Source organism: Callithrix jacchus, chromosome 17 (genome assembly GCF_049354715.1).
Source record: "Callithrix jacchus isolate 240 chromosome 17, calJac240_pri, whole genome shotgun sequence".
In the NCBI taxonomy this organism is placed as follows: Eukaryota; Metazoa; Chordata; class Mammalia; order Primates; family Cebidae; genus Callithrix; species Callithrix jacchus.
Genome location: NC_133518.1, coordinates 7,862,532 through 7,934,620, shown reverse-complemented (window position 1 = coordinate 7,934,620; position 72,089 = coordinate 7,862,532). Strand labels below are relative to the sequence as shown.

General features: G+C 43.8%; 2 long non-coding RNA genes and 1 pseudogene across 3 annotated transcripts; 2 read left to right on the top strand and 1 right to left on the bottom strand.

Annotated features, from left to right (window-relative positions):
• Positions 1-6,145: 6,145 nt before the first annotated feature.
• LOC100395477 (transmembrane protein 128 pseudogene) lies at positions 6,146-7,039 on the bottom strand (annotated as a pseudogene).
• Positions 7,040-15,216: 8,177 nt separating this feature from the next.
• On the top strand, positions 15,217-70,233 carry LOC128931279 (uncharacterized). 2 transcript variants are annotated; one of them, XR_013528369.1, is made up of 5 exons: positions 15,217-15,320; positions 16,435-16,512; positions 18,954-19,068; positions 19,232-19,317; positions 70,109-70,233. It is a non-coding gene; the product is annotated as an uncharacterized LOC128931279 (long non-coding RNA). The 2 variants fall into 2 exon arrangements; XR_013528368.1 differs by lacking the exon at positions 70,109-70,233 and adding an exon at positions 42,678-42,813.
• LOC144579865 (uncharacterized) lies at positions 22,701-25,349 on the top strand. The gene is made up of 3 exons (XR_013528367.1): positions 22,701-22,822; positions 23,978-24,087; positions 25,232-25,349. It is a non-coding gene; the product is annotated as an uncharacterized LOC144579865 (long non-coding RNA).
• Positions 70,234-72,089: the final 1,856 nt, after the last annotated feature.

Sequence of the window (72,089 nt, the reverse complement as noted above, 5' to 3'; positions counted from 1 at the left end):
TGAATAGTTCTACCGAACCAATAACACTCATAATAAAAGAGCTTTTCATCAGTATTACACACATGATTTCTTTGGCTTTCAGTCAGTCTTGGTTAACAGAAAAGTAACCCTAAGTCTCTTCATAAATGAAATACACCTAAGTGAGGAAAAGAAAATGTTGTGAAGCTTATAAGAAATAAAAATGTGTTTCACTCTTCTAACACTTATTTAAAGAAATGGCTCTTATTTTAGAAAATAATTAAAGAACTGTTTCAAACATATTTTTTCACAACTCTATTAAGAAAAATAATTTAGAGACTATTTCAAACATTTTCTCACAAACCTATTTAATCTACTTTTACACTGTTGGTGGGAGTGTAAATTAGTTCAACCATTATGGAAGACAATGTGGCGATTCCTCAAGGATCTAGAAATAGAAATGCCATTTGACCCAGCAATCCCATTACTGGGTGTATACCCAAAGGATTATAAAGCATTCTATTATAAAGACACATGCACATGTATGTTCATTGTGGCACTGTTTACAATTGCAAAGACCTGGAACCAATGCAAATGCTCATCAATGAGAGACTGGATAAAGAAAATGCAGCACATATACACCATGGAATACTATGCAGCCATAAAGAATAATGAGTTCATATTCTTCATAGGGACGTGGATGAATCTGGAAACCATCATTCTCAGCAAACTGACATAAGAACACAAAACCAAACACTGCATGTTCTCACTCATAGGCGGGTATTGAACAATGAGAACACAGGCCACAGGGAGGGGAACATCACACACTGGGGTCTGTGGTGGGTGGGGAGGTAGGGGAGGGACAGCAGGTGGTGGGGAGGTTGGGGAGGGATAACATTGGGAGAAATGCCTGATTTAAGTGATGGGAAGATGGAGGCAGCAAACCACCATGGCATGTGTGTACATTTGCAAAAATCTTGCAAGATCTGCACATGTACCCCAGAACTTAACGTACAATTTTTTTTTAAAATGCTAATACTAGGTTCTACTCCTGGAGATTCCAACTTCATTGGTGTGATGTGGGACTCTCCAACAAATTATAATATGAAGTCAAGGATAAGAACTACTGTTGTGACTCTCCAACTTTAGAATGCATGCAAATGATGTGCAGCTCCTGTTAAGATAAAAATCTTGGCTCTGGGGTGGGGCCTGAGATTCTGCATTTCTAGCACACATCTCCATGATGCCTGTGCTGCTAGTCTGGGGAACCTGGTTTAAGTAGCAAGGTTTTATATCATAAACTACTATTAGCAGCAAGATATTAGTCATAAAATCACAGCTGCTATTGCCCAAGTTGTGGCAATGCCAGTCAGGTCTAAGGACTCACTAGTAAGCCTACCTTGCCAATGTTACCCCAAGCTGCAAGTTGAAAGAGAAGTCACTTCTAACCCTTCTGATACCAAATGCATGGGTGGTTTTGGTTTTCACACCAAGCAATTCTCCAATTCTTTGTGGACACTCACCAGTGTTCTACAATTTAACTCAGTTTTCACACTAACCACTCAGAGGTAGTGTAGACTTCACAGGTTAAATGCTCAGCCCCACAAGACTGCCTTCTACTTCAGACACCAATTACAAGTAGTAGGTCCCCAGGTTACCTACAGCTCCAGTCCAACTTGGCTGCAAGTTGGAGCCTCTCACGCCCTCCTCCTCAATTGGAATCATTTGCTATAATGGTTCACATAACCTAGAAGGACACTTTGCTTGCTATTACTGGTTTGTGATAAAGTATATGAGTGAACAGCCAGTGAAGAGGTACACAAAGTGAGGTCCAAAAGAGTCCCAATCATAGAAACTTGTGTCTCGATGGAGTTGGGATGCACCACCATTCTGGTACACGGATGCATTCTCCAACCCAGAAACCCTCCAAACTTCATTGTTTAGGGGTTTTATAAAGGTTCCATTATGTGGATGTGATTCATTAAATCACTGGCTATTGGCAATCAGTTCAATCTCCAGCCTCTTCTCCTCCCTGGAGGGAAGGGATACTGAAAGTTCCAATCTTCTAATCATGTCTTGGTCTTTTTAGTGACCATCCTCCATCCTCAAGTTATCTAGAGACTCTCAGTCTCCAGTCTTCTTTTTAGCATAAACTCAGGTGTGTTTGAACAGACTTTATTGTGAATAACAAAACATGTTCCCCTCACCCCACCTTATTTGCTTAATCTAAGATTGGTATATCCTAGTAAGTAGAGTTTTTATATACAAATGTCTTGGCTGATTTCATGAAGGCCACATCCCATTAGATTTTACTTTTCATTCTCTATAAAGCCTCTTCTCTTCCCTCTTAATGCATACATCTTCCAAAAGTACCACTGGGTCATCTTACCATTTGCCATTACATTGCACAGTTTAATATTTTTTATTTATTTTAATGTTTGTCTTTCCTTTCTAGACTATAAGCCATTAGGGTAAATGTAGATATCTTTCCTAGATCCAAGTTTTCAGCTTATTTAGAAAATTGTGAATACTGTACCTTCCAAAGGTTTGTGGAATAGAAGATCAATATCCAGTGCTAACTATCCCCACAATTAGCATCAAATTGCTAGCCTTCAGACACAGTGCCTTAATTTCTGCACTGCTCTCCTTGAGTTGTCTTATCTAGTATGTTTCTCCAGCCTATCCCCTTGGTCCAGAGCATGAGCTTCAATTTTTGTCCTGTCTCCCTCTTCAAGAACTCTCAGCATCCTTAACACACCATGGCTGAGTTATAATGAGTACCCTTGAGAAGAGACTGATTCTGGAGGTACATTCAGCAGTTATACTCCTTTGTTAAACATTTGATGTGCACATACTCTTTTCAATCAACAAGCAGATGAGTCTTTAACTCTAGATTTAAAAAAAATCATAAAGTTACTGCATTTTCTCTTTCCTTCCCCCAAAGAGTTTATTGTGCATATTTCCACTACTATGATCTATACTCATCAATCAGATTGTTAGATCTGAGAACTTAGGATTAGCATTTCTGTTTATTTTGACATGTATAAATTCTGTTGAATCTGACCTGAAGAATTTCTCAAATATATTCCATTTTATTTAACTAATCAGCTGCTTCTCAAAATATTATTTCTTGCAATTATGCCATTGGTCAGAGAGAGGGCTATCTTTCTAGTTACCGGAATAAAACTAGAATCAGTTTTTGTTTTTTTTTTTTCTCTAAGTAATGTCGTTTTTGCACAGCCTAGTAGCCCATGGGTAAAACAGACGAGACTTAAGGTCACCACTGGCCAGGCCTCCCAGAGGTGCCTACAGGCTTCCAGTGAAATAGACTCTACCTTGAACAGCCAGGGGAAGCATTGATGGGTCTCAGCAAGTACAAAGGTGTCAGCACAAGCCTCTCTGAGACAGCTAGACTTGGTACCAAACCACAGTGAAGGTAGCCAGGTATTCAGAAACTGGACTGACCAGGCACAAAGAAAAAAACAAAAACACAGAGAAACAAACAAATGACTTTTCCAAATAAGCAGCCAAAAGTCAATCCCTTTATTTTATTTCAAGTATAGCTTGTCTAAACTCAAAGTGTTCTGCTAAATTGTGTCAACTAGCTTTCTAAGACCTTCAGGCTTTAATTACCTTAAGGAGAAAGTCTGGTGTCCAAAGAAAGTCTCATGACAAACTGGGTTTTGCTTTGGGGTGAAAGAAGGTCCAGGAATGAGGCCGTCTTAGGGATCCCCTGCCAAATCAAATATCTCTTCATTCTTCATGGTGATGAGACTGGTGATCCACATAATTAATATAAGCTCACACAGAAGTAAACATAAAATCATTAAACAGGAAGTCTTTAACCAGGCAGCAGGCAGTGGGGAGGTTGGGGGAGGGAATTAATGTCTTAGGAACAGAGGCAAGTAGCACATGGTATTTTTAAATGAACCTTTGTTCCTGGTCTAAAATCAAATAGATTTTAAAATTTTCTCTGCACAGCAGCCTGAACAAGGTGGTTTGGAGCAAGTGTTATGTCCAGAATATTTATGCTCTGGCAGTTACAGCATAGTATATGTGATAACTATATTCCATATATGAAGTAGCAAATTCAAAAAGAACTGGTAAGAAAAATAGTTGTTCAATAATTTGTACTCCTTAAAGACTAAATTTGGAGGAACAGCAGATAGCTTGAGAGCCCACTATGTTTGGCCTTAAAACAGTAGCTCTGTTGTGGTGCACAGAGGGAGTGAGGGTGGGATCTTTATTTATCAGTTGAATAGGGACCAGGCACTATGTGAACTGCTGAGAATATGTCATCTCATTTAACAGTAAATACATCTTATTTGAACTCTCTGATATCATGCATTTTTCTTGCAGAACACACAGGGTAAACATATGGGCCCTATTCAGCAAGTGAATTTCAAGATATGCACATCCCATTTCCAACAGATAAATGGCACAAAGAGAGGAATAAACACACTCACTGCAGAATCTCTTGATTAAAGCCTCCTTGTATGGAGATTTTAAAATGAGGCTTGCTTGCTTGCTTTTTTAATGTTTCAACTAGGGAATTAAGCTAAAAGGAAAAATATAAATCTGCCCTGCAGTTTTCTGCATCAGGAAAATAAGTTGTGACAGGATGTCACTTTTGACCCTTTCTCAAATGATCAGAGTTATAGGTGAATGTTACCAAGGACCACAGTTTGGGTTTCATTAGCAGTAAGTCTAGAATGTCTAAGTTCAGGACCTCCCTATAGAGTTTGACTGTGGGCAGTGGGTGAACACCTAGGGACTACCATCACCAGCATAACAGCCAGCTCAGAAGTCTCTTCCTGTCCCAGAAAGGAAGAATCACACCTTTGGCAGAGGCTTGAAGGCAGGATGACTAATACTGTATTTATAGGAACCCCAAAAGAAACACCCCAAACCCTTTGGCTGTTGTCTGTTCATTGTTTGCTGAAATGCCTATTGCATCACAGTTTTTTTTAAGTCAAGCAAGACCCAGCATGTGGAGAGGAGGCAGCTGGTAATTTTGCTACTGTTACAAAACACAGCCTTTGATGGAAGCATCGAATGATATCCCCACGTGGACAGGTAAGGAAACAAGAATTAGAGGAGGTTGACTTTCTTCCTTGTCTATTACCACATTGGGTAAGTAGCAGAATCAGTTGAACTCAGGCAGTTTATTGTTGGGTATATGTTCTCTGCTCTTCCCTACCTTGTCATGAGGGTAGTATCAGTCATACAACGTAAACTGCCCTCCACCAGGAATACAGAAACATACCACAGCCAATGGGAAACCAGAAAGATAAAGAAAAAAGACTAGCAATTCCCAGCTAACATTGTAAACATGGTAACAGTGTAAACACTGCATCTGGAGAACTTGTACTTTATTTTTTTCCTGAAATTTCAATCCTTTCCAGTGAATGTGGATTTTTTAAATTAAATATTAGTAAGGATGTATCCTGGAGCCAGTTGAACCAAATTGATGTTTATCTTCAAGATTCTAATGCACCTGCTGCAAATACTGGTGATGAACCCTTAAGTGGGGCCTGAATAGAGCCTGAACCCCTTGTATTTAATGCTGATGGGAGGCCTGATCTCTCTTACTCTGCTTTCTTCAAGTAACACTGATAAAGAAAACAGACTAAGAGGAAATCCTACCAACATAACTCCAATATTTTGATTTTTGCTTTCATGAAGACTTTCAACTCAGGATGTTAGATCTATTTTACACAGACAAGTGCTTGTGTTTTCACATTCTCATTATATGGGAAAAGTGAAAAAAGGAACAAAAAATTACCACAATAAAATAAAAAAAGCAAAGTGTAAATTTTGAAAACTCAATGGAATATTTCTAGATGGCTTGCATTTTGAAATCTCATTTTTTATTTTTTTAAGTTATAAAAATATTTTATTTAAATGGCACAGAAAAAATATATATACTTAAAATGATTAAAACTTCACATTAGGAAATTCTAAAAACTCAATAATTTACACAATGATAAAATCTAAAGTGATGAAAAAACATAAAATGCTTTCATTTGGTCCTGTCACCTAACAAAACTATCATAAACACGAGATTATAGCAATTACTGAAGCTGGTTAAAGGCACATGACCACATAATTCCTTATACACATTTAGCCATTTTAAACATCCTTGTCTAAATCCCTCAAATGAAAGAGTGAACAATTTATTAAAAATATTAACAGTGCATTATGCACCTATAATGAAACCACTTTCTCCAAAGAATCAACCAGATTAACACTGCAAAATAGTATTTCTGTATCACTGACTTCTAAAATTTTTAATAATTTAAGAATATGCAAATGAAATATAATTTATTCTGGTTTCAATAACAGTTATACAAAGTCACAATTTTTCCCAGGAAACCACTTCATAGTTGCAAAAACACAGTGTAGCTTTTTTGTTAGGGTCTGCCATGCTTTCAGCTAGCTGGATGTTTAACCATTCACTTCAAATTTACATGTACAGTCAGGCACAGTGGCATGGGCCTGTAGTCCCAACTACTTCGAAGGTTGAGGCAGGAGGATCACTTGATTCTAGGAGTTCAAGGCCAGTCTGGGCCACATAGAAGACACTGTCTCTTCAGAAATCATCCAAAAAGTGAGATAAACATTACAACCTCCATAAACTGGGTAAACGACAACAATGTAGTGAAAAATGACCACACATGCCATAAAAAAATGTTGAGGCAAATTCCTGCTGCAATAAAGGCAGCAGTGGTAATGGGAATCAGGGCTGGATGCTTGACATCATATTCTCCAATTCCATGATACCACTCCAGGTATACTATGCAGTAAAACACAATTGATAAACTAACAAGCAACAAGGCACTGTCACAGAGAAACCAGCTGCTAGTGTGAAAGCTTTCTTTAAGGGTTTTAAAGAAGTCAGTATAATAGGTCACAATAATGGATGCCAAAATCCAGAATCCAGAATGGATATTAAGTCTTGGAAGAGGTTTCTCTTTTTCTCAACAGCTGTAGAGGTTTCCTCATGGTCCAGCTGGGCCTCGGCATCCGGCAGGAACAGGAATCATCACCGGAGCTGCTGCCAGGCCCATGAAGGGTCCATCTTGGTACCGCCTGAAATTGAAAGCTCATTATTTAAGCTCCAAAATTAAGTAAATTTTTTGTGGACTAAATATAATTTTATAACCATAAAAACAGTTTTAGGACTGTTTCAAAGGCTTGACAAGTTTGACCAAACTTCTTAAAACCATTCTGTCACACAAAGGGCAGTGCAAAAGAATAGAGGAACAAAGTGTGCATCAATGTTTTATTAAATAAGTGCAATTGGCAAAACTTTTAATCCACCTCACAATGCTAGGCACAAGCTCCAAACACAGATGATAAATAGGAAAAACATGGTGAGGCTTTGGTCATGCAACACATCTGTTCACTTAGTTGGGTCATGTTTTAGATTTGGGCATAACAAGATTTCATTGTCTTTATGCACAGTGACAACAATGAAATGAATGTTGTTTGAACTCTGAATTGTATAAATACATAGACATGTTGATTTGAGAAGAGAAAACAATGTGAAAATTGGCAAAATACCCATTTCAAGAATTACAGATACTCTTATTTAAACCAAAAAAGAGAAAGAAAGAAAGAAAGACTAGCACGCAAATGGCAGACCACCCACGAAGTGCAACTAAAATCTGAAAAACATGAACAAAATAAAATGTTCTCCAGCCAGTATAATTCCTAAAAGTATTAACTTTAAAAAGCTCTTCATTTAATCCAATGACTTCAAAATATTTCATTGAAATACAGACTCCTTTTGTGTAATTAGTGGAAGTCCTCTCACATATATGAAATGAATTGAGATCAATAGAAAAGGCCAATAATAATGATAGTTGCTAGTATTTATGGGGCACTTTCTATGGGTGAAACAGAAATATTATACATGTTATCTTATGCAATCCTATCATCAAGCCTATAAAATATATATTAAATGAAACATTTAATATATATTTATATACTATTATATAAATAATATATATTATTTATATATATTATTAATAAATGTATTTATCAAATAAAGGCTAAGACACTAAATACATGCATAAAGTTACAGAACAAGATTCAAATTCAGGCCCGTCCTAGTCTAAGACATGTGGCCTTTCACTACAATATGCAGACATTTAATAACTCTTTTCCAACAGTGAGTATAATTAGATTGCAGTGAATAAAATTCATTACTAACAACAAAAGAGAAACACATAACCTCAAAATAAGGACTCAATTTCTAGAAGAAAAAATTTGATGACAAAATCTTCCCAGGAAACAAATAAGCAACTAAACTGGGAAAATGTGCACTCAATTTGAAAGAAACACAAAAAGGAAAATGTCCAATAATAATTCAAAATAAATCTGTCTTAAGCAATGAAGAAGTCATGAATAGAGGAATCTGAGTGTTTTCTCTCTGTAGAAGTAAAATGTCTACATGGCACCAAGAAGAGCCTAATTAAATATGGGGAATGTTCTTTGTCTCATTTTTCTCTGATTATCGTGGTTACCAATAATTATTCTTTTATGCTTTGCTTTTCTACTTCACTTAATACTGAATAACTTGTAGGCTACTTTGTTTTGTGTTGTTAATTTCCTTTTAGATGTTTAGGTATCTATGATGAGATTTAAGTTCCTCAAAGAAGGCAAGAATATGTTGCACTTTTTTGTATGTCCATATGCCCTGCACATAATGCGCTCAACCAATTGTTGGTTTAATTCAGGCTGAGACTTCGGCCACTAAGATTACCTAGACATGAAATTTGACTAAATGGTAGCATAACAGCTATAGTTACCTTGGCAACCTTTGACAGTTTTTGCAATGCAATCTGTATTTTTAATGAAAAGCATTCAATTCTTTGCAACAGACATCATCCTTTTGCCCTTTAGTAGGCTGACCACTGTATTTGCAAGCAACTGGTGCAGGGGGAAGCTTGTGATATATTTGAGGTATGTTTCTCAAAAGTTCTATTTCACTTTAATTTCTGCCATGTAAGAATTCATCAAGGAACCTCTAAGCAGAACAACAGATGACATGATCTACTGCAAAATAGGAAAGACCATGACTAGAAAGATGGGAATGGAGTAGAGCTTGAAAAACAATGCCATAAAGAGTAAATCAAATACACTAGAAAAAAGTACATTGAGGAAGGATAAGGCAGAGTGGACCAAGCCTTTAAGATGTGTAAGTGCAAGTTAAGATTTGAGATGTTCTATAAATGTTTATTGAGTGACTGAAGGAATGAACGCATAATATTAGAGTTCCTGCACTTCACTGCATTTGAGAGTAGATGCATAATGACAGGATAGTAAAAGGAGATTGAAGGTCAGAGTTAAGAGGCCCTTAAGGGATACATTTAAGCTGAAACAACCAAGAGTTCTTTGGGAGTGGTGCAGAAAAACTGAACATTGTGTTGTATTTCTTTTGAAAATTCCCAAGAATTTTTCACCAATGCTGGCAACCATGCAATGCATTAAAGAGTGATAGCCACATGTGCCTCTTGGAATCATCCAGTTGGCTGGATTAAAAGGGGGTGCACCACTTAGCAAACTCTTTCGCCAGCTGTCTCTGTGTGAATTTCGAGGCTGCCAAACCAGACATGAATGGTGTGTTGGCCTCTACAGTCGCACAAGAGCAATAAGCCACTGTTGCAGATGTGCTATGTTCATACAATATTCGTGATGGCTAGAGGGCAGCTAACTTCCTCAGAGGACGCTGGGTACACCAGCTGCTGGTGACAGCAATAGAATCAGATAGGTTCGGCCCTGCAGTTTTTAAATGCTGCCTGCTTTAAAAAGCAGAGCCTCCAAATAATGCAAGAGCTAAGTTTGCAAAGAAAATGCACTTGCAATATGCAAACCAGAGCAGCTGGGTATCCAACTGTGTAAAGAAACACAAAGGGCACTTCTTTTCCCTCAAACTGATATTACTCACCCAGGTTTTATAGAGTCAAAAGCATATGCTTAAGTATAATTACTCAACAATTCAGACCAATTTCCACATCACAGCCACATAAATAGGATATTTCATTCCACCTAGGTGGTGACAATGTGACTCTTTTGCCTGGGTATTTCTGATGAGTCTTATAAACCAGTGGCTCAAGAGGCAACATTATAAAATTAATTTGAAAAACAAGGTATTTCATACATACACAATATATGTAACTCTCTGTATAAGTAAACAAAACAAATCACCATCTACATTAAGAAAGAACATCAGCAGTACAACTCAAATCTCTCCTTTATGGCTTCAGGCTGGTAACCCCCAGGACCAGCGGCATAATTTGAGGGGCCCAGTGTAAAATGCAAGGTCCCTTCTTCAAAATTATTAAGGATTTCTAGACAGGGACAACACAACTTGAAACCACACCCAGGGTCCTTCTAAACTCAGGGCTCTGTGTCACAGTTCACATTCCCATGAACTTGGTCTGGTAGTTCTTCCACTCAGCGCTCAAATGGGGAGTATTACTCTGGATTTTCTAGATAGGTATGCAATAGTTTTTGTAGGCTTTGTTCAATAAATAGTAATTACATATCATGTGTTTGAAATTTATAAACATGCTATATAGCTGAAATCATGTTTTTGAGATTCATTCATGTTGCTCTATAAGGTTGTCATTAATATATTTTTATTGCTTATGTTATACCAATTAATGTACTATATTTTTAAACATTTTCCTATTGAAGAACATTCAGGTTGTATCAAGTTTTCATGTTTGTTTCTATAAGAAACAATGCCTTCAGGAAAATATTTTCAAATGTCTCCTGGGAGTCCATGTTTAGAGTTGCATATATTTTAGGTGTGTTTCTCCTAAACAGCATAGAACTCCACTGGGTTTTCATCAAGTCTGACAATCTGTCTTGTTACTAGTGAAAATGGTCCATTTACATTTATGTGGTTATTGGTATATTTTGATTCATTTCTATCACCTTACTCTATGCTTTATATTTGTCCTCCTCCATGTTTCTTTCTTTCTCCTGTCTTGATTTTCATTTCAATATTTCTTTACTGCTTTAGTTGAATTCTTTCTTATACTGTCCTTGGAATTTTAGCATATCTAAATATCAATGTCTCAGGTTAATCATCATATCTTAATTCTCTAATCAAATAATGCTGAAACTATAGAATCTTTTAACTTATGTCAACTTCCTTCAAATTAATAAGCTAAAGTCATTCAGTATTTTAGTTCTGTTTTATTATTTTGCCCTATAAAATAGATGTTGCTAATATTATTTTTACTGTCAGTAATTATTTAGCTTTATCTACATGTTTATCCATTTCTTGGTTCACATTTCTTCTTATATATCAGACATTCCTTCTAGAGTCATTTTTATTTCATCCAAAGTATAGCTTTTAGAATTTTCTTTAGTTAGCACGTTATGATAGTAAAATCACAATTTTGTTTAAAGACCTATTTGGTTTTGGTTCCCAAAATACAGTTTTATTGCTAAACAACTTAAGATTGAGAGATACTCCATCTCAACACAGCATTCATGCTGTGGCATGGTGTTGCTATTAATCTAATTTTTGTTTCTTTCTAGAAAAGAGAATAATTTTTAAATTTTTAAATTTTGTCTTTGGTATACCCCCAGTGCCACCATAATGTATATAATGTATATTTCTTTTTATTTTGTTGTTTGGAATAAATTTTGCTTGCATCTCTAATGATTCAAATCTATCATCAGTTCTGAAAACATCTCAACCACTATACATTCAAATATTGCTTCCTTATTCTGTTGTCTCAAATTTAAAATGCTAGACCTTCTCATTATAACCCCTGTGTCTCTTACACTCAATTTTCTATTGTCAGTCTCCCTTTTCTGTAAGCTATATTCTGGTTTATTTCTTCACATTTATCTTCCTATTTACTAGTTCTCTCTCTAGCCATGTCTACTTACTGTTAAACTATTTATGATTTTACTGCAATTAAAGCATTTTTCATTTTAAGGGTGTTATTGTCTTTTTAGAAGCCAAATGAGACCAAAACTAAAAACTAAGGGTGGTATATATCTATTTTTCCAATTTCAGCAGTTGACTATTGACTCTTGTCTAAAAGGAAGCTTTCCAGGCATGACTTGCTGAGGAATGGGGCCAAGCGGCTAGTCGTTTATTCTCATTTCTACCAATTAGCCAGGACAGTGTTAATTATCTCATGTTGATGACAGGTCTATTGTCTCAGTCTATATCAATAAATGGCATAAAAAGGAAAGCCACTTGCATGTTGTTAGTGTGGTTCATGGTACTTTTGTTTCTGCTTTCACTTTGGGGCAGGTAACAATAGTATAGGACTGCTTAAAATTCAGCCAATGCTTAAATGAAAAGGGAGCAGATCTTCAGTGAAGTCTAGGCAAATAGAGAAGGGTGCTTGAAGCTAATTTTTTGTATTTTTATTTTTGTATTTTGTATTTTTAGTAAAGAGGGAGTTTCATTAAGTTGGCCAGGCTGGTCTTGAACTCCTGATCTCATGATCTGCCCACCTCAGCCTCCAAAAGTGCTGGGATTGTAGGTGTGAGCCACCAAGCCCAGGCTTTTTTTTTTTTTTTTTTTTTTTTTTTTTTTTTTTGAGATACAGTTTCACTTCTGTTGCTCAGGCTGGAGTGCAATGGTGTGATCTCAGTTCACTGCAACCTCCACTTCCCAGGCTCAAGCAATTCTCCTGCCTCACCCTCCTGAGTATCTGGGACCACAGGAGTGCACCACCGCACCTGGCTAATATATTTGTATTTTTGGTTGAGACGGGGTTTTGCCATGTTGCCCAGGTGCAAGGCTCATGAGTACAGTTCCTGTTTCATTCACCGTAGTATCCCCAGTGCCTGAGACGTGCCTGGCATTTAGAAAATCCTCAAGAAATATGTGTAAGGGAGTGAATAGTTTCGGCTGGAAGTGGGAAGCGTCCCACTTCTCTGTCCACAGTGTCTGCATGTCCCTCCCCCGGGGGTGTTCCACTGCTCACTGTATTTCCTTTTGCAAATGTCCTGGACCTGCTCCCTCAGTGTGTGGGTGATGTGGATCTGGGAGAGCCTCATGTTGTAATTTTCTACAAAGTGTAAAACGACTATGGGTTTGGGCTGTTCAATGAAAAGGCACTTGGGGAATTTTAAGGAATATGATTTTCTAATTATGGGAAACTCCTTCTCTGGCAATTAATGGATCTTTAGAGTGGGCCCCTCAGGTCCTTCAGCACCAAGGTCTTGATGGAGACGTGTTTTTTCCAGAAGGACATGCACTGTCGTCACAACAGTGATGAGCTGGAAATTAATTGCTGACATTTGAAAACCACCAAACCAATACATAAGTCCCAGAGGTGAGGGACACTGTGGAGAGTGGATTCTTGTGCCCCAGGCTGGTGGGTAGGGAACAAGGGCTTTATGAAGTCCCTAGAGAGCTGGAGAAAAGGGAAAGAACACAAGCTCAGCTAACTCAGCAGGTGGTGGGGGACGAGCAGTCCCCACAGACATGGGGTGGGCCTGGCAGCTCCCAGTGGGCACTCACTCACCCAGAGGGTGTTCATTAAAGACCACCAAGTATGGCCAGGAACAGTGGCCTATGCCTGTAATCCCAGCACTTGGGGAGGCCACGATAGGAGGATCACCTGAGGTCAGGAGTTGGAGACCAGCCTGGCCAACATGGTGAAACCCTGTCTCTACAAACAGTACAAAAATTAGCTGGGTGTGGTGGTGGGTACCTGTAATCCCAGCTACTCAGGAGGCTGAAGCAGGAGAGTTGCTTGAATACTTGAACCTAGAAGGCAGAGGTTGCAATGAGCCGAGATTTTGCCTCCAAACTCCAGCCTGGTCAACAAGAGTGAAACTCTGTCTCAAAATAAGGCAAGTGCCAGCATGTACTGGGGGATCCCGGACCGCCATGAGCCCCTGACTGCAGGGCAGGGAGAAAGGAGGGGAGGAGGGAGTGACTCTGGGCACTTGGGCCAGGCTTGTAGTGAGGGTCTCAGTCCGCTAAGGGGGCTGCGTATGAGGAGCTGTGGTGAGGAGAGTCATGAACTCCCCCAGTCATGGAATGTCCCAGAACAGCTGTGCAGAAAAGAGTATGAGAGACCAGAGGCAGAGAGTAGCTGCTCTCTGGGATGTGGGCCCCTCTCTCTGGGCTCCCCCACCCCCAGTGACTCTTCCCACCACCAGTCTTGTCAACCCCTTTCTCCTCAGTACTAGAGGGTGGCCACACAGTCACCCTCTACTACTCACTTGCAGCCACACCCTGGCTTCTCAGAGCAGCCCCAACATGGGGGCTCCACAGGGCATCACCTGTCTCCCAGCTCAGACCCTGGCACCTTCCTGCTGCTCGATCCTCTTCTTGCCTTTCCTCAAGTGTCTCCCTGCTTCCACTCCTCTCCTTCCTTGCTTACTTCCACCTCCTGCCTCCCAGCCCAGCCCCAACCTTTTCCACCTGACCTTCCTCTCTCCCTTCCTTCCTTTCTTCCGTGCCTCCCTTCCACTACTTCTCTCCTCTCTTTCTTTCCTTATTTTCTTTTTCCTTTCTTCATTCGTTCCTTTCTCTTTCTTTTTGTCTTCCTCCCTTCCCTTCCCCTTCCACTTCCCCTTCTCCTTTCTTCCTTCTTTCTTTCCTTCCCTCCTTCCTTTTTCCTTCCTCCCTCCCTTCCTTTACCACTTCTCTTCTTTCTTTCTCTTTCCTTTCTTCCTTTTTCTTTTTCTTTTTTTTCTTCTTTCTTTCTTTCTTCCTCCCTTCCCTTTGCACTTACACTTCCCATTCTCCTTCCTGCCCTCCTTCTTCCTTTCCTCCCTTCCTTCCTTTCCTACTGAGGAGTCTCTACGTGTTGTCAGAGACACCTCCACTTGGTCAACTCCCTGTGACCCCTGTTTCTTAGAATTGGAGGGAAATAAGGGCACACAAATTGTGACCATGGAGGTGGGGCAAGGCTGCTAGGAAGAACAGGGAGTGTCTGAGGTAGTGATTCTCCTACCTCAGCCCCCCAAGTAGCTGGCATTACAGGTGTGTGCCACCACATGCAGCTAATTTTTGTATTTTTTTCAGTAGAGATGGATTTTACCATGTTGGCCAGGCTGATCTCTTGAACTCCTGAGCTCAGGTGATCTGCCCACCTCAGCCTGCCAGAGTGCTGGGATTATAGGCATAAGCCACTGCGCCCAGCCTAATTTTAAATTTTTTAACTTTTTTTTTTTTTTTTAGACATAATTTTGCTCTTGTCACCCAGGCTGAAGTGCAGTGGCACTCGGCTCAGTGCAACCTCTGCCTCCCAAATTCAAGCAATTCTCCTGCCTCAGTCTCCACAGTAGCTGGAACTACTGACTCCCAGATTCAAGCAATTCTCCTGCCTCAGTCTCCGCAGTAGCTGGAACTACAGGTATGTGCCACACCCAGCTACAGGGTATTACCATGTGGCCAGGATGTTCTCAATCTCCTGATCTTGTGGTCCACCCATGTTGGCCTCCCAAAGTGCTGGCATTACAGGCGTGAGCAACCACACCTGGCCAAATTTTCTCTGTTTAATTGTCTTTAGAGACAAGCCCTTGCTCTGTCACCTAGGCTGGAGTGCAGTGGCTCAGTAATAGTTCACTGCAGCCTCAAACTCCTGGACTCAAATGATCTTCCCACCTCAGCTTTCTGAGTAGGTAAGACCGCAGGTGTGCACCACACCCTGCAAAGATTTTACATTTTTTTGTAGTAACGGGTTTTCACTGTGTGGCCTGGTCTGGTTGAACTCCCAGCCTCAAGTGATCCTACCATCTTGGCCTCCCAAAGTGCTGGAATTACAGGCTTGAGCCACCGTACCTGGCCTTGAGTACAGAATTTCCTTAGGGGGTGACGAAAATGCTCTAAAATCGGTGATGGGTGTGCACTAAAGTGTGAGTGATATCTCAGCAAAGTTGGTTTATTTAAAACAGCAACAGGCTGGACGAAGTGGCTCATGCCTGTAATCCCAGCACTTTAGGAGGCCAAGGTGGGTGGATCATCTGAGGTCAGGAGCTTGAGACCAGCCTGGCCAACATGATGAACCCCTGTTTCTGTTAAAAGTATGAAAAATTAGTAACTTGAATGAGGGGCAGGGTATCCCACCTGCTCTGAGCAGCTCTTTATGAGCCCCAGCTATTTCTGGGGTCCTCAAATGAAACCTCCCAAGTCATACCCAAGTCATACCCAACATGGGCCTCCTCCCCTTTTCTAGCCCCCTGCTGGGAGATGCTGAGTGACAGAGGCTCAGGCTTTGGGTATTCCTGTCAAAGCCTCACCCCAGGAGCCCCACAGGTCAGGCCCAGTCCATGGTTCACATGGCCCCATTTCGTCCTCTTTTTCCTTTGAGAGCAATTTGTCCCTGAGAGAGCCCTGGATCCCTCATTCAGGTGCAGTGCTGTAGGGCAACACTTCTTCCCGGGGTGACCCAGGCCTGCAGTGTCCCAGTGTCACTGGCAGGCCTTGACCTGGCATCCACCTGAGTCCCTGCTCCTCCTCTCCCACAGGGAACATGACATCCTCTTCCCAGGGTACACCCACCTGCAGAGGGCCCAACCCCATCACTGGAGCCACTGGATTCTGAGGTGAGCTGGGTGAGTTGCTGGGGCTGTACTGGATGGGAGGACCCTGGCTGCCCTGACTCTCCTGCCCCTGGCTGCCCTGACTCTCCTGCCCCTGGCTTTCCACAATGGTGCATGGTGCTGACCCTAGATTCTGAGCAGCTGCTGGAGGTGCAAAAGCTGATTGCTGTCCTGCCCCTGGGGAGGTGGGTGAAACTCCAGTGCCCTAAGGGCCTGGTGAGGGTGGCTGCTGCATAGCCTAGGGATTCACACATGAGCTGGGAAGGGCAGAAAGGGTTAGAAAATCAGGTTATCTGCTCAGAGGGGGACCCTGCATGGATCCCCAGGTCTTGCTAAGGTGGGGACATCCAAGCCAGTGAATGTGTCTGAGCAGGGCTGGCCTCCTCAGGCTCCTAGTGAGTCCAGCCCACTGCCCTCAGGCTGACATATGGGGACATGTGTCAGGAGACAAGGGTTCTGAACCCAAGGTTACTCGGTGCTTGGGGATAAGTGTTCAGGAGACATGAGGGGACAAGTGTTGTGGACCCAAGGTGACTGGGCCAGGGAAGAGGTTGAGCTCCAGGTGGTTGCCCTGGCAACTAGGACTTCATTCTGTGTGTGTGTGTGTGTGTGTGTGTGTCTTTCTGTCTGTCTGTCAGGGTTGCCTGCCAGGAGCCCTGGTCACCATGAATCCCTGTCCCTGAAGCAGGGCCATTTTGGGCAATCGCCTGGGTATAGACAGAGAGCTGCTCTGAGCAGGTGAGATACCCTGTCCCTCCTCCCTAGGGAGAGTCACCCTCAGCACTCGCCAGGAGATGCAGACACACCAGAAGGCAGGAGCTAGTGGCCCCTGGTGAAACCATCATTCATTGCCTATGGGCACTGAGCTTATCTAGGCCAAGGGTCACCCATGGCAGGGGCGCCTGGTACTGAGAGACTCAGGGCTCCTACCTCCCTCCTAGACTGGAAAAGATGCCTTTCCCCAGCTCCCACCCCACCCACCCTAATCCTCTTCCCTGATCCTTTTTCCAGGGGGAGGGGGCCAGGCAACCAGCTTAGGGGAGAGGAGGCCACACTCCCTGTTCTCCAGCCCAGTCCTGCTTCCTCCCAACCCCCAGAACTCAACTTTGGTGCCATCACTCTTCACAGCATGGATACCACCAGTGAGCATGACTTCATGGGTGAAGTGACTTTGGGGAGCCAGTCCCCTGCCCGGTGCCTCACTTCTGTCCCTCCGCCCAGCTTCTCTCCAGTCTTCTCCTACTCCTGTATGGTCAGACTGATTGTACACTAAAGTGTAAACTTTAAATGAGTAAATTGGGCAGGGCACGGTGGCTCATGCCTGTAATCCCAGCACTGGCCAACTTGGTGAAACCCCATTTCTACTAAGAATACAAAATTTAACCAGGTGTGATGGTGAGCACCTGTAGCTACTTGGAGAGCAGAGGCAGGAGAATCGCTTGAACCCAGGAGTCCAAGGCTGCAGTGAGCTGAGATCACACCAGTACACTTTAGCCTGGGCAACAAGAGTGAAACGTTATCTCAAAAATTAAAATAAAATAAAAATAAATAAATGGGTAGATTTTATGTGAACAATACCTCAGTAAAGCTGGTTTATCTTATTTTTTGTTTTGTTTTGCTCTGTTGCCAGACTTGAGTGCAATGGCACGATCTCAGCTCACTGCAACCTTCACCTCCTAGGTTCCAGTAATTCTCCTGGCTCAGCCTCCCAAGTAGCTGGTATTACAGGTGCGTGCCACCACACCCGGGTAATATTTTTGTATTTTTAGTAGAGAAAGGGTTTCACCGTTTTGGCCAAGATGGTCTGGATCTCCTGACCTCATGATCTGCCCACCTTGGCCTCCCAAAGTGCTGGGATTACAGGAGTGAGCCACCACACCCAGCCAAAGCTGGTTTATTTAAAACAACAAGAATAACAAAAAACAGGCTAAATGCAGTGGCTCACATTTGTAATTCCAGCACTTTGGGAGGCCAAGGCAGGAAGATTACTTGAGCCCAGGTGTTTTAGACCAGCATGGGCAACATAGCAAGACTCCATCTTTACTCAGAATGAACATTTAGGTCAGGCACAGTGGCTCACACCTCTAATCAAGAACTTTGGGAGACCCAGCCAGGTGGATCACGAGGTCAAGAGATCAAGACTACCCTGGGCAACATGGTGAAATCCCGTCTTTAACAAAAATAGAAAAATTAGCTGGCCATGGTGCCAGCTATTCAGAAGGCTAAAGCAGGAGAATTGCTAGAACCTAGGAGGTGGAGACTGCAGTGAGCCAAGATCTCACCACTGCACTCCAGCCTGGCAACAGAACAGACCCTGTCTGGAAAAAAAAAATGAAAATGTAGCCAGGTCCCCCCTACCGCCTAATGTCCTCTTTCTCCCTGTATGGTCAGGCTGGGTGAGTACCAGAGAGGCTTGGTGACTGGGAATCTTTTCTTTCTCCCAGCTGAGTTCCTGTTCTAGGCTTCATTCTGCATGACCCATCTCAGCAGGATGGCCAGGGACCTCATCCTCTGTGGCACCAAGGAATTCAGCTTCATGTAGCTCTCAGATGCCTACAGGTAAGCCCTGAACTGCCACTTCCACCTGCCCCTCCCAGCTTCTGCATTCTCCACACCCCTTAGGCATGGCTTCCTTCCTCCCTGCCCTCTGCCAGACCTGGCCAGTCAGCTGCTGGACCAGACAAGGGCCTAGCCCTTTCAGTGCCTGCATCTTTGTCTGCAGCACCAGAAGCAGCCTGATGCCCCAGAAGAAAAACCCCGACAGCTTGGAGCTGATCTGGAGCAAAGCAAGGGTGTGTGTTTGGGCAGGTGAACATGGCAGGGAGAAAGGAAGCGTGGATATGAGATCCCCAGCAGGGGCAGAATTCCTGGTCCAACCCCATGCCTCCCTCTTCTTGCAACATTCTGTGCTCCTGATGACCCTCAAGGAACTTGCCAGCACCTGCAACAAAGACCTACAGTTGTGAGGCTGGGGACAGTGGCTGTGGGAGGCCTGCCTGCCTACACACCATGTGCCAGTTCTCTGGGTTCTAGCATACCCAGGCAGGGACCCTCAAGATTGCCGTACCTACACCAATCCTGTGCACTCAGCCCCATCTGTGGCTGCTTTTGGAGCTCTCGGCCCTTCCTTTGGGTACTGAGTATTCTTCCCATGGAAGGCAGCAGGGATGCTTCAGTGTGGGGTGTGGCTGTGGGGACCCTGGGTGCCAAGAGGAACATCTTCTGCCATGTTCCTCCCAGGAGGACAGGAAAGCTTTGTTTGAAGTGTCAGACACCATGAGTGCTGTGCTTCAGGTGGCCACTGGCATCATCTCTACACTGCAGGCAAGCCCACCCCCACCTGCCTCTCCTCCCCTAGATCCCAGGCACTGGGGTGGGCTTGCCAGGAGAGTGGCCTTGGGGGGAGGCAAGGTGGGGCCGGAGGACCTGGGCAGGGAAGGAGTGGTGTGCTGGCTCCTGTTCCTGGGGAACACGGAAGGGACAGAAGCTGCTGCCATGCAATGGAAGTAAATGAGACTCAAGGGACCTGGGGCCTGTCAACTGACCCAACCAGAACGCTTTTAAAAAAGAAAATTTATATAAAAGGTTGTCATGGTGGCTCACGCCTGGAATCTCACATTTTGGGAGGCTGAGGCAGGTGGAGCACTTGAGTTCAGGATTTTGAGACCAGCCTGGCCAACATGGTGTAATCATGTCTCTTAATAAAAATGCAAAAATTAGTTGGGTGTGGTGGTCCACACCTGCAATCCCAGCTACTTAGGAGGCTCAGGTAGGAGAATTGCTTGAACCTGGGAGATGTAGTGAGCCGAGATGATACCACTGCATTACAGCCTGGATGACAGAGTGAAACTCCATCTTCAGATATGTAAATTAGTTAATTAAATATCTTTTAAAAATTATTTTTTAGAGACAGGGTCTCTTTTTGTCACCCAGGCCAGAGTGCAATGGCACAGTCATAGCTCACTGCAGCCTCAAACTCCTGGGCTCAAATGGTCCTCCCACTTTAGCCTCCAAAGTAGCTGGGACTACAGGTGTGCACCACCACACCTGGCTAATTTTTTGAATTTTTTGTAGAGACAGGGTCTTCCTGTATGGCCCAGGCTGGTCTCAAACTCCTGGCCCCAGGCCATCCTTCCACTTTCATCTCCCAAAGTGCAGGAATTATAGGCATGAGCCACTTTGCCTGGCTGATTTCTTTTAAAATCAATTATTATGGGAATTTCTGTCTATAACAGCTAGAGAATGCATAATGAACCCTATGTACTGACACCCAGCTTCAACAATAATCAGCTCATGAACATTCTGGCTCCAGCTGTCTTTACACACTGCCCAACACTGTGGGTATTGGGTAATCCCAGCACTTTCAGAGGCCAAGGCAGGTAGATCACCTAAGGTCAGGAGTTTGAGGCCAGCCTGACCAACATGGTAAAGCCCCATCTCTACTAAAATGCAAAAAAATTATCTGGGCGTGGTGGTGCATGCCTGTAGTCCCAGCTACTTGGGAGGATTGAATCGTTTGAGAATCACTTGAACCCAGGAGGTGGAAGTTGCCGTGGGCCAAGATTGCACTATTGCACTCCAGCCTGGGCAATAAGAGCTAAACTCTGTCTTAATAATAATACTAAGGCTGGGCACAGTGTCTCATGCCTGTAATCCTAGCACTTTGGGAGGGCAAAGTCACACAGCTTGCGGTAGGACCTCCAGTCATTAAAGGTACCCAGTATAACAGAGACTACTGAGTTACTCACCGATGACCAGAAGTGAAATGTGGAGCCCAGACCTTCGAAAGGCTGGGATGGCACTTAAAGAAAAAAGGGGGCGTGGCACGGTGGTTCGTGCCTATAATCCCAGCACTTTGGGAGGCCGAGGCGGGTGGATCATGAGGTCAAGAGATTGAGACCATCCTGGTCAACACAGTGAAACCCTGTCTCTACTAAAAATACAAAAAATTAGCTGGGCATGGTGGCACGCGCCTGTAGTCTCAGCTACTCAGGAGGCTGAGGCAGCAAAATTGCTTGAACCCAGAAGGCGGAGGTTGCAGTGAGCGGAGATCATGCCATTGCACTCCAGCCTGGGTAACAACAGGGAAACTCCGTCTCAAAAAAAAAAAAAAAAGAAAAAGAAAAAAGAGGGATAGCATATGCTATAGACTGAATGTCTGCCTCAAAGTTCATGTTGAATCCTAATCCCCAATGTAACGATATCAGAGGTGAGGACTTTGTGAGGTGATTGCAGCTATTGAGGGAGGAGTCCTCATTAATCGGATTCGTGCCTGGTAAAAGAGGCCCTGGAGTGCTCTGTTACATCTTCTACCACCTGAGAACACAGCAAACAGGCACCATCTAGGAATCAGGGCTTCCCCAGACAACAAACCTTCTCCTTCCTCCACCCCGACCTTGGGCTTTCAGCCTTCACAAATGTGAGAAATAAATTTCTGTGGTTTATAAGCCACCCAGTCTATGGTATTCTGTTATATCAGCCCAAACAGACTAGGATAGTACAGTAGCTTTCGAGGGCAACTGGAACAAGGGGAAGGAGGACTATTTGTTAAAGATGTCAGCAACTGGCTGGGTATGGTGGCTCATGCCTATAATCCCAGCACTTTGAAAAGCCAAGGGGAGCAGATCACCTGAGGTCAGGAGTTTGAGACCACCCTGACCAACATGGTGACAACAAAAAAATTAGCTGGTTGTGGTTGTGCACACCTGTAATCCTAGGCACTCGGGAGGCTGTGGTAGGAGAATCACTTGAACCTGGGAGGTGGAGGTTGAAGTGAGTGGAGGTTGTTGCAGAGGCGAGATCATGTACACTGCACTCCAACCTGGGTGATAGTGACTCCATCTCAAAATAAAAAAGATGTCAGCAACTTAAGTATTTTTAACGGCTGGGCAGAGGGGACCAATGAAAAAGAGTAGGACATCGTGATCTGAGGGGAGGGTTTGGCTCAGGAAGGAGGAAGTACACCTCTTCCTTGGATACTGGAAGGGAAGGTGTTGCTGATGAAAACTTCAAAGGAAGAAAAGGTCCATGGAGGATGCTTCATCACTGGGTTTAAGTTTTTTAACAAAATTGGTGAGGAAGACATCTGCACATAATCTAAAAAATAATGAATGCAGCCATGGTACCTTAGGGCGCTGGAAAAGGCAATGCACCTGACCTCTGGGAAAGCTGATCTCAGAGGTACGCAGGACGTCTTGGTGTGGGGAATCTGTGTGGAGATACGTCTGGAGACAGTGAGTCATACTTCCTGACCTTATAACCATGCAGCTCAGCAGTCTCTGCGAGAGTCGGCTCCCTGCAATTTGTGTTCCAGGTACTGCTCTCAGGCGTTAAGACTTGTACAATGGGGAGGGTAAAAGAAATACATTTTAATTTGTAAGAAAATGAAGCATTCAAAAATAAAATTACCTGCTCTATCCAGGGTATATTTGCTTTCCAGCCTATCTTAGCAGTTACAGAGGATAACTGCTAAGTACACTTGACTCGTTCATTTGAACATCTTGTGAGCACAATTGACAACCCATCTTAAAAAAAATCTTGAGAAAAAAGTATTTAATTTCTTGACTAAATTTAGCTTTCAGAAGGGATCAGTGATTCTGTTGATGGTGATTGAGACGGTTAATATGTAGATGTTTTCTTCTTGGCATGTGAGAGACATGTTTGTTTTAGTGGGAGCAGCAGGTGTGTGTGGAAGGAGACCTGGAGTCCCAGGCCACCACACTACTTGGGCTGGTAACATGTATTTTTCAAGTTCTGCTCCACCAGGCTGAGTACCATGTGTTGATAACTGACATCTGTGCTTCTATCAAATTAAACCTGAAGTGCCTTTCTCTTTTCATTTCAAATAACTTTGCTCTTTCTTTGCTTATGCCATTTAAAGTGAGATTTGTACCAAAGTGTTAAAATGTATTTAGTGTATTCCTTAATAACATGAATGTATACATTACAATCTTTGATTTAATCTTATCGTAAGTCTTTAGTAGCAGTGTAGTCTTGCACTGGAAATCTTTCAGCTATCTTTAATCTTTATCAAGTTTTCAGTTTATTAGTCTGTTTAATCTCTTATGCCACTTTTACACTTATGCCATTTAGACTATCAATTAATAAACATTGAGAAAAATAATTATTATAACTGTTACATTGAATTCAGAAGAGTGACACATGTTTAATATTACATTCTATAAAAAATCCTAAGCTTAATTTCAGGAAAGATTCAGTTTTATTCTTATAAGTATTTACAATTAGTCAGAACTCCCCCTACCCAATCCCTTATCAAAATCAATGTTCATAAACCAACAGGTGAGGTTTTTGTGTGCCCACTAGATACTTATATGTCCATGGGCAGGAATGATCACAGGAATTAAAGCATCCATCCAACTGGACTGTGGAGATGTTTCTAATGTTTGATAGAGATCCTGCTATTCACGTAACTGCGGAGTGACTTGGCTAACTGACATATGTTCTTTAGGATCCATGGAGCACGTAACACATCCTGATGCTGTTCTCAGCCTTCTATGGCCTCTTGGTCACCGTTTCCTACCATCTGAGCTGGCAGAGCAGTGACCCATCTGTGTTCATGTGAGTGATCTATGCCTGTGCTGTCATCACTGAGCAGGGGGCGCGGTTCCCACAGCCTTTTGCCCTGACTGAGGTGGGGAGATGGCAAATCACTGCCTATTGTAATTTGACTCTCATTATTAAACTAGCAGGTCATTCACCAGAGGAGGGCAGGAGAAATACAGGACCAGCCAGAAATTAGTAACAGTTAAAAGTGAACATCCAGCAAACATTTTGGCTTTGCTCCTTTGATTTTGGAGTAAAATGCACAGTGGCAGGAACAGATGGCCAATAGCACCCAAGCCCTGTTGTGACTTTCCCTTGGGTGAGTTGGGTGAGAAGCTACCACCTCAACAATACTTTCTCTAGATCTATTAAACTTCATCCCTGCATTGAGGCAGTTACCTGTGGAGACTAAACCAGCACCTCTGAAAGGAAACGTTTTTGTTCTATTTTGTTGTGGTGGTGTTGGTTCTCAATCTGGCCAATGCCCTCTGGATTTAAAGTGAGATTTGCACCAAAGTGTTAAAATGTGTTTAATGTGATCCTTAGTAACGTGAATGTATACATTACAATCTTCCCTTTCATCATATCTTTTAAGCCTTTGGTCACATGTACTCTGGCACTGGAAGTCTTTCAAGTGATGCCAGAGTGAGTTTCAGATACTGACAGTAGCATCTTATGTAATGTGTTTAAATTTATGAAAAATTTTGATTTAAGATAACCATACTCTTGGAGGACCAGAGACAGCATAATTTTAGGCTATTAGATGCGGCAGTATCAAAGGCATGAAAAATGGAAAAAAGAAAAGTTAAATGGTTCTCACACTTTTTAGTGTCAGTTGTATTACTTCAGTGTTCACTTTATGCTGCTAATTGTTTGTGAAGATGAAGCTCTAGTGGGCTGTCAGAGATGGAGGACCGTTCCTTTGTCCCACTGCTGACAGTAGAGGGTGATGCTGCTGCTGAGGTACTTGACTGCTCTCATTAGGGTGAAATTTAGAATTATGATCACTTGAACAAGTACCTCTTTTTAGATTTTAAATGAAGAGAGCGCTTGCTTTTGTCATGTGTGGGTGTGAGATCTAAGTTGAAGTTATTTACCAAAAACACTGCCCCAGGGACGTCATTGATAAAGTAAAACCTATGTGTTTTTCCACTTTCAGGTCCTTCATTCAATGCAGACTTTTCCTAAGTTTTTACATCAAAATCTGGAAGAGTCAGCTGCTGATCCTCTCCCCAAGAAGATGAAAGATTCTGTGCTGAGACATTTGTGTTGTGTAACATAGTATAGGAGGGCCTCACCTTTTCAGCAGAGCTCAGGCTCTCAATGGGGCTCTAGGCAGGTGGACATGAGAAGGGCTAGGACACAAAGAGACACCTCAGCATGTCTCTGACACACTGAGCTGTTGAGCTGCCTGCCAGGTGCAGCACTTTAGAGCATCTTTATGGCGGCCGTTATACACACATGGCATGGGTGCTTAGGTGACCTTCAGTTGGTTGCAGTTTGCCAGGATAGTCACATGAATCACATTGAGTCAGTTTTGTCTATTGCTGGCACCAAATAGCAGGTGGGCTCTGCACAAATCAAAGCTTTTCAGATAAACGTTTAGCCAATCTGCCTTCCTGATGTGGTCCACATAAAACTCTTCTCCATATCTTCTCCCTGCAGCTCCACACTGAGTTCAGAGCACTCTTTCAAAGTTGATGTCTGCACAGCCATTGCTTGGGGCACTTGGGCTTTAGACTTAGGGCTGGGTCACAGAGAAGTGGGTAACCACACTGGGGAGCACAGGAGAAGAAAAGGAAGAAGGAGAGGGAGACAGGAAGAAGAGAATCCTACAGCTATAAAATAATGATGCCATTTCCTTGTTCATCAGGAAAATGTCTCTGGACAGCTTCAAATTTTTTCTTTTTTTTTTTTTTTTTTTGAGATAGTCTTGCTCTGTTGCCAGGTGCCAGGCTGGAGTGCAGTGGTGTGATCTCAGCTCACTGCAACCTCTGCCTCCTGGGTTCAAGCAATTCTGCCTCAGCCTCCTGGGTAGGTGGGACCACAGGCGTGTGCCACCATGCCCAGCTAATATTTTTGTATTTTTAGTAGAGATGGGGTTTCATCATGTTGGCCAAGATGGTCTCAATCTCTTGACCTTGTGATCAGCCCACCTTGGCCTCCCAAAGTGCTGGGTTTAGAGGCTTGAGCCACCGTACCTGGCTCAAGCACTCTTTTAGCAAATGTAGTTTCTTTGGTATCAACTTACAAACATTCATATGTTAAAAGCCAATGCTCCTTAATTGTGTAAGCTCACATACATCTGAGTATTGAACTTGGAGCTGTCTAATGTCCTTGACTCACACTTTTCCTGGTTTTCTTAGGAATAAGAGATAAAAGGAAAAGGGAATAATCTATTGATTCAACCAGGACTGTGTCTCATTTGTCCTGATATCCACAGAGCCAGTGCATGGTGTTCTAGTGGGTGCTCAGTACAGTTCATGGAATTTAGACGAGTTTAATTGCAGTCTGCCATTTCAAGGCAATGTATGGACTCACAGCCAACATGAAAGCCTTTAAAAGAAATTCGTACTCAGCTTTTGTGCCTTTAAATGTGGTCACAATTCAAGCTAATGTATAAAGGCTTTTTTTCCACCATAAGGGAATCAAAGGACAAATCACTTAATATCAGTAAGGGCATTGTTCATGAATTTTAAGAGCAGAGATACATTTAAAAGCAAGTTAAAAGTCAAAGCAGTTGGCCCTGATGAGATGGCAGCCCCAAAAAAAGAAATACTTGACATAAGCCTCGCATCCTCAACCTGACTGCTAATATTTATACCTGGAGACTTACAGGGAGAAGGTCAAACTAACATTCCCACAATACTTTTTGTAAAAGCTGTAGGGTAGCCCAGAGTCTACCCAAAAGTCTCCCCATGAGTATCTGAAAAACTATGCCCTTCTGTCTTCCTTGATTTCATGACTAATGAAGATGCATCTCTACTTTCTAATTTATTGTAGCTTTTAAAAAATTTTTAACCTACACATGGAAGTAAGGAACCAGCAGAAACAAGTCTATAACTACTTCAGTTGTTGGAGGTATCAGACACAGATTTTAAAACAACTATTCTTATTCTTGAAGTAAAAGGCAAATTTTAAAATTTATAGGCCATAGAAAATATTTAAAACAATCCAGCAGGTTTGAAAGCCAAATAGAATTTTTGAAACAAGTAAACAAGTGAATCAATTGAATTATACACCACCACACCACCCCACACATGGGAGATTAGATACATCTAAAGAGAGAATTCGTAAACTGAAAAATAGAGAAGAAAATATTCAGAACATAACATCAATTGACAAGAAAAAATCAAGAAATATGAAAGAGAAATGAAGGATAGATTGAGAAGATTTAAAATATATCTAATCAGAATTCCTAGAAAGGCTGAAGCATAATTAATACTTGGTGAGATAATATCTCAAAGTTTACCAGAATTGATAAAAGATACTTATCTTGAGATTCAGGAATTTCAGTGAGTCACAAGTAGGGTAAATTGAAGAAGAAAGAATCCACACCAGCCAAGCCATAGAAACTGCAGCATGCCAAGCACATATACCAACTTAAAGCAAGTAAGCAGAATGAACAGATTACATTCAAATGAATGACTGCAAGCTCCCTTATTGAGAGCCATCATGGAAGCCAGAAGATAGTTGTTTGATGTACTTAATGATGTGTAAAGAAAGTAACTACCAAGCTAGAACTTTACTCCTGCTGAAAGTATCCTTTAAGGATAAAGGCAAAATAAAGTTTAGGAAAAGAAATGCTCAGAAACCCTCATTACATGTAATCTGAAGGTATTTTCAGTAGAAAGTGGCCTTGTGGTAAAAGTTGTTTGAGGAGAAAAGACAAAAAGGAAAAAAAAATGATCTTGGCTGGAAGGTCTGATTTGCAAGTGAACAAAAAGAAAAACTGGCAGGTACATTGGCAAATCTGAATAAATATTAGCTGCATAAAACCATGATAAAGCTATATAGTTGGCTTTAAAATGTAGAGTAGCTGGGCATGGTGGCACGTGCCTGTGGTTTCAGCTACTTGGGAAACTGAGGCAGAAGAATCGCTTGAACCCAGGTGGCGGAGGTTGCAGTGAGCTGAGATTGTGCCACTGCACTCCAGCCTGGTGACAGAGTAAGAGTCTGTCTCAAAATATGTGAATAAAGTGGAATTAAAATACATGACTATAATAACATACAAGTTTGGATGAGAGGAGAAATGAACTTCAAGTTGTCAGAGGTCTTAGTAATGTCCAAGAGAAGAATAAAGATATAGATTGAATGTTCCTAATCCAAAAATCCAAAACCTGAAATGCTTCAAAATCCAGAACATTTTGAGCACCAATGTGATGCGCAAACGGAGTATTTTGGATTTCCGATTTTCGGATGAGGGCTTCTCAGCCTGTACCATTAACTTCAGCTTGTGATAAATTAGATATGCATGTTGGGATGTTTTGTGCAACTACTAAAGGAATAGAAACAAAGCATGTAGGTTCCAATTCCAAACAGAAGGAAAAAATAGAAAACTAAAAATAGAAGTTATTCATAAATAAGAAAATGAAATTGGACTACTATGTCATACTGTACTTAAAAACAATTTCAGGTAAATTATAAGCCTAAATATGAGAAAATAATACCTGAAAGCACTTAGGGTCACAATAATGGAAACTTCTTCCATGATATCAGAGTAGGAAATAAGTTTTTAAAACAACACAAAAGGTTCAAATTTATTTAAATTGTGACTTGATTTAGTATTTTAAATTATACAGAAAAGCTACTAGTGTCTAGATGAATATAACATTTCTCTAAATCAATGAGCAAACCATATCTCTCCATTGAAATAGTTGCAGAAGAATTGCACATACACTTCACAAATGAGGAAATATAAATGGCTAAAAAACATGAGTATATGGTCAACTTCATTAATTATCAGAAAACTCCAAATTGAAATCACACTGACTTACTGTTTCAAAACTACCATACCAAGAAAAGTAAAGTGCTCACAATATTAAGTGGTGAGAAGTGTAGAGCAAGGTAATTCTCATGTATTGCTGGTGGGAGTGTGAACTAGTATACACATATTGGAAAAAAGTTTGGTTATATAAAAGTTTAAGACATGAGTAGACTGCACCCAGCAGTTCTACTCCCAAGTACTTTTCTGGAGCAAATCTTGCACATTTGCACTAAAATACACGTATAAAGTTGTTCATAATAGCACTTGTTCATGGAAATGCCAAATGAGTAGTCCGTAGCAAAGGAAATGAACTTACAGCTAAATGCAATTCATGGGTAATCTTAACCACATAATGGTGAGCAAAGGAAACATAACACGAAATAATGCATATAGTATGGTACAATATTTTGGGTAAACATGGACAAAATTAAATCGCTTAAAGCAAGAAAATGATTTTCACCAGTCAGGTTTGTTTATGGGAACCTCCAGGAGGGGAAAGAAGGATTGTGATCAGACAGCCACATGCAAAAAGCTACTAGAATGCTGGAAATGTTAGATGTATTGAGTTAGTTGGTGGTTACAGAGGTGTTCACCTTATAATTATTAAATTGTGCATACTTATATGTACTTTATGGTTACCTGTGTCACATTTTAAAAATGTAAAACATTTTTAAAAAAGACTAACATCAAACATTTATCCAAAATATATAGCGGAATGAGTTTTTCAGGCTTAGGATCCATAAAATAAATAACACATATACAAACCCCGAGTTAGATTTAAGAATGTAAAAATAAGTCCAGGCGTGGGGGCTCAAGCCTGTAATCCCAGGACTTTGGGAGGCCAAGGCGGGTGGATCACGAGGTCAAGAGATCGAGACTATCTTGGTCAATATGGTGAAACCCTGTTTCTACTAAAAATACAAAAAGTTAGCTGGGCATGGTGGTGCGTGCCTGTAATCCCAGCTACTCAGGAGGCTGAGGCAGGAGAAAAAAAAAAAAAGAATATAAAAATATTAAACTTGTATTTAAGAAAGGTAATAAAATAATTTGGTACGATACTTGTGGCAAACTTAGCAAAATTAAATCTCTCTCTAATATCAACAATCCTTACAATTTGATTTTTAAAACCCTATAGGCAAATTATATGTGTATCATTTGTATGTAACTATATAAAAATATATATATCTGAGCTCCAAAATGAAGCCATTTGAAATTTTATATAAAATTGAGGAACAAATTATTAAGTAAATGTATAATTATCCTTCTTATAAATTAATGCAAATTAAAACCAGTTGGCATTTTTTTGTACACACCATTAGCACTGGGAAAATTAGTGATGGTGCCAATTGTGTCAAGATGCAATCTCTTAGACATCATTTGTATTTACGTAAATTATTATCATCTGGAAAAGCATAATTTATCAAGGATCATAAAATGCTTACAACCTATGATAGAGTAAATCTATTTGTTAGAGTTTTTCTAGGAAATCAATTCAAATTATGAAAAAAGTTTTAGGTACATAAAGATAATTTCAGCATAATTCATCATGATGAACAATGGAAGGCAACCTAATAGTAGCAGTCAAGGGATATTTGCAATAACTATATATGTCATTAAATTTCATTCACTAAATTAATGTTTTCAGTGATCACATGGCATTATATGTGTGTATATGTGTATGACATCACAAGGTAGAAAATTATTTAGTCACTAAATGATATTAGTGAGCCTATACAATTTTATCTATATATGTGTGCGTGTATATATATATTAGGTAGTACGGTAGAAAAGATAGAAAATTGTTTGCACACTAAGATTAGACCCTTATGAAATATGCGTAGAAATACTCATATACATAAGGATTATAGCTAGAGCCATGGTTTAACATCCACAGGAAAATAGAGGCTTGGGAAACACAAAAATGCAAATACTGTTAATGTCAGGCTATAATCACTGTGAAAGATTTTTCCCTCTCGTATATGTTTTAGGGTGCTGCAGTGTTATTGTTATTCTCTAATAGAAAATTAACCATAAAAATTACAAAGATCTAAATTTGCAATTTTCTTCCATCTTGCAGAACATTCCCTTTCACATTCATTTTTGTGAGATCTAACAGTACAATTCACTATTAAGACATAGGGCATTTATTCAGAAGAAACAGATTCTTAAACTCTTGTTTAAATAATTTAACAGTCGCAGATTTGTTTTAAACCTTCAAGCATGTGAAGAAAGAAGGCAGTACCAGTAATTTTCTTTTTATATTACAAAAGTAAGTTTAAAATAAAATAAACTCTCCTGAAAAACCTCACATATATTCATGTCTTATAGAAGGTAGAAAGATATAATAATATACATTTAAATGAGCAAAAAGTGATTTAGCAAGAAAACCAACAAGTTACAAACTTTAGTGTTAAAGCCTGCTATCGCAGGACAGAGTAGCAAGCTCTGAAGTTCAGGTGTCTTACAAGATTCCTTTTAAAAATAGTATTTTTATTTTAAAAAACAGATTTTATTGTGTATATTTAAGGTCTATAACACAATGTCATGAAATACATATGGATAGTAAAATGGTTACTATAGTGAAATAAGTTAACATATCTGTCATCTCATAGTTACCCATTTTTATTTGTTTTTGTGGCAAGAGCAGCTAAAATCTACTTATTTTGCAGGAATCCCAAATATAGTTTTATTAATTATAGTTCTCATGAACATCAGATCTCTGGAGTTTTTTATCCTATGTATCTGCTACTGTATAACTTCTAACATACATGTCTCCATCTCTACCTCCCCCATGTTCATGTTAGCTCCTGTTTTATTCTCCATCTCTGTATATTTGACTCTCTCTCTCTCGATTCTACCTACAAGGGAAATGATGGAGTATTTGTCTTATGATGGAGTATTTGTCTTTCTGTGTCTGGGTTACTTCACTTAGCAACATGTGCTCCATGTCCCTCCATGTTGTGGCAAATGGCAGGATGTCTCTTTTTATAAATACTGAATAATATTCTATTTATCCCTTGTTTCTCTGTTGACAAGACACTCAGGTTGTTTCCATATCTTGGCTACTGTGAATAGTGCTGTAATACACATGGTAGGACAGATATATTTATGGCATGGTGGTTATATATCCTTTGGATATATGCCTAAAAGAGGAATTACTGGGGCATAAGGTAGTTTTGTTTTTAATATCTTTTTTAAAATATAGAGATGGAGTCTCATTATGTTGCCCAGGCTGGTCTTGAACTCCCAGCCTCAAGCAATCTTCCCACCTCGGCCTCCCAAAGTGCTAGAATTACAGGCATGAACCAACTCACCTGACTTATTTTAAAATTTATTTAGAACCTCCATATTCTCTTCATAATGGCTACACAAATCTATATTCCCACCAAAATATATATATATATTGTTTTGCAGTATAATATTTTGGAGCAGAATAATATCTCTTTTTTGTGGCTTTGGGGGAAAACAGCTGTTTTCTTTTTATTTAGCGGTTATTTTCAGCAGTATTAGGAGAGCAGTCTAGTTTCATAAACTAGCATCAAGAGTAAAAAGCTCAGTAATTGCCATTTGCCATATGTATATCTCCATCACTGAAGCATCTGTTTAGAACTATTTCCCATGTGCAGCTGGGGATATAGGGAAGTTTTTGTTTATAGGTAAATGTCCTTTGTTAAATGTGTGTTTCATGAGTAGTATTTTTTCCCAAGTCTTGGCTTGCCTTTTTGTGTCTTTTGAAGAGCAAAAGTTTTACATTTTTGTGATGACCAATTTATTTAACTTTTTTTCTTTTACAATTCAAACGTTCAGTGCCCCATGTAAGAAATCTTTGCCAAATCCAGGGTCGTTAAGATTTCTTCTTATGGTTGCTTTGAGCAGTTTGGTGGTTTGTTAGATTTATAATGTTGAGTTAATTTCTGTGTGTGCAGCAAAGTAAGTGTCAAAGTGTTTTTGTTTTATTTTATTTGTAGATGACTATTCCGTTGTTCCAGCACATTTCATAAAAAGGGTACTCCTCCAGTATCCTCCAACATCCTCCTCCAGGTTGGGAGCTCTTCATTTGTCCCAACATCCTTAACACATTTATTTAGCACATAGAGGTGCTGTTCTAGGAACTTGGAGTACACATGTGATCAAGATAGACTCCAGCCTACCTTCATGGCATTTGCAGTGTGGCTGGGGACACCTATGAAGAACAAAGAAATAGACAATGCCAGGTCCTGAAGAGTCTTCTGCAAAAGCTAATGCAGGGGAAGGGGAGGGAGGGTGGCACATTGGGGAGGAGATGAGGAGTGAAGGAGATGCTATCTCTGTCATCGCCTCCCCTGACCATGACTACCTGCCCCTTGCATAAGCCTGCACCTGCAAACATGAAGTTGAATCCAGAAAAAAGCAGGAAGAAATACCCTGACCTTCTCTTATCTTCTAGTCTCCTGGCAACACCTCCCATTGGCTGAACCCAAGAGAAGCCACCTGTTACAGGAGTCCCTGACATACTGCACACAGGGCAGCCTCCCTGGTGCCGAGCTAGATAAGAAGAGATGGGTAATGAACTAGGGTGTGAAGAACAACCAGCCAGGGATGATTAGCAGAATATTTTCTCCTAAGCTAGTGGCATTGCTTCAGCATGTCCATTACAGGCTGTTTCTTTGTATTTTGGTATGAATTGATTGTTTCACAAACAGTGTGAATCATTTATTTTATGAAACTATTTTTAAAAATAATCAGATGGCCTTGTGCTCAGGGGCAGAAAAAAAGGTGACCTTGGCATCATGACCCCACCTGGAAATTGGGTCTCAAAGCCACATTTGAGGCTAAGCAGGTGCAAGCACCAGTGAAAGAGCAGAATCCAGGAGCCCAAACACACGAGTTCACATTCTGCTTCAGCTACTCACCTGCAAGGTGACGTAGAGAAAGTCCCTCCTCTCCCAGCCTCAGTTTCCCCAGCATGCATTAGTGATCCCTCATGGGCTTCTCAGCTCTGATGGGCCAAGAGCTCTCTGAGAAGTGAGAAGACACCAATACTATCAGAAGCCCAGCATTTACTGATTGTGGAAGACAGATGACTGATTGTACTTATACGGAGGAAGAAATTCAAATAAATGCTCCTGGATAGCACCTCAGGAGCATTTCCAAGATGATTCAAATGCAATGATGAGCACTCTTATCAATGCCTGCTGGGACATGAGGAAAAACCAAGGGCAGGTGCCGCCATAGCAATTTTTAGGTGGAAGGAAGGATTCCGGGAATGGCAGCAAGTTGGGGAGGTGAGAGAGACCCAGCTGGCAGCTGGGCTCTGATTCCAGCTGTGACCTTCAGGATGTGACCTTTGGCAAGCCCCTTTGCCTCTTCGGGCCTCAGTTTCTCCATCTGTAAAATGAAGGGGTTGAACATATCACTACTCTGGCCCCTTTCAGCCCCATGCCCATATGTGCCAATGGATCCAACAGTAGGCAAAATCCTGGGGAACTGAAGTTTCCAGGCCTTTATCCAGAGGGAAAGCTCCCCACTGGGTTAGGAGCACAGGCCCCACAGGCTGAGCTGAAGGCCAGACCCACTCCACATTATTTCCATAACTTTGGGCAGGCTCCTTTTTTTCTCTGTGTCTTGGTTTCTTTCCCTGGAAAAGGAGATCTTCATGGTGATATGATTGGGTTTGGATTTAGATCTCGTTGTGTTTCTATTTGTCCTATCTGGTATTTGTATACCTTTCTCCCTTTCTCTGCCTTCTTTTGGACTGCATATTATTTATGATTCCACCTTGTCTTCTCTGCTGCTTGTTAACTATAACTACGTTTTGCATTTTCGTGGTTACTTGAGTGTTTATAGTACACATTGTTAGCACAGTCTGCCCAGGAGACATTATACCATTTCTCACTTTAAGAACCTTTACAGCAGTGTAATTCCACTTCTCCTCGCCCACCTTTGTACTATTGTTATATGTTTTACTTCTACATGGTTTGTAAATATTACACTACATTATTGTTTTTTGTTTGTTAAGGTGCCTCACAGGCCAGGAATGGTGGCTCACACCTGGAATCCCAGCACTTTGGGAGGCCAAGGTGGGTGGATCACAAGGTCAGGAGTTTAAGACCAGCCTGGCCAATATGGTGAAACCCTGTCTCTACTGAAAAAAATACAAAAATTACCTGGGCGTTGTAGTGGGCAGCTGTATCCCCAGCTACTTGGGAGGCTGAGGCAGAAAAATCGCTTGAACCCGAGAGGCAGAACTTGCAGTGAGCCAAGATCATGCCACGCATTCCAACCTGGGCAACAGAGTGAGAGTCTGTCTCAAAAAAAAAAAAAAAGCTGGGTGGTGGCTCACACCTGTAATCCCAACACTTTGGGAGGCCAAGACAGGCAGATCTCCTGAGGTTGGGAGTTCAAGACCAGCCTGACCAACATGGAGAAACCCCATCTTTCCTAAAAATACAAAATTAGCAGGGTGTGGTGGCACATGCCTGTAATCCCAGCCACTCAGGAGGCTGAGGCAGGAGGATTGCATGAACCTGGGAGGCAGAGGTTGCTGTGAGCCGAGATCGAGCCATTGCACTCCAGCCTGAGCAACAAGAGCGAAAATCCATCTAAAAAAAAAGAAGGGGTCTCACTATGTTGCCCAGGCTGATCTTGAACTCCTGAGCTCATGCGACTCTTCCTGCCCCAGTCTCCCAAGGAGCTGAAATTACAAGTGTGTGCCACCATGGCTGGCCCTTTTATAAGGTGTTACCCCATTTGGCCTTTCCAGTCACTCTATGAGATAATTATCATCATCCCCATTGCACAGATGAAGAAACCAAGGCCCAGAGGGATTGACCCACTTGCTCAGGATCTACCCCAAGCCAGTGTTCCCTTAACGTCTATTCTGCAGTTTGGCATGTGGCCATTGACAGTGCAAAAGGTGAGCTTGGTCGAAAGATGTTCCCAGAAACGTGTCATCATTATATATTTGAAGTGCAGGAGAAAAAAAATTAAAGTAGCATTTTAAGCTCATGATTCACAAATGGTGTTGCTTAGGTTAAATATATTTAAGTTCATACAGTGACCAGTGCAAGTATGGTCATAGAAGCTTTATTCATAACAGCAAAAACTGGAAACAAGTGAGACACTCATCAACTATAGAATAGAGAAACAAACTGTGGAACGGCCATGTAACGGAATTCCCAGCCGGCAGCGAAAGGCAGCAAACCACTTGTCAACCTACAATGGGGACAAATCACAGACATTTTTTTGCATGTTTTGTTTTGTTTTTGAGATGGAGTCTTGCTCTGTACCCCAGGCTGGATTTTGGTGCCATGATCTCGGCTCACTGCAACCTCCACCTCGTGGGTTCAAGTGATTCTCCCATCTCAGCCTCCTGAGTAGCTGGAATTACAGACACCTGCCACCACACCCCACTAGTTTTTCTATTTTTGTAGAGACAGTGTTTTGCCATATTGGCCAGGCTGGTGTCAAACTCCTGACCTCAGGTGATCCTGATCTGCCTGCCTGGGCCTCCCAAAGTGCTGGGATTACAGGGGTGAGCCACATGCCCATCCTCAGAAACAATATTGAGGCAAAAAGGCTAGACTCAAGTGTACATATTATAAGAGTCCATTGATACAAAGTTCAAAAACAGCTAAAGCAAATCTGTGGCTGCCACTGGGGAGGCAGATACCGTCCAGGGAACCTTCTGGGGTGATGGGAATATGCTATATCTTTCTTTTTTTAGACAGAATCTTGTTCTATCACCCAAGCTGGAGTGCAATGACATCACTTTGGTTCACTGCAACCTCCACCTCCCAGGTTCGAGCTATTCTCCTCCCTCAGCCTCCTGAGTATCTGGGATTACAGGCACCCACCATCATGCCTGGCTAATTTTTGTATTTATAGTAGAGAGGGGGTTTCACCTTGTTGGCCAGGCTGGTCTCGAACTCCTGACTTCAAGTGATTTGCCCACCTCGGCCTCCAAAGTGCTGGGATTACAGGCATGAGCCACCTCACCCAGCCTGGAATATTCTATATCTTGATGTGGGTATGGTCACATCAGTGTCCTTGTAGGCAAAAATGCATCAACAGGTACATTTCATATTTGTTTAAGTTAATGTATATGCAGTATGCATCAATAAATCATCGTTAATAGATTAAGGGAGTTTATTATTTTGTTTTTTAAGAGGGGATCTTGCTTTGTTGCCCAAGCTGGTCTTGAACTCCTGGCTTCAAGCAATCATTCCCCCTTGACCACCCACAATGCTGGGATTACAGGCTTGAGCCACCACACTCTGCCAGGGTAAGTTTTTAAAAAATAAATGTATTTAAAGAAAAATTGTATCTAAATAGTAGTTTGGGGTATGCAAATATGACCAAAAACAAAAGAAAAAGCAAGGCAGCAAAAAAACTTCAACCACCGAAGTTGGGGGTAATGTAAGTGCTAGGCAATGGAGATGTATTCAGCTTCCCCTCAAAGGGTGCCAGATAAAACAGGATGCCTAGTTCAGTTGAAGTTTCAGATCATCAACAAATACTTTTTCAGTGTAGGTATGTCCCATGCAATGTTTGGGATATACTTATACTTTACTTATTTATTTAATTTTTGCTGTTGTTTGTTATTTATCAGAAATTCACATTTAACTGGACGTCCTGTATTTTTACTTGATAAATCTGACCACTTTGCCTTCCTGGGATCCCGCCCCCTCTCGCAACCCAGTGCCCACTGCAGGCGGTGTGCCCTGCACAGTGTAGTCACGCCAGGCGCAGCTTGGCAACGCGGCCACAAAGGGAGCCCTGGAGGCGGAATCTTTCCACATGCCTGATCAATAGGGGAGTGGAGATGGCGGCGCAAACAAGCCTGAGACAGCCGCACAAAGAGGAGACCCCTTGGCCGCTCCCACCTTCCATTGATCCTGGCCCTCTGTGGCTCAGACAATGGGGGCTTGGGAGGCGCCTTGCAGGGACCTGGCCCATTTTCCTTAGAGGGAGAAGGCCCTTGAGGACCCCTGTCCTGCCGGCCCTCCCCACCGTTTCTCCTCCCATGGGTCCCAGGCCTCAAGTCTGGAGCTATCCAAAGGTATCAGGGGAACTGGGCAGGGTGCAGGGTAGGGTCGGGCCAGGCTAGGAAAGTGTGGAGCCTGCCTGTGGGGGCCACCCAGCCCCGCCTCCTGAGGACCCTCCAGTCTACTCTGGCAGGCCCTCTCTGTCTCCTTGGTTACAGGCAGGTTTTGCACAGTCTCTATTTTTTTATTTATTGAGCAAATATTTATTGAGCATTTGCTCCAAGCCGTTCCTACTCGGTACTGCCTCCATGGCCACTTAAATGAGAAATGAGCCAATTCCTCCTCCAAGTATCGCCTCTCTGGGAAAGTCCCTCTCAGCCCTCTCCCACCTCGGGTTGGGTAGTGAACCCCCACTACACACGCACACACCCTGTGTGCCTCTCTCCACCTCCCTGCTCTTCAATCACGGTAAGAATGGCTATCAATTATGGAGTACTTCCTATGCCTGCCATGCTAAACATTTCACATTTTCTGTCTTTAATTCTCATAACAACCCTCTAGATTAGAACTACAGTGATCTCCATTTTCCAGAGATGGGAACTGAGGTTTGGCAGGCTGAAGGAGTCATCCAAAGTCACACAGCAAGCAGTAGGGTGGAGATTTGAATGCAGGCGGTGGATTGAAGAGCTTGAGAGTTTCACATCCCAAGTTCCAGGCTCTATGCAGGATTCATTGCTGAGGTCCAGTAATGAGCTGTTTACTCCATCAGCATATTTACCACCCACCCCTCCCCGGTACTGTGTTCGTTTGGCTTTTCCCTTCTGTGTTCCCCACTAGATTGATTGCTCTGTGATCTTGGCACCCAAGACAAAGAAGACGCCCAGGGTATATTTGGTAATCTGAACTATGAAGTTTAAGAATTTTGGCTGGGCACGGTGGCTCACACCTGTAATTCCAACACTTTGGGAGGCTGAGGCAGGCAGATTACCTGAGGTCAGGAGTTTGAGACCAGCCTGGCTAACATGGTGAAACCCATCTTTACTAAAAATACACAAATTAGGCAGGTGTGGTGGTGGGCGCCTGTAATCCCAGCCACTTGGGAGCCTGAGGTAGGAGAATCTCTTGAACCCGGTGGGGGTGGTAGTGAGGAGGTTGTATTGACCCAAGACTACACCACTGCACTTCAGCCTGGGCAACAGAGTCAGACTCCATCTCAAAAGAAAAGAACAAGAATTTTTCTAGGCCCTTGGGCTGGGAAGTGAGGGAAGGACCTAAAGATGAATCTGATACAATTTCTGCCCACAAATGAACTTGAAATCAGACACTTGAATAACGTAAGAAGGGTTGCAGGGCTCTGGAGTCTGGCATATCTTCCCCACCCCCTTAAAAAGATCAGCTTCATTGAGGTGTAATTTACATTGCAGGAAAATGCACCCATTTTAAAGTATCCAGTTCAATAAACATTGACAAATGCATACACCTATGTAACTAGTATCACTGTCAGATGTAAAACATTTCCATCTCCCCAAGTAGGTTCCTCGGGCTCTTTGCAGTGAATGCCTGGCCCACCCCCATCCCACACAACCCCTGATCTGCTTTCTGTCACTATAAATTAGTTTGCATTTTCTAGAGTTTCATATAAATGAAATCATACAATGTGTATTCATTTGCATCTGGCTTTTTTCGCTCACCATGCTAATGTGGTGACTCATCCATACTGTGGAGTGACATCTCAGTTCTAAATCCTCTCTCTGCTTGGGACCTCTTTGAGTTTCACCCTCTTCCTCTATAAAGCAGGGATGGATTCTGTGAAATTTCATTGAGAGAATGTCTGCAGAGTGCACAGAACCTGCACACAGCTGGCATGCAATAAGTGCTCTTGCTTAGTATTCCCTTCCTGCTGGACTGTAAGCTCCATGAGGACAGGGACCTTGGCCATTTTGTTCACCAGTCTCCATTAACTGCCGTGGCTACTGTTTATTATAGATGGTGAATAGGAGCTCGGAGACCTGCAGCAAAGTTGCCCAAGATCACACAGCTAGTAAGAGGCAGAGTTGAGATTTGAACCCAGGCAACTTAGTTCTGTAGTGCTTACTTTTTAATTTTTTTGACACAGGTTCTCACTCTGTCACCCAAACTGGAGAGCAGTGTCACAAAAACTTGGCTCAATGCAGCCTCTGCCTCTCAGGCTCAAGTGATCCTCCCACCTCAGCCTCCCAAGTAGTTGGGATTAAGGCAACCACCACAAGGCTCAGCTAATTTTTGTATTTTTTGTAGAGATTGGGTCTTACTATGTTGCCCAGGCTGGTCTTGGACTCCTGGATTCAAGCAATTCACCCACCTCAGCTCTCAAAGTGCTGGATTATAGGCATGATCCACCACACTGCACCGGGCCTCTATTTTATTTTATTTTACTCAAAAGTGGGCCCCCTCTGTCACCCATGCTAGAGTGCAGTGGCATGATCTCAGCTCAGCTGCAACATCTGCCTCCTGGTTCAAGTGATACTTCTGCCTCAGCCTCCAGTGTAGCTGGGACTACAGGTGCAGGCCACCACGCCCAGCTCATTTTTGTATTTTTAGTAGAGATGGGGTTTCACTATATTGACCAGGCTGTTCTTGAACTCCTGACCTCGTGATCTGCCCTCCTGGCCTCCCAAAGTGCTGGAATTACAGCCGTGAGCCACTGTCCCTGGCCTTTTTTTTTAGATAGAGTCACACTTTGTTGCCCAGACTGGAGTGCAGTGACACTGTCTTGGCTCTCTGCAACTTCCACCTCTTGGGTTCAAGCAATTCTCATGCCTCAGTTACCCAAATAGCTGAGACTACAAGCACCCTCCACCAGGCCTGGCTAATTTTTGTAGTTTTAGTAGAGATGGAGTTTCACCATGTTGCCCTGGCTGGTCTTGACATCCTGAACTCAAGCAATCTACCCACCTCAGCCTCCCAAAGTACTAGGATTACAGGCATTAGCCACCACATCTGTCCTCTTCATTTTTTTATTTTGAAGGTAAAGTCTCTCAATCTCAGCTCACTGCAACCTCTGCCTCCCAGATTCAAGCGATTCTCTGGCCTCAACCTCCCAAGTAGCTGGGATTACAGGTGCCTGCCACCATGCCCAGTTAATTTTTGTATTTTAGTAGAAACGGGGTTTCACCATATTGGCCAGGATGGTCTCCATCTCTTGACCTCATGATCCACCTGCCTAAGCCTCCCAAAGTGCTGGGATTACAGGCGTGAGCTACCACGCTGGCCAACCTGGCCTCTTTTCTATTTATCATGGTATTATGTATGGGCTCCTTACCATAATCACTACACTAAACTACCTCACAATCAATATTCCCCTCTCTAACAACCTCCCTGAATCTTCTCTTCTTGTCACCTTCACCCTTTACTGATCCCTCTATGGAGGGAGCATAATATAAAAAATAACTCTACAACTACTAATATATATTTTTAGTTTATGTATGAGGCAGTATTCTAAGCACTTTACATATATTAACTCATATAACTCCACAGTAATGCTGTAAGGTAGGTGTTGGGCATCTCCCCATTTTATAGATAAATGAGGAAATTGTAGTGTAACTGAGTGACTGGTTTTTTAGTCAAGACATCTTCCTTTCTTTTTTTAAAGTGATACATGATGATTGTACATATTTTGGGGGCACGTGTGGTATTTTGATACATACATGCAATGTGTAATGATCAAATCAGGATAACTGGGGCATCCATCAACCCAAATCTTCACCCCTCCTTCATGTGGGGACATCCCAGTTTCCTCCAGCAATCATTTCTTCTTCCACCTCCTCTTCTTCCTCTTTCTCTTCTTCATCCTCTCCTCCTCCTCTTTCTTCTTCTTCCTCCTCTTGTTCTTGTTCTTCTTCTACTTCTTATTCTTTGAGATGGAATCTCGCTCTGTGGCCCAGGCCAGAGTGCAGTGGCATGATCTCAGCTCACTGCAACTTCCACCTCCTGGGTTCATTCGATTCTCCTGCCTCAGACTCCCAAATAGCTGGGATTACAGGCACATGCCGCCACACCTGGCTAATTTTTGTATTGTTTTTTTAGTAGAGATGGGGTTTTTCACCATGTTGGCCAGGCTGTTTTCAAACTCCTGACCTCAGGTGATCCGCCCACCTCAGCCTCCCAAAGTGCTGGGATTACAGGCGTGAGCCAGCGCATTTGGCCAAGCAGTTTTGAACTCTAAAACAAATAATTAACTCTAGTCTCTCTACTGTACTGTAGAACTTTAGATCTTAGTATTTTCATAGGACATCTTCCTTTTGAAGCCTAGCTTTGTCGTGCTTTCCACGGGACTTGAGCAAACCTCTTCCCTGATGGCCTGTGTATTTCTCTCATCAGGACTTCCCCAGAGCTCCTCCTTGACCTGACAGTTTTTTCTGGGCACTTCTCTCTGACCCCTTGGCAGGGTTTTCTCTTCCTCTTCTAAGCTTCTTTCCCCAGTCCCACCCTGGACCTTAGCAGGCCAAGGCTACAATTTCAAAAGGAGTTGAGTTTTTTCTGGAAAGTGGCTGGAATGGAACCCCTCCCCTCCATAATCTCTTCCCATAAATGCCCCCTGTGTGCAGCGCCCAGGGGCCCTGGGGAGCCTGGCCAGCTGATCTGTAATTAGAAATTTTTCTGCCTTCACACAGGAGGAGGGAGGACCCAGGTCTGGCCCAGTCATTTTGTTTGTCATGAATTATTCAGGAGATGGGAAGTGGAGTGAAGCCAGCCCCTCTGCTGACCAAAGCCCTGCCCAAGGCAGCATGAACTACCCAGCTCTGTCCGTTTCACCATTTCAGATCCAGAAAATAAACAAACCATGTGCCACGCATGTTTACTGAGGGTGTTTTCATCAGACTCAGGGAGAGAGGTATGTTCTTTAGCTGCGGAGGGTGACAGGGACTTATCCACGGTCACAAACCTAGGAAGAGGATGGCTGATCTGGGACTCAAACCCAGGAACACAATGAGAGGTTTGGTGCTCCTTTTGTGCTATTATAGATGCTGAGCAGAGGAGGAGGAGGAGGGGAGGATATCCCATCAGGCCCTCTAGGACAAAATATAAGGTGCTTTCCTTTCTTGCCCTACTCCTGCTAAGGCTGGGGGATGGAGAAGGAGGACAATATGGAAAGGAGAGAACTAACCTCAGGAGCACCAGCTGGGTGACAAGCAAGAATTATTTCGTATTTTTAGTAGAGATAGGGTTTCTCCATGTTGGTCAGGCTGGTCTCGAATTCCCAACCTCAGGCAGTCCGCCCACCTCAGCCTCCCAAACTGCTGGGATTACAGGCGTGAGCCACGCCCAGCAACAAATATTTTAAAGGAGTTTTTTCAAGACAGATAACAACTGGTTAGCAGCAAGTGGGGCTCAGTTCTGGCACTTCTCTCTGCATTGCACTCTTTCTCCTCCACTCCTGTGGGAAGGCAAGCAGGGCTACTGAGGAACCTCAGCTCCAGAGTCCACAATGATCCTTGGATCAGACTTGCCTTTTTGTCACCCCTCTCAGTGTCCAGGTGCTGCTTCAGGACAAACCCTCATGAGTGTCCAGATATCTGTCATCCCACACTGGTTAACCTCGAAAGGGGGTCCTTTAGAAGGCTCAGGGCTTCCTCATTGGCACAAAGCCAGCAATTCTGAGAAATAGATCAGCTCTAAGTGTAGTTCCTGGAAAAACTAAAGCATGGAATCTGGAAAGAATGTCCTGACTCCACTCCTTATTTTCTGTGTAAACTTGGGCCAGTTCCTTAATATCTCTATGAATTTGTCCATTGATGAAGTGAGATGAGGATAAGAAATAAACATGGCCAGGCAGAGTTGCACACCTTTAATCCCAGCACTTTGGGAGGCCGAGGTGGGCAGTTGCCTGAGCTCAGGAGTTTGAGGCAGGTGGATCATGAGATCAAAAGTTTGAGACAAGCCTGGCCAAGATAATGAAACCCTGTCTCTACTAAACATACAAAAATTAGCTGGACTATGTGCCTGTAGTCCCTGCTACTCAGGAGGCTGAGGGAGGAGAATCACTTGAACCCAGAAGGCGGAGTTTGTGGTGAGCTGAGATCATGCCACTACACTCCACCCTGGGCAGCAAGAGCAAAAACTCCATCTCAGAAAAGAAAAAGAAACATGGGTTGTTGTGTGGAATGAATATGATATCATATATAAGGCATAGAGCAATACTTGGCACATAGCGAGTGCTCAGTAAGTGTTGCCGTCATTACCATTATTGGTTATTATTATTCCTGATGACAGCCTTTCATTAAGCTTGCTTAACAGAGAGGCAGCAACTACCAGATGGTGAACATGTGTCTTCTTGAAACAGCACCCCAGTTTTGGCTGGGGAACTCCCCCTCCCCCAGTGTCAGTTCCTGTATCTGGGATGCAGCTTACTCCACCCACCTTTGGCTCCAGGGTTGGGCCTGGGATCTAGCCTGGCCACAAGGATTAGTGGAAGAACAGGCATGTGATCCAATGAGAGCCAATCAGTGGGAGACTTAAGATTTTTGCTGGAGAGAGGCAGTCTTTTTTAACCAATAAGAAAAAGCATGGGTGGAGCTTCTGAGAGCCTTCTTGTCACCCTGGGGAGGAGAGTGTCTGTCTGAGATTGAAGCCACAGAAGAAAGCAGAGCCAAGACATGGTAAAGACATGAAATGGAATCTTTGACCTCCTTGATTCAGTTGTAAGTCAGTAAATAATAATTATTATGATTATTTGCTTTGTTTGCATCAGTGAGTTTTCTGTCATTTACAACCAAGAATGCTGAGGAAACTTGCCAACAATGTGCCAGTGTGCCAATGTGTGCCCTCTCTCTCTCTCTCTCTCTCCATATATATATTTATTTATTTTACATTATTTTATTTTTTGAGAAGGAGTCTCATTCTGTCACCCAGGCCAGAGTGCAGTGGCTCAATCTTGGCTCACTGCAGCCTCCGCCTCCTTGGTTCAAGCATTTCTCCTGCCTCAGCCTCCTGAGTAGCTGAGGCTACAGGTGCACAACACCATGCCTGGCTAATTTTTGTTTTGTTTTTTTTTTTTGAGACAGAGTTTCGCTCTTGTTACCCAGGCTGGAGTGCAATGGTGCAATCTTGGATCACCACAACCTCCGCCTTCTGGGTTCAGGCAATTCTCCTGCCTCAGCCTCCTGAGGCAGCTGGGACTACAGGCACGCACCACCATGCCCAGCTAATTTTTTGTATTTTTAGTGGAGATGGGGTTTCACCATGTTGACCAGGATAGTCTCGAACTCTTGACCTCGTGATCCACCTGCCTCGACCTCCCAAAGTGCTGGGATTACAGGCGTGAGCCACCGTGCCCGGCAATTTTTGTATTTTTAATAGAGACAGGGTTTCACCATACTGGTCAGGCTGGTCTCAAACCCCTGACCTCAGGTGATTTACCTGCCTTGCTCTCCCAGAGTGCTGGGATTACAGGCATGAACCACCATGCCCAGCCTTCTCTCTCTCTCTCTCTATATATATATATATATATATATATGTGTGTGTGTGTGTGTGTGTGTGTGTGTGTGTGTGTGTGTGTGTGTGTATGTGTATGCCAGGTACAATGACTCACGCCTATAATCTCAGCACTTTGGGAGGCCTAGGCAAGGAGATCATAAGGTCAGCAGTTTGAGACCAGCTTGGCCAACATGGTGAAACCCTGTCTCCTCTAAGAATACAAAAATTAGCTGGGCACAGTGGCACATTTAGTCCCAGCTATTCAGGAGGCATCACTTGATCCTGGGACGCAGAGGCTGCAATGAGCCAAAATCATGCCACTGCACTCCAGCCTGGGTGACAGAGTGAGACTCTGTCCAAAATATATATATATGTGTGTGTGTGTGTGTGTGTGTGTGTATTTGTTGTGCTTTGTAGAGAAGGGGTCTTGCTATCAGCCTTGCCCAGGCTGATCTTCAACACCTGGCTTCAAGTGATCATCCCACCTTGGCCTCCCAAAGTACAGATGTGAGCCACTGTGCCCAGCCATACATATCTCTCTCTCTGTCCATATATATATATATATATATATATATATATATATAGTCTGATATCTAGAGATAAATGTATCTCTAGTGTGTGTGTGTGTGTGTGTGTGTGTCTCTTTGGTTAAAATAACAGTATATGATGAAGAGTCATTTCTAATTATTGCTTTTGTTTTTACAAACTTAGGTCAAGAGAGAATGTCAAGGAAGGCCTTAAGATTCACAACAATGCCTAGGTACAAATTAAGGGCCTCTCCTCACTGAACTTACACAGTCATGGAGTCACAGACTTAGTGTCATGGCTTGGCTGTAACTATGGTTCTCCTTTCTACTTTTAGGAAAACATTTAATTTCCACCCTGGGCATGGTCGGTGCCCAGCTTCCTTGTGGTGCTCTGTTTCTGTCTGCCTTTTGTCTACATGCTGGTGGTGTCAAAGCCAGTAACTATCTGTTTACAGTTTCAGACAGAAGCATTAATTTCCTTTTGAACCTCCTATTTTTCTCCAAGAACTCCCTGCTCAACTGTCTCAACTGTCTCACCGGTGTTTCTTTCTATGTGGAAATGTCTATTTTTTTTCTACAAAATCTGACCACATGCAAATCCCTACACATTCTCTTGTGAGCAGGCAACATGAGAGAAAGACATGTAGGCAGCAAATATCTGCACAGAACAGAGCTCACAGGACAAGTTGTCACAACCCTAAAGCTTCCAGGCCAAACAGCAAGGCAGCTGGGGGTAGCAGAGGGAGCACTGGAAATGGAGGCAGACCAGCATTTGAAATCCGGTTTTGTTACTTACTTCCTCTGTGACCTGGGACAAGTTGCTTCATACTGCTGAGCTCAGTCTTCTTGTCTATAAAATGGGCACAGACTGGTGTACACCACCACAAATGGTGCAGTGGTGTACACCTGTAATTCCAGAACTTTGGGAGGCTGAGGCAGGAGGATCACTTGTGCCCAGGAATTTGAGATCAGCCTGACCAGCATGGTGAAAATCCATCTCTACTAAATATACAAAAATTTGCTGGTGTGGTGGCTCACACCTGTAATCCCAGCACTTTGGGAGGCTGAGGCGGGCAGATCACAAGGTCAGGAGTTCAAGACCAGGCTGGCCAACATAGTACATAGTGAAACCCCATGTCTACTAAAAATACAAAAATTAGCTGGGCATGGTGGCATGCGCCTGTAGTCCCAGCTACTTGATTAAAATAACAGTATATACTGAAGAGTCATTTCTAATTATTAGCTTTGTTTTAATAAAATAAAAGACATGTAAGTGGCAAGTATCTGCCCAGAACAGAGCTCATAGGAGAATCGCTTCAACCCGGGAGGTGGAGGTTGCAGTGAGCCAAGATTGTGCCATTGCACTTCAGGCTGGGAAACAAGAGTGAACCTTCAAAACAAAAATTAACTGGGCATGGTGGCAGGCACCTGTAATCCAAGCTACTTGGGAGGCTGAGGCAGGAGAATTACTTGAACCTGGGAGACAGAGGTTGCAGTGAGCCGAAATTGTGCCACTGCACTCCAGTGTGGGTGACAAGAACAAAACTCTGTAAAAAAAAAAAAAAAGAAGGAAAGAAGGAAGGAAGGAAGGAAAGACAGAAAGAAAAAGAAAGAAAGAAAGAGAAACAGGAGAGAGGAGGGGAGCAGAGGACTCCTGACCTTAAGGGGTCTGCCAACCTTTGCCTGCCAAAGTGCTGGGATTACAGGCATGGGCCGCCGCGCCTGGCCCAGCTTGCTGTTTTAAGAGTCCAGACCCTGGGAAGGGCCTGGTGGCTCACACCTGTAATCCCAGCATTTTGGGAGGCCAAGAAGGAGGGATCACGAGGTCAGGAGTTTTAGACAAGCCTGAATAACATGGTGAAACCCCGTCTCTACTAAAAATACAAAAAAAAAATTAGCTGGGCATGGTGGTGCATGTCTGTAATCCCAGACACTCAGGAGGCAGGAGAATCACTTGAACCCAAAAGGCAGAGGTTGCAGAGAGCTGAGATCACACCGCTGCACTCCAGCCAGGGCTACAGAGCAAGACTCTGTCTCAAAAAAAAAAAAAAAAAAGAGTCCAGACCCTAACTACTCTTGGGAGACATGGTGGGAATAAGGAAGTGGCAGCTGGGCTTTGGAATTCAAATCCTGGCCCCTCCTGGTCACTCGTGTCTCCTGTGTACCAAGGGAAAGATGGAGAAACCAAGGAGATGCGTCCTATGGGGGCCTGGAGAGGGGACTCCATGGGAACATCCATCCATCCATGCTCAGCAATCATTATGTCACCAGAGCACTGGTTAACACATGCATGTACCCATGCTGTCAGACTCACAGTGAACACATGAGTACATGTGTGCATATGTGTGGCTCCACAAGTACACACCTCCCTCACTCACACACTCACAGGTCCACCACCCTGCATTGAATTCCTGGATTTTGTCAGAACCCCATTAGGGCCAGGTGCGGTGGCTCATGCCTGGTAATTCCAGCACTTTGGGAGACTGAGGCAGCTGGATCACTTGAGGTCAGGAGTTTGAGACCAGCCTGGCTAACATGGTGAACCTCTCCCACTAAAAATACAAAAATTAGCCAGGCATGGCAACGCATGCCTGTAATCCCAGCTACTCAGGAGGCTAAGGCAGAAGGATCATTTGAACTCAGGAGGTGGAATTTGCAGTGAGCCAAGATCATGCCACTGCACTCCCACCTGCATGATGGAGCGAGACTCTGTCTCAAAAGAAAAGAACCTCATTAGGCAGAATAGCTAGGTCAAGTGTATGGACTCTGCTCTTGACTATTGGGTTTGAATCCTCATTCTGCCAAATACCAGCCAAGTCTTTGGGCAAATCTTCTCATCTTTCAATCTGCAAATGAGAGTAATAATAGCATCTGTTCTTTTTTTTTTTTTTTTTGTGAGACGGAGTTTCGCTCTTGTTACCCAGGCTGGAGTGCAATGGCGCGATCTCGACTCACTGCAACCTCCGCCTCCTGGGTTCAGGCAATTCTCCTGCCTCAGCCTCCTGAGTAGCTGGGATTACAGGCATGTGCCACCATACCAGCTAATTTTTTGTATCTTTAGTAGAGACAGGGTTTCACCATGTTGACCAGAATGGTCTTGATATCTTGACCTCGTGATCCACCCGCCTCGGCCTCCCAAAGTGCTGGGATTACAGGCTTGAGCCACCGCGCCCGGCCTGCATCTGTTCTTTTGGTTTGTTGGGAGTTTAAAAAATTATAAGGTGTCTGTACTAGAAATTCTAGCTGGTATGGTTTACATATGAGGTCCCTCACACGCACACACAATAAACAGCCTTGAAGTGATGCTATATCCTCAGGAGGTGCTTGTGGCAGCAACACCCACTGAAGAAAAGGAAGGAAGCTGGATTGGGCAGAGGGAAGGGTGGTGCTGTAATCCAGTCTCAGCGGAGGCCTCAGCCAGCCCCGTCAGGAGTTCTGAAGCTGAGATGACCCATCAGAGTGGTTCTGTGTTGAGATGAGGAGGCTGAGTATTTACATCTGTGCTGACCAGTCCAAGCATATGTGCTGCACTGGGAAGGGGCCATGACCTCGGAGTGATGACTCCCTTCAATGTGGCCAAACCACAGAGGGACTCAGCTGTGAGCTGTCAGCAACCAACATCTCCAGCAGCTAGAGAAATGCATGGATTCTAAAGGGACATCAGGCTGGATCCCTTATGTTATATAGCTGGTGGGTGGTGGGAGCATTTTTCCTCCTCTCATGTCTGGACTCCAAAGACCCCTGAAAACAGCCAATCAAGGAACAAGGACCTGAACTTTCCCTGACTTGGGCCTCACACCAAGCTGTTTGCACTTGCTTCTGTATTCCAGGGTACCTTATTCAAACCTCACTATTTCATGTAGCACATTCTTTGAATAATAATAATAAGTGACGTGGCTGGGTGCAGTGGCTCATACTTGTAATCCCAACAGTTTGGGAGGCCAAGGCAGGTGGATCGCTTGAGGTCAGGATTTGGAGACCAGCTTGGGTAACATGGTAAAACCCCCTCTCTACTAAAAAATACAAAAATTGGCCAGGCGTGGTGGAGTACGCCAATAGTCTCAATTATTCAGGAGGCTGAAGGGGGGATTGCTTGAGCCCAGGAGGTGGAGGTTGCCATGAACTGAGATCATGCCGCTGCACTCCAGCCTGGGCTACAGAATGAGACCCTGTTAAAAAAAAAAGTGATATATAAACCAAATCTAAGCACTTTATGGCCAAACGTGGTGGCTCATGCCTGTAATCCAAGCACTTTGGGAGGCTAAGCTGGGTAGATCATCTGAGGTTAGGAATTACAGATCAGCTTGGCCAACATGGCAAAACCCTCTACTAAATATACAAAAATTAGCTGGGCATGGTGGCAGGCATCTGTAATCCTAGCTACTCAGGAGGCTGAGGCACAAAAATCATTTGAACCCAGGAGGTGGAGACTGCAGTGAGCTGAGATTTTGTCACTGCACTCCAGCTTGGGCAACAGAGTGAGACTCTGTCTCATAGAAAATTAAATTAAATTGAAAAATAAACCAGTAGTATGTACGTTATTTATTTATTTATAATTTGAGATAAACTCTCACTCTGTTGTCTAGGCTGGAGTGCAGTAGCACAATCTCAGTGCAATGATGTGATGGTCTCAGCTCACTACAACCTCCACTTCCTGGGTTCAAGTTATTCTCCTATCTCAACTTCCCAAATAGCTAAGATTATAGGTGTATGTCACCAGGTGCAACTAATTTTTGTATTTCTTTTTAGTAGAGACAGGGTTTCACCCTGTTGGCCAAGCTGGTCTTGAACACATGACCTCAAGTGATCCACCAGCCTCAGCCTCCCAAAGTGCTGGGATTACAGTCGAGAGCCACTGGGCCCAGCCTGTTCTAAGTACTTTACATGGATTAACTCATTTAATGCTTACAAGAACTCTATTAGATAAATACAATATTGTTATCTGCACTTTCAGATGAGGAAACTAAGTCACAGAGAGGCTAGGTAATTTACTTAAAGTCACATGGGTTGTATGTGGTGAAGCCAGTTGGTTTCAGAACTCACAGTCTTAACCAGCTTGCCCCTGTGATCAGTGGTGAGTGTTAACATGGATGATGGATATCCATGAGTCAGATGAATGTACAGATGGATGGACAGATGGATGGATGGATGGATGGATGGATGGATGGATGGATGGATGAATGGATGGATGGAAGGATACCTACTGTCCTGGCCTTCTTGGAATGAATGGATGGATGAACAGATGGATGGATGGATACCTACTATCCTGGCCTTCCTGGAATGAATGGATGGATGAATGGATTGATGGATGGATGGATGAATGGACAGATAAATGAATACCTATTATCTGGCCTTCCTGGAATTATCCATCCTATGAATTTCCTCTCCATTCTTGGGATAGCAGCATCTGGGTCCACATCAGCAAGGAGCACAGCTCAGCCCTCCTAGTAAAAAGGACAGATCGAGATCCTCACCTCCTGGAGCTCAGCCCTTGAGCCAAAAGATGATGGGCCAACGTAACTGAATGAGACCTCACTGGCAATGGCAGAATCCCAGGCTTGCCAGCTCTGTGGCCTGAGAAGAGCCTTCCTTGCTGTGCCTCAGAGACCTCATATGTAAAATGCACTAGCTAGAACTTCTAGTCCAGACACCCTACAATGCTTTTAAGTAGCAGCCGGGCCCAGTGGCTCATGCCTGTAATCCCAGCACTATGGGAGGCCAAGGCAGGTGGGGTCAGGAGTTGGAGACCAGCCTGGCCAACATGGTGAAAATCCATCTCTGCTTAAAATACAAAAATTAGCCAGGCATGGTGGTGCATGCCTGTAATCCCAGCTACTCGGAAGGCTGGTGCAAGAGAATCCCTTGAACTCAGGAGACAGAGGTTACAATGAGCCGAGATCATGCCACTCACTTCCAACCTGGGCAACAGGGCGAGACTGCATCTCAAAAAATAAAGAAAGAAAGAAAACTAAAGTGGGAGCTCAGCCCAGGGCATTTGGTGCTCTTTCACCTTTGGAGACCAGGCAATTCCCAGTTCCCTTTTTCGGGGCATCATCTCCCTCTCCACAGCTTTTTTTTGTGGCCTTTTCCAGTATTCTCTCCTTCTTCAGGTACTTTCCTTCCCTTCTCTCACATCCTTTCTGTTGCTCTCAATGCTTCTGGTCTTCACCGTGGACTGGCCATGGCTGCACACGCACTGGGGTTGCTTGACTTTCTCCCTGTCTGGGCATGTGAGTGCTTAACGGCTATTTCCTTTAAGACAGGTGGGGGGGGCGGGAAGATGGACAGGCCGCACTCAGGTATGGGGGGGAGATGCACTGCTGAGGCCATGGTTCTGAGAGGTTCTGAGTCTTGCTGTAACCCAAAAGGACTACGGGAAGATTTTCTGTGACTGTGTTTTGAAGCTCCTAAGGTGTCAATTCCCTAGATCAGCATCCTGCAACCAGGTAATGGAACATGGTGCAAAGAATCCAGTGATCTGGGCTGGGCTCTTTCCCTGACTTTGGGCAAGTCATATCACTTTTCCAGGCCTTAATTTTTCTACCTGTAAAGGAGAGTTTGATCATGCAAAATCGGGCAAAGGGAATTGGATTGCCTGGTTCTAAGCTCAGCTGTACCACTGACCAGTTAAATAACCTTGGAAAAGACACTTACAACTTTGGCCAGGCACAGTAGCTCACGCCTGTAATCTCAGCACTTTGGGAGGCTGAGGCAGGTGGATCACGAGGTCAGGAGTTCGAGACCAGCCTGGCCGGCATGGTGAAACCCTGTCTCTACTAAAAATACAAGAATTAGGCAAAATGGCGGGATTACAAGCGTGAGCACCACACTCAGTTTATAGCAGTTTTTAAGACCCTGGAAAATGGGTATCTCCTTTAGCCCAGTAGCTCTACTGCTGAGACATAAACACAAAAATTTAGCCCAGCATGGTGGCGTGCACCTGTAATCCAAGCTACTTTGAAGGCTGAGGCAAGAGAATTGCTTGAACCTGGCAAATAGAGACTGCAGTGAGCCGAGATCCTGCCACTGCACTCCAGCCTGGGCAACAGAGTGAAACTCTGTCTCAAAAAAAAAAAGGAAGGAAAATGGAGAGCTAGCAGCAAAATAGGCAGAGATGTTTGTTTCTGTGCTTACTTGAGACAAGTTATCACCCTATTTCACAGGCTGGAATGCAGTGGTATCATCATAGTTCACTGTGGCCTCGAATACCATGGTTCAAGTGATCCTCGAGTATCAGCCTCCTCAGCAGCTGGGACTACAGGTGCACACCACCATGCCTGGCTAATTTTAAAATCTGTTGTACAAATGAGGGTCTTGCTCTGTTGCCCAGGCTGGTCTTGAATTCCTGGCCTCAAGCGTTCCATCTGCCTTGGCCTCCCAAAGTGCTGGGATTACAGTTGCGACCCAGCCCTAAAGGTAGAAACTTAGATTCTAGGTGTTCCCATCCAATTTTGCCAAGCAGAACTCCTTCCTTTCCCATCTTTTCTCACCCTCCAGAATGCCTGTGCCCTTCATACTTAATGAAATGTACAGGATGTCTCATGCACTGTGCATGGAGATGTAAAGAAGGATTAACACTTTTTTTTTAGATGGAGTCTCTCTGTCACCCAGGTTGGAGTGCAGTGCCACAATCTTGGCTCACTGCAACCTCCACCTCCCAGGTTCAAGTGATTTTCCTGCCTCAGTCTCCCAAGTAGCTGGGACTACAGGTGTGCTCTACTGTGCCCAGCTAATGCTTGTATTTTTTGTAGAAACAGGGTTTCATTATGTTGGCCAGACTGGTCTTGAACTCCTAGGCTTAAGCAGTCTGTCCACCTTGGCCTCCCAAAGTGCTGGGATTACAGGCGTGAGCCACCACACCTGGCCAGAAGTGTAACACTTTGGAGAAATAATTTGACAGTGATTGTAGGCCAGGCGTGGTGGCTCATGCCCATAATCCTAGCACTTTGGGAGGCCGAGGTGGATGGATCACCTGAGGTCAGGAATTCAAGATCAGCATGGCCATAATGGTGAAACCCCATCTTTAAAAAAAAAATTCTAAAATATTGCCAGGCACCATGTGGCTCACGCCTGTAATCTCAGGACTTTGGGAGGCCGAGGCATATGGATCACTTGAGGTCAGGAATTCAAGACCAGCCTGACCAACATGGTCAAAACCCATCTCTACTAAAAATATAAAATTAGCCAGGCATGGTGGCACATGTCTATAGTCCCAGCTACTTGGGATGCTGAGGCAGGAGAGTCACTTGAACCCGGGAAGAAGAGGTTGTGGTAAACCAAGATTATTCCACTGCACTCCAGACTGGGAGACAGACCAAGACTCCGTCTCAAAAAAAAAAAATTTTTGTAAAATACTAAAAATGTATAAATAGAGCCAGGCACAGTGGCTCATGCCTGTAATCTTAGCACTTTGGGATGCTGAGGTGGGTGGATCACCTGAGGTCAGGAGTTCAAGACCAGCCTGACCATCATGGTGAAACCCCATCTTAAAAAAAAAAAGTTAAAATAAAGAATGTATAAATATATATATTTAGAGATAAGACTTGAAGGAAATAAATTAAAATGTTAACATGGTTGTCTTTGAATGGTATGGGGATTATATTTTATTTCATCAACACTATTTCTTTTCCTTTTTTTAATTATTTTTTATCACCTGGGTGCAGGTGGGCTAAGGCCAAAAAGGGCATTAGCCCAACACTATTTTTTTAAGAAATTTTGTGCTTATTTAATGGACATTGTATTTTCTTTAACAAATAAATATTACAATTATATATTAAAAAGCCACATTTCTTTATTTTTGTTTTTGAGACAGAGTCTTGCTGTGTCACCCAAGCTGGTATGCAGTGGCACGAGCTCCACTCACTGCAACCTCCACCTCCCGGGTTCAAACAATTCTCCTGCTTCAGCCTCCTAAGTACCTGGAATTACAGGTGCCCGCCGACACAACCAGCTAATTTTTTATTTTTGGTAGAGATAGTGTTTCACCATGTTGGCCAGACTGGTCTCGAACTCCTGACCTCAGGTGATCCACCTGCCTCACTTTTCCAAAGTGCAGGGATTACAGGCATGAATCACTGCATCCATCTTTAAACCACATTTCTATTAGCTGTTTTTGTTTTTTTTTTTTTTGTTTTTTGAGATAAGCCACTGTTGCCCAGGCTGGAGTGCAGCGGCACTATCTCAGCTCACTGCAAACTCCACCTCCCGGGTTCAAGCAATTCTCCTGCCTCAGCCTCCTGAGTAGCTGGGATTACAGGGCACACCACCACGCCTGTTTAATTTTTGTATTTTTAGTAGAGATGGGGTTTCACCGTATTGGCTATGCTGGTCTCAAACTCCTGACCTCAACTGATGAAGCTGCCTCGGCCTCCCAAAGTGCTGACATTACAGCCATGAACCACCATGCCTTGCCTAGCCTTTGCTTTTATAAACACCTTCAAAATGAACAAATTTGTTTCTAATATTTACCTACTTCTACTCATGTGAATAGAATTTTAGATATGGAATTGCTGGACCCCAAGGGCTTGTGTATTCCATATTTCAAATTATTGCCATCCAGTAACATAAATATATGTAATTGACCCTCTGCATTTATTTATTCTCCATCCCTGGATTCAACCAACCTTGGATGGAAAATATTTAGAAAAAAAATTGCATTTGTACTGAATGTAGACTTTTTTCCTTATCATTATTCCCTAAAAAACACAGAATAGCAATGATTTACAGGGTGTTGACATTGCATTAGGGATTATAAGTAATCTAGAAAAGACTTAGAGTATACAGAAGGGTATGCAGAGATGATATGCAAATATGATGCCATTTTATATCAGGGACTTGAGCATCTGTGGATTTGGGTATCTGAGGGAGGTCTCAGAATCAATGCCCCAGGGACACTGAATGATGGCTATATATAAAGCACAAGAAGAGAAAAGATGACTGGAAGAAGAAGACCTCATTGTGTTAAGTTGTACCCAAAGTGTTTGTGTGGTATAAGTATGTGAAATGAACAAAAATAAAAATAAAAATGAATAACTTAGCCAAGAAATAAATCATATAAGGCCATATACCTAAATATTAAAAGTGATTTTTTTTTTTTTTTGCTTTACTTTAATGCAGAATCAAGGAAGAAAAAAAATGATATTTTTTCAGTGGAGCCACAGTTATTATTATTTTATTTTTATTTATTTGTGTTTTTTTTGAGACGGAGTTTCACTGTTGTTACCCAGACTGGAGTGCAATGGCATGATCTCAGTTCACCGCAACCTCCACCTCCTGGGTTTAAGCAATTCTCCTGCCTCAGCCTCCTGAGTAGCAGGGATTACAGGTGCACACCACCATGTCCAACTAATTTTTGTATTTTTAGTAGAGAAGGGATTTCACCTTGTTGACTAGGATGGTCTCGATCTCTTGACCTCGTGATCCATCCACCTCGGCCTCCCAAAGTCCTGGGATTATAGGCGTGAGCCACCATGCCCGGCCGACTATTTTTATTTTTTTTAAAGATGGGGTTTCATCATGTTGATCAGGCTGGTGAGCCACAGTTTTATATTTTCTCGGTGTCTTATATCAAATATTAATTTATTTTCTGAAGCCGGGCGTGGTAGCTCACACCTGTAATCCCAGCACTTTGACAGGCTGAGGTGGGCAGATCACAAGGTCAGAAGATCGAGACCATCCTGGCTAACACTGTGAAACCCCACCTTTGTTTTTTTTTTTTTTTTAATTAGCAGAGTATCACTTTGTCGCCCAGGCTGTCACCCAGGCTGGAGTTCAGTGTTGGGATCTCGGCTCACAGCAACCTCCGCTTCCCAGGTTCTTGCAATTCTCCTGCCTCAGCTTTCCGAGTAGTTGGGCCTACAGGCGCAGGCCACCATGCCTGGCTAATCTTTTGTATTTAGTAGAGACGGGGTTTCACCATGTTGCCCAGGCTGGTCTCCAACTCCTGAGCTCAGGCAATCTGCCCACTTCCACCTCCCAAGGTGCTGGGATTACAGGCATGAGCCACCATGCCCTTCTGAAACCCTGACTTAAAAAATAAAATAAAATAAATAAATACATAAACAATTTCTTTTCTGTAATCAGCAAACACTACCATGGATACTATGAAAACTAATCTTGTACTTTTTCATTTAAAAAAGCAATACATAGTCATTTTAATAAGTTTAAAATTTTTAAAGAATATATAAAGAAAATGTTATTAATGTCCTTTTCTTTACTTTTAAATTTACCCCTTGGCCAGGCGCAGTGGCTCACGCCTGTAATCCCAGCAGTTTGGGAAGCAGACATCGGCGGATCACCTGAGATGAGATCAGCCTGGCCAACATGGTGAAACCCCATCTCTACTAAAAATACAAAAATTAGCCAGGTGTGGTGGCACATGCCTGTAGTCCCAGCTACTTGGGAAGCTGAGGCACGAGAATCACTTGAACCCTGGAAGTGGAGGTTGCAGGGAGCTGAGATGGTGCCACTGCACTTCAGCCTGGCGGACAGAGTGAGACTCCATAAGTAAATAAGTGAATAAACTTACCGATTGAAATAAACAATGTTAAAGGACTGGGTAGGGATCTTTTCACTCTTTTTCTATAATAGAGTGTGTTATTTTTACATCAGAAATGCATTTTAAAACCTTAAAAAATGTGTTGAGGCTGGGCACGGTGGCTCACACCTGTAATCCTAGCACTTTGGGAGGCTAAGGTGGGTGGATCACAAGGTCATAAGTTCAAGACCCTTTGGGAGGTCGAGGCGGGTGGATCACTAGGTCAAGAGATGGAGACCATCTCGGTCAACATGGTGAAACCCCGTCTCTACTAAAAATACAAAAAATTAGCTGGGCATGGTTGCACATGACTGTAATCCCAGCTACTCAGGAAGCTGAGGCAGGAGAATTGCCTGAATCCAGGAGGCGGAGGTTGCAGTGATCTCGCCATTGCACTCCAGCCTGGGTAACAGGAGCGAAACTCCATCTCAAAAACAAACAAACAAACAAACAAAAAAACAAGTTCAAGACCAGCCTGGCCAAGATGGTGAAATCCCTTCTCTACGAAAAATACAAAAATTAGCTAGGCACAGTAGCAGGCGCCTGCAATCCCAGCTACTCGGGAGGCTGAGGCAGGAGAATTCCTTGAACCTGGGAGACAGAGGTAGTGAGCTGAGATCGTGCCACTGCACTCCAGCCTGGGCAATAGAGTGAGACTCCATCTCAAAAAAAAAAATGTGTTGAACGACCCCTGCCTGGCCCTTCAGCAGATCACCCTGGCTACCTCCAGCCCTGCCAAGTTGTGTGCCCTCTTTCTGCATCCAAACAACTTGCCCTCAAAGAAACCTACTTGGGGCCCTGCTTCCTGGAGGCACCTGAGCCTCTGCCTTGGCCCAAGTTCAGCAGAAATCAAGGCCAGGCCCAGGAAGCCTTGGCCCCAGCTCTGGCCTGATCCAGGCCTGGGAGAGCCAGTGTTCCTCCCCAGCCTCAGGAGTGAGGGGCCGGTGCCAGGTGAGGCCCTGGGATCCCAGAGAGGCTCCCTGAGAGGCTCCCTCCCACCGGCTTCTCTAGGAGAAATTAAGAGTGAAATCCTCCTTCTTGTGACCCTGTGCTCCAGGCCCGGACTGATTTACACATGAAAAGTCTACAGAGGGCCTGGGCTTTCTCCTTTTCACATTCACAATGAGGCGTGGCCTATACATAAAACCTCTCTGAGAAAAAAGAGGCTTCAAAAAATGCACGTGGTGTGTGTGTGTGTGTGTGTGTGTGTGAGAGAGAGAGAGAGAGAGAGAGAGAGAGAGAGAGAGAGCCCGGGAGGGAGAGAGACCAGAGGGAGAGGAAGAGTTTGAAAGGGCCAGAACAGGGAAGGAGTATGAATAAAAGCTGGTGTTTACTGAGTGCTTACTGCTTACTGGATGCCAGGCAGCCATCCTCAAAGCAACCCTGTAAGGGCAGTGTTAGTTAGGGTTCCCATTTTACAGATGAAGAAACCGAGGTTCAAGGAGGGCAAGAGTTGCCCAAGATAATACAGTGAATTAAGGGGAAAGCTTGGACTCAGAAAGTGGGATGAATATCAGATTCAAATGATGGCCCAGGTGCAGTGGCTCACGCCTGAAATCCCAGCACTTTGGGAAGCTGAGGTGGGCCAAGGTCAGGAGTTTGAGACCAGCCTGGCCAACATGATGAAACCACATCTCCACTAAAAATACAAAAATTAGCTGGGTGTGGTAGAACGCACCTGTAATCGCAGCTACTCAGGAGGCTGAGGCAGGATAATTGCTTGAACCTGGGAATCAGAGGTTGCAGTGAGCCTAGATCACTCCACTGCACTCCAGCCCTGGTGAAAGAGCAAGGTTCTGACTCACAAAAGAGAGAGAGAGATTTAAATGATGATCTGTGTCTTGATTGTGATGATGATTGCAGGACTATGCGCTTGTCACACACATATTAAAAAGGGAGAGCCAGGCATGGTGGCTCACGCCTGTAATCCGAACACTTTCGGAGGCTGAGGCAGGTGGATCACCTGAGGTCAGGAGTTCGAGACCAGCCTGAAACATTGAGAAACCCAGTCTCTACTAAAAATACAAAATTAGCTGGGCATGGTGGCATGCACCTGTAATCCCAGCTACTCAGGAGGCTGATGCAGGAGAATCAGAGAAACCTACCCCTGCAGCATGGGCAATAAGAGCAAAACTCTCTCAAAAAAAAAGAAAGAAAGGGAGAATTTTACTCTCTGTATACTGCAATAATCATGACTTTTATCATTTTTAATTTTATTTATTTATTTTTGAGAATAAGTTTTATTTATTTATTTGGAGTCTCACTGTGTTGCCCAAGATGGAGTGCAGTGGCATGATCTCAGCTCACTGCAACCTCTGCCTCCCAGATTCAAGCAATTCTCCTGCCTCAGCCTCCTGAGAAGCTGGGACTACAGGCGAGAATGCCACCATGCCCAGCTGACTTTTGTATTTTTAGTAGAGATGGGATTTTGCCCTGTTGAACAGGCTGGTGTCAATCTGCTGATCTCAGGTGATCCACCTGCCTCAGCCTCCCAAAGTACGGGGATTACAGGTGTGACACTGCACCCTACCAATCCAGACTTTTTAAAAGGTAAAATAAAATAGGCCAGGCACAGGGTCTCGTGTCTGTAATCTCAGCACTTTGGAAGCCGAGGTGAGAGGATCTCTTGAGCTCAGGAGTTCAAGACCAGCCTGGGCAACATGACAAGGCCCTGTCTCTACAAAAAATACAAAAATTAACTGGGCACAGTGGCACATGTCTACTGTCCCCACTACTGAGGAGGCTGAGATGGGAGGTTTGCTGGAGCCTAGGGAATTGAGGCTGCAGTGAGTTCTGTTTCCACCACTGCACTCCAGCCTGGACAATGGAGTGAGACCCTGTCTCAAAATAAAAAAATAATAATAGTGATAAAATATAATACATGCCAAAAAAAAAAAAAAACAGAGGCCACTGGGGAGTGATTGGTGAGGTATCCTGGATGCTTGGGCCCTCTCTGTACCATTCCTTCTAGGAGGGCTGTTACCTAATTTGCCTCTGTATCCCCAGGCTCAGGGCTCAATAATGGGCAATTTAGATATTAGGGAAATGTTTGCTTGATTAATGGAATACATGATCTATGTAATTCTCTCTAGACTCATTTTGCCATCCATAAAATGAGAAAATGATGAAACACTACAGGAAACACCACCTAATTAGCCTCAAAGGTCACCTCCTCTGGGAAGTCTTCCTGGATTTCCGTCCACCCCCAGACTGGTCAAGGGTCTCTTCTGGCCTCACAGAGCCAGGTTGTGTTCCCATCCCTTCACTGATTATAGTGTATAATACTTGTCTGGTTCTGCTCCATGAGGACACCTGTGCCTCTGCCTTGACTCAGGTTCAGTAGAAATCAAGGCTAGGCCTAGAAAGCCCTGGGAAATGTTCCATGTGAATATTCAAGTTCTCTGCGGTAGCACCCATGTCTGTTTTACTTCTCTCTGTACCCTCAGTACCCAGCCCCTAGCATGTAGAATGTCTAAGAAGTTAATGAATTAATGCATTTATGAGTTCTGGTCTCAGATTCAAATGTGAATCATGTCCAGATGTGGCGGCTCACGCCTGCAATTCCAGCACTTTGGGAGGCCGAGGAGGGTGGATCGCCTGAGGTCAGGAGTTTGAGAACCAGCCTGGACAACATGGAGAAACCCATCTCTACTAAATATGAAGATTAGCTGGGTGTGATGGCACATGCCTGTAGTCCCAGCTACTTGGGTGTCTGGGGTAGGAGAATTGCTTGAGGCTGAAAGGCAGAGGTTGCGGTGAGCCGAGATTGCATCACTGCACTCCAGCCTGGGCAACAAGAGTGAAACGCCAACTCAAAAAAACAGAAAGCGAATCACGCTGGTGTTGGCTGGGGCTGGGTGAGGGTCTCAGGCAGCAGACACTTCCAGGGTAGAAATCCCTGTGCAGTAGAGATGAGTTGAAAGACCTGACTTCCAGAGCCCCAGAAAAACAATCAGAGGGCAGATGGTTTGGGGAAAGGGGGAGGTTCTGGTGAGCGGGCAATCTGCGTGCATCTGTTTGAGGCTGAGAGTGGGGTGGGGCACATGGATATGGTGAGGTCCCAGCTCTGGTACTTCTCAGCTGTCATTCAGCCCCACCAACCCTCGGTCTCCATATCTGTGCAGTGGGCAGGGAACATAATGATACCCGCTTCTACTTTAACATGTTTATTCGGCCCTGCACAGGGCTTCACGCCTGTAATCCAAGCACTTTGGGAGGCCAGGGTGGGCGGATCAGAAGGTCAGGAGTTAAAGGGTTCATAGAGAAATCCTGTCTCTACTAAAAATACAAAAAATTAGCCAGGCATGGTGGCACATGCCTGTAATCCCCACTACTCGGGAGGCTGAGGTAGGAGAATTGCTTGAACCTGGGAGGCAGAGGTTATGGTGAGCCAAGGTTGTGCCATTGCACTCCAGCATGGGCAACAAGAGCAAAACTCCGTCTCAAAAAAAAAAAAAGTTTTCTCAGAGGGTTAAGGTACACAGTGCGATCAAAGTGCCTAATCAGAAATAGTTTGTATTTTACTTATTTATTTATTTGGCAACTGAGTCTCGCTCTGTTGCCCAGGCTGGAGTGCAGTGGTGTCATTTTGACTCACTGCAGCCTCTACCTTTTGGATTCAAGGGATTCTCCTGTCTCAGCCTTCCAAGTAGCTTGGATTACAGGTTTTTTTAATTTTTAGTAGAGATGGGGTTTCACCCTGTTGGTCAGGCTGGTCTCCTGACCTCAAATGATCTGCCCACCTCGGCCTCCCAAAGTACTGGGATTATAGGTACTTATTTATTTTTATAGAGATGGGGGGATGTCCTACTATGTTGCCCAGGCTGGTCTCGAATTCCTGGACTCAAGCAATCCTCCTGCCTGAAGCCTCCCAGAGTGCTGTGATTACAGGCATGAGCCGCTGTTCCCAGCCAGAAATATTTAAAAATTTTAAACCCCCTAACACCTTTTCCTCATTTCTCCCAAATGTTTTTTCTTCTTTCTTTCTTTCTTTTTTTTGAGACAAAGTCTCACTCAGTTGCCCAGGCTGGAGTACACTGGCACGATCATGGCTCACAACAGCCTCAGTCTCCTGAGCTCAAGCCATCCTCCTAGCTCAGCCTCCTGAGTAGCTGGAACTACAGGCACACCACCATGTCCAGCTAATTTAAACATGTTCTGTAGAGACAGGAGTCTCACTATATTCCCCAGAGTGTTCTTCAACGCTTAGACTCAAGTAGTCTCCCACCTCCACCTCCCAAAGTGCTGGGATTACAGGTGTGAGTTACCACATCCCGCTCCACTGTTTTTCATCCTAATTTAAGCTGCCACTCATGAATTCCTAAAAACAATATTAGCTATTCCTACCATGTAGTGAGTGTCTTCTGGGTGTCAGGCACTGTGCCTACACATATCGTTTAATTTAACCTTCACAGTCATTCTGTGGGGTAGGTTTGTTATTGTTCTTATCAAAGAAGAAATAGATCCAAAGAGGTGCAGTGGCTTTTCTGATCTCACCCAGTCTCTGAGTGGTAAGCCTGTGAGGTGAGCCATCTGTTAACTTCAGGGAACACCAGAATCCTTTGGAGGGCTTGTTCAAACACAGATTTCCGGGCCCCACCCCAAAGTGTCTGATGTAGCAGTTCTGGAGCGGATCCCAAGAATTCACATTTCTAGCAAGTTCCCAGGCAATGTTGGCGCTGCGGGTCCTGAGGCACTTTGAGAAATACTCCCTAATACCAAGATCTCTCCACTGTCATTATCCCAATTAGGCATGTTATGTCAAGTCCAGCCTTTTACAATATGCTCAATTCAAGGAATTTGAAGTCTAGTACAATTCATTTAGCCCTTGGCACATATGAACCTATAGTCTCAATTAAGTCTGACAAATGAAAAGACCACACATCCCAACTTTCATGTACAATAAAGGTGCAAAAAGCTAGAAAATGCAAAAAAGTAAGAAGGACAGAATCAGTCACTCCAATTACTCCAGTGAGTCACTTTCTGTTATACGTGGTTGTATAGGAGAAGCTTTCTGCACTAACCAAGTCACTGGATTAAACATTCATGGGAGGTCAGACATGGTGGCTTACTCCTGTAATCCCAGTGACTTGGGAGGCTGAAGTAGGAGGATCACTTGAAGCCAGGAGTTCAGAAGTAGCCAGGGCAACTTGGCAAGGCCCTCATCTTTATTAAAAAAAATTCCCTGGAGTTGGCTTACGAGATTAACCAATGCTTTCATTGCCCACTGTAAAATCTAGAACAATGTGAGGCTTACAGCAGCTGGTGGGTCCATTTCTAGTGTGATCAGCCACTAACTCCTGCTGAGTGAAGATGTGACCATGTGCTTATCAAGAGTCAGGTGGGTTGGTTCTCCTATCAGTTGCTTTTTTTTTTTTTTTTTTGAGATGGAGTCTCATTCTGTTGCCCTCTGCCTCCCAAGTTCAAGTGATTCACCTGCCTCAGCTTCCCAAGTAGCTGGGATTACAGGCACAGACCACCATGCCCTGCTAATTTTTGTATTTTTAGTAGGGATGATGTTGAACAGGCTGGTCTTGAACACCTGACTTCAAAAAAAAAAGTTATCCATCCACCTCAGCCTCCCAAAGTGCTGGGATTACAGGTGTGAGCCACTGTGCCTGGCTATCAGTTATTCTTGTAATTAAATCATATAATTATATAGGACAAACTGATGAAATATGAGTGTTTTCCCACAGATAAGATGGATGTTTCTATGAATGCAGCTGAATGCTTTGGAAAGACTCTAAAAAGTTAATTGGGACATATCATTACACATCTGTCCAAACCCATAGAATGTGCAGCCTCAAGAAGGAGCCCTAATGTGAACTAGACAAGAATGCTAATGCCTCAGCGTAGGTTTCTGTGTTGTAACAAAAACACCACTCATGGGCTGGGTGCAGTGGCTCACACCTGTAATCCCAGCACTTTTGGAGGCTGAGGTGGGCAGATCACCTGAGGTCAGGAGTTTGAGACCAGCCCGGACAACATGGTGAAACCTCATCTCTACTAAAAATACAAAAATTAGCCAGGCAGGGTGGCAGCCACCTGTAATCCCAGCTACTCGAGAGACTGAGGCAGGAGAATCACTTGAACCCAAGAGGCGGAAGTTGCTGTGAGCCAAGATCAGGCCACTGCAATCCAGCCTGAGCAACAGAGCAAGACTCAGCCTCAAAAAAACAAAAAACAAAACAAACAAAAAGCACCACTCATGTAGGGCATATTGATAATGGGGGAAGCTGTGTCTGTGTCGGGGGAGGGAACAGATGTATGGGAAATCTCTGTACCTTCTGCTTACTATTGCTGTGAACCTAAAACTGCTCCACAAAGGCAGGGTAGGTGGTGCAAGCCTGTTATCCCAGCACTTTTTGAGGCAGACCACCTGAGGTCAGGAGTTCGAGACCAGGATGGCCAACATGGTGGAACCCGTTCTCTATCAAAATACAAAAATTAGCCAGGCATACACCTGTAATTCCAGCTACTCAGGAAGCTGAGACAGGAGAATTGTTTGAACCCAGAGGCAGAAGTTGCAGTGAACGGCATTCATGCCACTGCACTCCAACCTGGGCAACAAGAGTGAAACTCTGTCTCTAAATAAACAAATAAATAAATAGTTGTAATAATGATAATAGTAATAATAATAGGATCCAGAAGTTTCAGGACTTCTGGATCAGGCACTGTCCTAAAAGTTTTATCTCATGTAATCTTTTTGCAGGTTTATAATCCAGGCATGGTTATTATCACTTCCATTTTCCTGATGAGAAAACTGAGGCTTAGAGAGGCTAAATGACTTGCTCACGTTGCACAGCCTGAAAGTTAAGCCCATGGTGTCCAATTTACCATGGCAAACACCACAGCCTACCACTACCCTAACTCCATTACAGAAGAGTATAAACATACAACTTCCTTGAGGTTTCTTCCCTCCTTCCTTCCTTCCCTCCCTCCTTCCCTCCCTCCCTCCCTCCTTCCTTCCCTCCTTCTTTCCTTCCTTCCCTCTTCCTTTCTTCCCCACTCCACCTCCCTCCCTCCCTCTTTCTCTCCTTCCTTCCTTCCTTCCTTTCTTTTAAAACCAAGTCTCACTCTGTCACCCAGGTTGGAGGGCAATGGTGTGATCTTGGCTCACCGCAACCTCGGTCCCCTGGGTTAAAGCAATTCTCCTGCCTCAGCTTTCCAAGTAGCTGAGACTAAAGCCTCCTGCCACCATGCCCTGCTAATTTTTCCTTTTTTAGTAGAAACAGGATGTTACTATATTGACCAGGCTGGTTTTGAACTCCTGACCTCAGGTGATCCACCCACCTCAGCCTCTTAAAATGCTGAGATTGCAGGCATGAGCCACCATGCCTGGTCTATGGGGCTCTTTCAAGGGCAAACTCAAGTTTCTGTTTGTTTGTTTGAGATGGAGTCTCACACTGTGTCCCAGCTGGAGTGCAGTGGCATGATCTCAGCTCACTGCAACCTCTACCTCCCAGGTTCAAGAGATTCTCCTGCCTCAGTCCTCTGGGTAGGTGGGATTGCAGGCACCTTCCACCATGTCCAGCTAATTTTTACATTTTTAGTACAGACAGGGTTTCACCATGTTGGTCAGGCTGGTCTCAAACTCTTGACCTTATGATCTGCCTGCCTCGTCCTCCCAAAGTGCTGGGATTACAGGTGAGAGCCACCACACCTGGCCAGGAACATTTTCTATATGGATTATGGGGGTTGTCAGGGAAGGCTTTTGGGAGGAGGTAACTTTTTTTTTTGAGACAGAGTTTCACTGTTTTTGCCCAGGCTGGAGTGCAATGGTGCAATCTTAGCTCATCACAATCTCTGCCTTCCTGGCTTAAGTGATTCTTCTGCCTCAGCCTCCTGAGTAGCTGATTACAGGCATGCATCACCATGCCCAGCTAATTTTATATTTTTAGTAGAGATGGGGCTTCTCCATGTTGGTGAGGCTGGTCTCGAACTCCTAAACTCAGGTGATCCGCCCACCTTGGCTTCCCAAAGTGCTGGAATTACAGGCATGAGCCACCGCACCCGGCCAAGGTAAATTTTTTTTTTTTTTTTTACAGACAGTGTCTCTTCATGTCACCCAAGCTAGTTTAGAACTCCTGGGCTCAAGTGATCCTCCTGCCTTAGCCTCCCAAAGTGCTGGGATTACGGGCATGAGCCACCAGGCCCAGCCAGAGGTGACCTTTTAAGATGAGACCTGAGGGGTGAGTAGGAGTGAGCTGGTCAACGAGAAGAGGGAAGAGACAGAGCAATGCAGAAACCCCAGTCCTTGCCCTTCAAAAGTTGACAGCCGGGTGAGCAGAAGGGATATAGTAACTCAGGATAGCAGAGTGATGCTCCAGGAGGTTGTGGAGGTGAAAGAAGCCCTGACTCAGCCTGAGGAATGCAGGCGACTTTGCCCAGGATGGCCATGTTTTCCAACACCTGGAAATAAGCGCAGGCTGCATCACAACCTGGGTGAAGAGAATGGTGTTCAAGAGAATCAGGGCTGGCCAGGAGCAAGGGAGGGGTATCCTAAGTGTTAAAAACCTCCGATCAGCCAACTAGTGGTGGGCGGAAGGCCCATTCAACTTCAGATCTGATCTTGATACTGTTTTCACCTCCATTGTCAATGCTAAGCCTTTGTTTGAACTAAGTCCTTCTATCTGAAGTCCTTTGTGACCCGGCAGCAAGTGGTATAAATGGTGACGTTTAAATAAGTGGAAGATTCCTTAGTAAAGACAGGGTTTTGCCGTGTTGGCCAGGCTGGTCTCAAACTCCTGATCTCAAGTGATCCACCCACTTCAGCCTCCTAAATTGCTGGGACTACAGGAATGACACACTGCACCCAGCTATGTCTTTTATTTTTTGTAGAGAGAGGGTCTTGTCTTGATCTTTGTCACCCAGGCTAGTCTTGAACTTCTGGCCTCAAACAATCCTCCCACCTTGGACTTTCAAAGTGTTGGGATTACCTGGCTTGGCCTATGTTTTTTATTTGTATAAGTTTGTGGGGCACGTGTGTAATTTTGTTACATGCATAGGTTTCCTAGAGCTCAAGGCAGAGCATTTAGAGTATCCATGACCCAAATAACATACATTATATGCATTCACTATTTGCCTGTCCTCCTCTCAACTCCCACCCTTGAATTTTCTTATGAAATCTTCTTAGGATCTAGGATCACTGCAACCTCTGCTTGCTGGGCTCAAGTGATCCTCCCACTCACCTCAGCCTCCCAAGTAGCTGGAACTACAGGCTCACACCACCGTTCCCTGCTAATTTTTGGTTTTTTTTTGGTAGAGAGAAGGTTTTGCCCTGTTGCCCAGGCTGATGTCAAACTCCTGGGCTCAAGTGATCCACCTGCCTAAGCCTTTCAAAGTGCTGGGATTACAGGCATGAGCCACTGAGCTTGGCCTGTTTGTTTTTTGAGTTAGGATCTTGCTATGTTGCCTAGGCTGCCCTTGAATTCCTGATCCTCCTGACTCAGCCTCCCAGGTAGCTGGGACTATAGGTGTGTTCCATCCAGCTGGGCTGGAATTTATAATCTAGTGAAAGAGTTTAACAACAGAGCAAACTTAAAACACACAAACAAAAACCTAACATGATACTTGCTGTAGAAAAAGGAAGGGGTGCTTGAGCCCAGGAGTTAAAGACCAGCTTGGGCAACATGGTGAAACCCTATCTCTACAAAAATTACAAAAATTAGCCAAGCATGATGGTGCACATTTGTAATCCCAGCTCTTTGGGAGGCAGGGGAAGACAGATTACTTGAGGCCAGGAGTTCAGACCATCCTAGCCAACATGGCAAAACCCTGTCTCTACAAAAAACACAAAAATTAGCTGGGTGTAGTGGCACACAACTGTAGTCCCAGCTAATTGGGAGGCTGAGTCACAAGAACTGCTTGAACCTGGGAAGCTGGGGTTGCTGTGAGCTGAGACCATGCCACTATACTCCAGCCAAAAAGAGTGAGACTGTGTCTCAAAAAAAATTTAAAAATAGAAATAAAAATAAAGCCTGAGACATGGTGGTACATGCCAGTAGTCCCAGCTACATGGGAGGCTGAGGCAGGAGAATTGCCTGAGTCTGGGAAGTGGAGGTTTCAGTAAGCCAAGATTGTGCCACTGAACTCCAGCGTGGGTGACAGCTAGACTCTGTCTCAAATAAATAAATAAATAAATAAATAAAAACCCTGAAGCTGAACATGGTGGCTCATGCCTGTAATCTCAGCATTTTGGGAAGCCAAGGCAGGCAGATCACTTGAGGTCAGGAGCTCGAGATTAGCCTGGCCAACATGGTGAAACCCCTGTCTCTACTTAAAATGCAGAAATTAGCTGGGTGTGGTGGTGCACACCTGTAGTTTCAGCTACACGGGAGGCTGAGGCAGAAGAATCGCTCACACCAGGGAGGTGGAGGCTGCAGTGAGCCGAGATCTTGCCACTGCACTCCAGCCTGGGTGACAGAGCAAGACTCCATCCCAAAAAAGAAAAAGTAAAGCCTGAGAACAGTCTCTGTTACAAGCAGCGTTTAAATCGACTTCCTCTCCACCCCAGTCATTTGTACTGCTTTCTGCCAACTTCAAGATAAAGTAATATCAAGACCAATGCCATGTATGTAACTTGAGAATAATGTATAATTAAATTACACTTTAAGTCAAATTATGCTTGATTTAAATTATACTTCAAATTAAGGAGAGAAAGCAACTATCCAAGACCAGGCTTACAGCGAGCAGGTTCCCTTCTCCTAAGAGCTGATATGTTTATAATTACTGTGGCTCCTCAGAATGAAATTTGACCTCATGGAAGTGCATAACCCATGAATCCTGTAGCCAGAGTCTTAAATTGGAGGATAATGCTGATGTTTCAGGTCTCCAAAAATAGGAAAGATCCATAATATAAGCCTCGGCCAATATGTGAAAGAAGGCAAAGCCCACAAATGGAAACAAGGTTACAGGTGCCATTTCAATAAACAATAGCTCTAATACCGAGCCAATGGCACACTTTTACCTTAAAGTTATTTCAGTCTGAAGTTGTTTCTTTTTTTCTTTTTATTTATTTCTACCTGAAGTTGTTACAAATGGTTTATCATCAGAAGAAAAGCAGTAACAGCAAAATGACAGTATCTTCTATGTAAAAACAATTTATTATTTTTTATAATTATTTTTATTTATTTATTTATTATTTTATTTTTGTGAGACAGAGTCTCACTCTGTTGGCCAGGCTGGAGTGCAATGGCACAATCTCGGCTCACTGCAATCTCCTCCTACCGCGTTCAAGCGATTCTCCTGCCTTAGCCTCCTGAGTAGCTGGGATTACATAAGTGTGCCACCATACCCGGCTAATTTTTGTATTTTTAGTAGAGACAGGGTTTCACCATGTTGACCAGGCTGGTTTTGAACTCCTGGTGATCCACCCACCTTGGCCTCCCAAAGCGCTGGGATTACAGGTGTGAGCCACCGCTCACAGGGTCTCACTCTGTCACCCAGGTTGGAGTGCAGCAGTGCTCACTGTGCTCAAATAATCCTCCTACTTCAACCCCCTAAGCAGCTGGGATTACAGACATTCACCACCATGCCCTGCTAATTTTTTTTTTTTTTTCTATAGAGGTGAGAGTCTCCCTTTGTTTCCCAGGCTGGTCTTGAACACCTGGCTTCAAGCGATCCTTCCACCTCAGCCTCTAAAAGGGCTGGAATTACAGGCATGATCCACCATGCCTGGCTTTACTATCCACACTAGAAAGTTCATGAGCAACCGACTACTTCGGAGGAAACAAATGGTCATTGATGTTCTTCACCCCAGGAAGGCAACAGGCCTAAGACAGAAATTCGGGAAAAACTAGCCAAAATGTACAAGACCATACGGATGTCATCTTTGTATTTGGATTCAGAACTCATTTTGGTGGTGGCAAGACAACTGGCTGTGGCATGATTGATGATTCCCTGGATTATGCAAAGAAAAATGAACCCAAACATAGACTTGCAAGACATGGTCTGTACGAGAAGAAAAACACCTCAAGAAAGCAATGAAAGGAAGGTGAGAACGGAAAGAAGAAAGTCAGGGGACTGCAAAGGCCAATGTTGGTGCTGGCAAAAAGTGAGCTGGAGATTGGGTCACAGCCGAAGCAGTAAAGGTGCTGCAATGATGTTATCTATGGCTGTTGTGGATTTTTCATGAGAAGCTTAATAAACTAAAAACTTTTGTGGAAAAAAAGTTAGGAACAATTAGTATATGTTTTTTTTTTTTTTAAGATGGGGTTTCACCATGTTGGTCAGGCTGGTCTTGAACTCCCGACCTCAGGTGATCCACCCACCTTGGCCTCCGAAGTGCTTGGATTACAGGTGTGAGCCACTGTGCCTGGCCTAGTATCTGTTATTACTGTGGAGGCTGTCTTGGGAAATGCAGACAGGAGCATGGTGACTGCCTGGGTTGGGTTTAGAATTTAGCTGTGGAGCACATGAAACTGTTAGATAAAAACAGAATTCATAGCTCACGAGCTGTTATATTGCACAGTAAGAGTCCAGACGGTGTGTCAACATTTAAAGAAGCAGTATTGACTTGTGTGTGTGGGTGTGGGTGGGTGTGTGTGTATATGTGTGTGTATAGCTGGGTGTGGTGGCACGTGCCTGTAATTCCAGCTATTAGGGAGGCTGAGGCAGGAGAATCACTTGAACCCAGGAGACAGAGGTTGCAGTGAGCCAAGATAGGGCCACTGCACTCCAGCCTGGGTGACAGAGTGAGACTCCACCTCAGGAAAAAAAAATCAGCACTTTGTTTGTGTCAGGCAGTGTGTTTGTTGTTGAGATATGGGAGTAAGCAAGACAGACAAGGTCCCTGCTCTTGTGAAGCTTCCAGGCAACTTAGACGTTAATGGGAGGAAAAGTGGGAAGAGCATTCCTGGCACAGGTAATGGCATGAGCAAAGGTCCTGAGGTTGGAAAGGGCTTGGCATATTTTAGAAACAGAAAGAAGCGTAGTTCCGAGGATGGATGATGTGTCCCTAGGAATAACGGTGGAGATAGGCAGCAATCATACTCCTTAGCACCTTGGAGGTCAAAGTGAGTAGTTTGAGTTCCATCCTGGGTGCAACAGGGTTTCAAAGAGGGATGGTGGGATAGGCAGATTGTACTTTAGAAGGATCTCCTAGCCAGGTGCCCTGGCTCACACTTGTAATCCCAACACTTTAGGAAATGGAAGCAGGAGGATCACTTGAATTCAGGAGATTGAGAACAGCCTGGGCAACATGGTGAAACCCTATCTCTAGAAAAACACAAAACTTGGCTGGGCATGGTGACTCACACCTGTAATCCTGGCACTTTGGGAGGCCAAGGCAGGCGGATCCTCTGAAGTTGGTAATTTTAGACCAGCCTGGCCAACGTGGAGAAACCCCATTGCAACTAAAATTGCAAAAATTAGGTGGGTGTGGTGGTGGGCACCTGTAGTCCCAGCTACTCCGGAAGCTGAGGCAGGAGAATTGCTTGAATCTGGAGTACAGAGGTTGCAGGGAGCCGAGATCACGCCATTTCATTCCAACCTGGGCGACAGAGCAAAATTTGGTCTTAGTAAATAACAACAAAGAAAACAACTTA